At 37.8% G+C, this 60,948-nt stretch overlaps 2 protein-coding genes and 1 non-coding gene across 4 annotated transcripts; 1 reads left to right on the top strand and 2 right to left on the bottom strand.

Moving 5' to 3' along the window:
- Positions 1–6,170: 6,170 nt before the first annotated feature.
- Positions 6,171–28,660, bottom strand: cwc25 (CWC25 spliceosome associated protein homolog). 2 transcript variants are annotated; one of them, XM_039740210.1, is made up of 10 exons: positions 28,545–28,660; positions 22,108–22,280; positions 14,968–15,204; positions 14,792–14,861; positions 11,244–11,365; positions 11,058–11,121; positions 9,042–9,214; positions 8,874–8,957; positions 7,939–8,100; positions 6,171–6,866 (listed from the first exon to the last, which is right to left on the bottom strand). In XM_039740210.1, the coding sequence occupies exons 1-10, from the start codon at positions 28,560–28,562 to the stop codon at positions 6,752–6,754; spliced, it is 1,218 nt and encodes a 405-aa protein (XP_039596144.1). In that variant the 5' UTR covers positions 28,563–28,660; the 3' UTR covers positions 6,171–6,751. The 2 variants fall into 2 exon arrangements, with proteins under 2 accessions (XP_039596144.1, XP_039596145.1); XM_039740211.1 differs by having other exon boundaries at positions 8,874–8,954.
- A 3,134-nt stretch (positions 28,661–31,794) lies between these two features.
- Positions 31,795–31,866, top strand: trnac-gca. The gene has a single exon. It is a non-coding gene; the product is annotated as a tRNA-Cys (tRNA).
- A 2,705-nt stretch (positions 31,867–34,571) lies between these two features.
- Positions 34,572–40,787, bottom strand: rpl23 (ribosomal protein L23). Its single transcript, XM_039740003.1, has 5 exons — positions 40,700–40,787; positions 39,844–39,927; positions 38,868–38,996; positions 36,430–36,543; positions 34,572–34,705 (listed from the first exon to the last, which is right to left on the bottom strand). The coding sequence occupies exons 1-5, from the start codon at positions 40,710–40,712 to the stop codon at positions 34,623–34,625; spliced, it is 423 nt and encodes a 140-aa protein (XP_039595937.1). The 5' UTR covers positions 40,713–40,787; the 3' UTR covers positions 34,572–34,622.
- Positions 40,788–60,948: the final 20,161 nt, after the last annotated feature.

Genomic DNA, 60,948 nt, shown 5'->3' with positions numbered 1-60,948 from the left:
GACTTTAGTGAAAGTGACTCGTGCAGAATAAGCAGTTTAAACCAACATAATAGTTTCTGCATTCGCCCAACCACACACTAGAGCACCACTTGCATTCTGACATTTTTACACCAACTACAAATCTAGATAAACAGCCAAAGCAGTCACAGCCCAGTCTGTCGTGTATCACGCTGAAGGTAGAATTGCTACCCTGAGGAAGGGGTCAGATGAAATTTTATAATTGCAGCAGTGTTTGCTTTGGGGGTCCATAATATGTACATTGTGATACATTCTTAAAAGCAACTAGTCAACTGAAACAATAGTACTACTCATTGCTTGCATTCCTGTCAATCACACATTTCATACATAGGCTTTCATTCTCACCTCAAGTTCAAACTATAAAATTGACAATCATAAACTCAGCCAGTCACTTCACTTTACTTCCACTTGATGGTCCAATGCAATATGTCAAGCAAAACAAATCAAACCATCCAATTCTGAGGGACTTGTTTAAGCTCGTCCTGGGGACATTTATGATACGCTTCCATCCTCATTGACAGGTGTAATCCTTCCAGTGTCCCCTGGGTCTACTCCATGATATTCTTCTATTGGGACATAACTGGTATAAACTAACCCCAGTAGGAAGCAACCGGGGTACATCCTAAACCACATATATCACCTGGCTCTGTTGTGAGAAGCTACAACTCTACTCCAAGATTCTCCCATATTGCTGAGCTCTTCAAGTTATCAATAAGACTGAGCCCAGCAACCCTGTCCAGGAGCCTCGTTTTGTTTGTTTGCATTTGCAATCTCATTTTTAAAGTCACTAGCCAAGGCTCATAGTTAAGGATGGGGATGTAAAATGACCAGTAAATCAAAAGCTGTGCCACAGGAGTTTGCTCCTACTTTACTACTCTGATTTGATATGACATCCGTGAAATCACAACTGATCACCTCCACCCGTGAAACCTCAGCCAATCACCTCCACCCATGAAACCACAGCTGATTACCTCTACCCGTGAAACCTCAGCCAATCACCTCTACCCATGAAACCACAGCTGATTACCTCTACCAGTGAAAACTCAGCCAATCACCTCTACTTGTGAAACCTCAGCCAATCACCTCTACCCATGAAACCATAGCTGATCACCTCTACCCTCTAACCTCCATCCATCCATTATCCAACCCGCTATATCCTAACTACAGGTTAGGATGGATCCCAGCCAACACAGGGCGCAAGGCAGTAAACAAACTCCAGGCAGGGTGCCAGCCCACTTCAGGGTACACACACCCCCACACCAAGCACACACTAGGGACCATTTAGAATTGCCAATGCACCTAACCTGCATGTCTTTGGACTGTGGGAGGAAACCGGAGTACTCGGAGGAAACCCACATAGATATGGGGAGAACATGCAAACTCCATACAGGGAGGACCCGGGAAGCAAACCCGGGTCTCCTAATTGTGAGGCAGCAGCGCTACCCACTGCGCCATCGTGCCACCACCCTCTAACCTTTCAAACAAATGTGTTAGTGAAATTAAAAGTGCTCAGTATAGAAGTCTGATAAATGGGGGACGGTTGGCATCAAGAAAGGTATCCACCTATAAAAATCATGCCGAAACCTGTAACACACATCGTGCCCTCATAGGAGGGGAAACGATGAAGAGGAGGAAGAATGTCAGTAATTATCTGCATTTTTGTAACTATTTAGTTTGGTTTGGCTGTACAGCTTTCTCTGCACACAGGTGGATGTATGGTGTGTCACAGTGGTGAACTTTTGACCTTGACCAATCAGTTTCTCTTGTTATTTTATAGAAGTAAATATGGTCACTCCACTCTCTGGTTTGCACTAAATTGGAGCAATAAAAAAAAAAACAGTCCACTATTTATGTGCTGAAAATGTACTGGGGGTAAAATCGGAGGCTTTCTGCACAATATAAAGATAGCGTTTTATTACAGCACGATGTTTCCAAATGGATTGAGAAGTTTGAAAATGGCTGGACAAGTGTTAAGCACAAGGAAGGAGCTGGATGCCTGTTCACGTCCACTACCGATGACAATGCAGAGCAAGTCTGTACCATGATTTTGACAAACCAGCGAAGATTTCTGCCCCGGGTACACCTTCAGCCAATACAAAAGTGTAGTGCCAGAAACAAAACACATATACTAAATCCAAAATGTATCAGCTTGGAATACAAGTAGCAATTCCCATTGAGGTTTTAAAGAACCCCGGCTAAAATAACATGATGGGAGTAGAACATTGGTTGGTTATATGTTCAGCCTCAAAAACGACAAGGTAGAAGAGGAGGAGGAAGCAACAAAGATTTAAACGATTATTTGAAAAGTAGAGAGAATAACTGAAGTTATAAGATGAGGTGCAAATTTCTACTCCAACACTGAAACACAGTGTACTCCTTAATGTCAAAGTGAAAATGGATATCTGCAAAGTGGTCTAAATTAATTACATTGGCATATTTTTGTATATACACTACCACTCAAATGTTTGGGGTAAACCAGAAATGTTCATGTTTTAGATTGAAATTGGTGCCTTTTATTATTAAGATACCTTTAAATTGAATTAAAAATAGAGCTAAGACATTACTAGTGTTACAAATGGCTATTACTGCTTGAAATGACTGATTTTTAATTTATTATCCACATATGGCTGTAAACCCCTATTTTCAACAGCCATTCCTTCACTGCTCTAATGGTAAACTCCCTTAGCGTATTCTTAGTTAGTCATGTACAAATGCTAATTGGTTATTATAGGAAACCTTTGTCATTGCATTAGTGCCAATGTAACCAGTTATTCTGGTCACTTGGGTTACAAGGTACTGGCATTCCTAATCAGTTCTGGGCCAGGAATTGGCCAAAATAAAGTTGTTTCCTCAAGAAACATGCCAGGCTATTGTTTTTTTGCAAAATGAAGGTTATTCCATTGACACATTGCCAAGAACCTGAAGACTTTATACAAATGGTGTCCATTACCGAGTTCATAGAAAATGGGAAACTGGATCTAACCAGAATAGAAAAGGATGTTAACGATGGAGTTGCAAGGCAAGAGGAAGGCCTAAGAGGAGGTTTATGGTTGTGGTGAGAGAGGACATGCAAGTGGTGGGTGTAACAGAGCAAGATGGAGAGGACAAGAAGATACAGAAATAGATGATCGGCTGTGGCAAACCGTAATGGGAACAGCAGAAAGAAGAAGAAGAGGTGGCCAAACTGCATTATGAGGATAAGTACATTAAAGTGTGTCATGTGAGTTTGAAATGCCTAACAGATCCCCAGTTGGCCTTTTCACTAAATACACAGCAGATACCAGTGTCGTCTGCAACAGAGAAAAGAATGATTCTGAGATGCTGGCTGTAGAGGTAGAGTTCAAACATCTAAAACCCTACACAATGGGAAGAACAGAACACCAGAAAGACAACAAAACCAAGCATAAAGCCCAAGCCACTCAGAAATGGCTTCAAAATGACAATGTGAATGTCCTGGAGTTGCAGAGCCAGAGTCCAGATCTCCATTCAATGGAGAATTTGTAGCTGGACTTAACAAAGGCTGTTTTCTTAGATCACAATGACACTTGACAAAGCTGGCTTGAATGGCAGCGCTGATAAGAGAGAGACCTGAATGCTGTCATGGCTGCCATTTAGTATATACTGACCTGCAAAAGATTAATACTTACGCAATCAATTATTATGTGGTCTAGATCGGTTTTATGATTTAGATCACTTTGAAGAGATTGGTTTTCACTTTAACATTAAAGCTGACCAGTACCAAAAATGACAAATTAACTCCACTGTGACTCAATGTTGTATCTACTAACGGTAAAATGTAAAACATCTAAGGAGGTGAACACTTTTTTTTTTTTTTATACCCACAGTGGCAGCTTAAAGAAACTGAATCTCAAGTTAGTCAACAGGCAAAGACAGGGTAGAGATAAGACAAGAAGGCTCTACATAAGGTGAGTCATCAGATGAGTGCTCAGGCCACTACTCTTTCTAACTTATTCTAATTACATTGACTCTCACAGAATGAAAAAATTGCTTAGGATGACAAAATTGTACTAACAGCAAATGCTGAGACATTAAAATATTGGGAAGATCTGAATAAACTTCAAAAGTAATTGAACTCTTGGAAATGCATTTAATGTACACAAGGGCAAAGTACTTGAAGGCAAAGGGAACATTCATTATAAATAAAAGATGCTCAGTGCTGACACAGCAGGACTTTTAGGAGTTTATATTAACGCACTGTACTTAGCCTCCAGATGACATGCAAAAGCAATTACAAAATCAAATAAAAGGTAGGACAGGTTATATAAAATTTTGTATGTAAATGAAGGACATTTATATTAGACTTTATTATGCATCTGTGGTTTTGGTCAGTACATTTATAAAATAAAAAAAAATTAAAAAAGGCAAAGCAGCTGTAGCTGCTGTACGCACAGAAACACTGATGTATTTGTGGACTGAAGGGAATGGCTAACAGTAAACCCATTTAATCTCAAGTGGAAAAGATTACATGGGGACAGAAGACAGTCTTCAAAATATTCAAATGCATTGGTGATGCTGATCAAGCAAAACTCTTTCTTTTATACCATTGTGATTGTGTAATAAAAGTGTCAAATTAATGAGAAATCATTTTTTAAAAATTGTGAGTTTTGATGCTTGAAAAAACAAGTACGACATCTTACTGTACACATTTTGATTTTCTTTTCTGCAAATCTCCATTTCTTTGGACACATTTTTCTCAATGTTCCGTTAGTTGGAAGATACTATTGCAGAAGAACTCTGCACCAGGCACCTGAAGAAACTGACGTTGCTCGATGCCTCTGTGCTCTTGTAATGTCAGCCTCCTACCTGGTCCTTTAAAATTCTAAAAAGATGGTAATAGGAGAATGCCAGTGTAGGACTGTAAAAAGGCTGATTGATACTTCTGTGTTGAGCCTACACCATAGCCCACACAGCTTGGCACACATCTTCTTAAAAATGTGACGACATGTCGTGGACCCTACACAAAACCCTATGGCTCTGATTGGCCAGTTTGGCAACTACATACTTCCAGAAACGTATTTCCATTAATCTTCCGTTATTCTGAATTAACATGGTGTAGATTGAGGAAAGACTTGTTGAAGAAGTTGGAAGATTTACACATTCATATGAGGCAGAGTGGTGGCTCTGAGGCAAAAGGAACTAAGCTGGTATCTGGAAAGTTGCCCGCTGAAATCCCATTACTGCCAGAAGAGATCCTACTCCGTTGGGTCCTTGAGCCAAACCCTTAACCTGAAAATTGCTCCAGGGGTGCTATACAATGGCTGATCCTACCCTCTGACCTGCAAAGGTAGTGCAAAAAGACAATTTCTACTTGGAAGATTAATAAAGAGTAGCAAATACCCAAAAAAAAAACATGACACCTCATCACACTACATAGATGATCAGATGGCGGCTAACTCATGGTGCTCAATATCATCTAACATCGGCCTGGAAGTCAGCAAACGTATGAAAAAGTGGAAAAATGTGCCAGAGAATTGCGCTTGCCTATGGGTGAAAACGTGTAGTAAATGGAGCAGTGATCCTGGAGGGCAAAAACTGCCCACATTTTAATGGATCATTTGCTTTTCTTGCATGCTACAAACACCGCCAACTAGTGTTCACATACGTGCCTGCAGCATGGCATGGCACAACACAAAAGTATAAACCTCTTTTGCATTTTACAGCATTATAATTCTGGTTATTTTAACAAAAATTATATACCATCACTTATACGAATCCTGTGGCAAATGGTTAAAGAATGTAGTACCTAACTAATAATGGAATTTAAAATTGTGCTATACTGTTAGGTTTTTTGCGGGTTAAAGCTTATAAAGGAAGAAAAAAAAAAAACTCTCACAAAAGTAACCAGGAAAGGTGATGATTTGATCCCCACTCCACCAAATTTTATTCAGGATTCAGAGATAACATATGCTTAAAGCATTTGGTAATAGTATGTACTGTACTTCTAAATTCCAACCAAGGAAATTACTGGAAATTGTAGCACCTTCTACGTATCCTCCTATGCTTTTGGCACACTTTAAATGAAAAAGTTAGTCATACTGAATCAACAGTGAGAGTACATGAAAAGAGCAAAATGACTCCTTTAAATTATGTAACTTCCACAGCATATGCTTTCTTCAGACAGACACACAGGGTATAATGCTTAAAACAATTTATTTCCAGATTTCATAGAACTGGACACAAATATTGCATAAATGGTGGATATTTAGAAAATATGGTTTTACTTTTAAAGATGTTTGTACTGTAGGTTATCAAAATTATTTTACAAATTAAAAAAAAACTATTTGCAGCTACTATTTAAATACTCTAAAAAGTAAAAAACTCATTTTTGTCATACTCATATTTAGTTTTCCAAAAAATAAACTTAAAGTCATAAGCTGCTGTATTTTGCTCCTTCATTGATTGCTGCTGTTAGCAAAAGCTATAAATGAGACCATGACAAACTGAATATATTTCAATACTGTATGTACACATATAAATATAAAAAAGTTGCCCTGATGTTTATAACTTAATAAACTGTTTTGCATATGGATTTTTTTATTTATACATTAACCATTTACACGGGCCAGGATTATTCATCTTAAACTGTTATTTAAACATGGACTTCAGTTTTTAAATTTGTACACACACATTTTTTCAGAATCTAGGTTTATGTATGACAATTAACCTATCCAACAATCTATTTACATAAATATTTTGGTCAGAGGTGCACCTGCTACCGCTTCATAAAGTTTTTCTCTAAAGCCACTGGAGTCCGCTGAATGGAGTGGATATTCCTCTTAACTCGGTCCTCTAATGAAGATGTTGATGCGCTCTCCAGTTTCATTTCGCTGCAAAATAATGTAACACATGTTAAGATTGTTTATAACTGTTTATATCTTATAATGTTGATGCAGTCTCCAGTTTAACTCTTTAAAAAATAATGTAACAGAAATTAGAGTTTTATAACCTTTGTCTATGGCAATAGAAAAAGCAGATGTCATTAGTCTGCTAAAATGAATGTTTGAAAGTTCCAATATACAAGAGCAGTAACAAAGGTTCAAGAACAAAGGAGGACAAGAGTGGAACAATACTTTTAGGTGTGGGAAAGGTATAAATTAAAAATCTGTTGAAAAACTTTTTTTGAAATGGTGCGTGAAGCAGAATACTGTCACTTTCACAATTAATGAATGATACAGGTGAAACAATCAAAAATATGAAAAATCAAGTCGTATAAGTCATGTGCAAAGCTTAAATCTGATCGTCTCAGTTTTACAAAACATGTTTTGAGTAATGCATACTACTTTTCTAACACTGTACATTCAATAATTGTTTTTTTTTTCCCTGCAGTTATGTGTTCTTAATGGTTTCATCTATGCTGCAACACTCTGCAGTTTACTGATGTGCTGAAATTCAATCTAAGCGATTCTTGTGAGTAATGACGTTTCATTTGTGGTCACATCCTATGTGTGTGTAGATTTTTGTTCTCTTTTAGCCATGTCACTGTTTTCTGGTAAAAAGCCAGATGCCGATTTTCTTTCTGGTTTATTTGCATTCCGCTACCACATCTTCCAACAACTTCATTGTGTAAATCATGTCTACTGTTATTTACATTAAAAAATCCATCCACAGGTTGTAATGTGTGGAGAAGAAAAACATTTTAACAAAAAGCTGTAATAAATTTCTAACATTGCCCTTGTTCTCAATTTAGCCGCTTTAAATAGATATTACAAAATGCAGATGGTATGTTTGGTAAAACTGTAAGTTTGGCATTTCTAACTGATCACACTATGAACAAAATATAAACTGCAATTATTTACCCTAACTAAATGAGTGCCACTGAAGAAATATGATTTTTTCTTATTCCCATGCTGAAATTAAAGCTCTGTATAGAACTGCCAACGTGCCAATTAGAACACTTACTGAATAAACTTCCCATCCCTTGTGTCCTTTCTTTCCACTTCTCTTTCTTTCTCATCTTGCCTTTTGTATCTTTCAATATTGCTAACCCTTTCTTTGTCCCGCCAACTTGCAAACTCCATCATCTCTTTTCGCTTTCGTTCTAAATCTTCTGCAGATAGTTTCCTGAAAAAACACAAAAATTACATGTAATACTTATACAACTAGATTGCTAAGGCAGTGCTGCAAGAGTACAAATTCCAGTTGATTTTACAATATGAGGGCTGAAACAGCTAAGCTCAAATGTTAACATGCAAGAAATTCAATTAAAACTGAAGACTGTTGCTTATTAAATTGCTTGGTGTAATACTTTTAGCCAGCTATTTTTATTTTTTTAAAAACCTCCATTACACCACATGTGCATAATAATCATACAGAAAACTATTTGAACAATAGATGACATCCCTCATAATGAGGATCAACTCAAAATGGTGACTTGATCACCATGGATGAGACCTTTTAAAAGCATCTTTTTTGGGGGAACTTTATGAGTCAGCACAGTAGCTTGGGCATGCGATCATCTAGGTCTTAGTAAGCATACAAAAAAGCGTAAAAATCCAGCACTTAAAAGAATAACGACAATTACTCCTACATGTAATGAAAATATATTCTCTGAAACAGCTTATGCCAATAAAGAGCCAATAGCAGAATTTTGAAATAAAAAACTACTTCACCAGGATTCATAGTGATTATGTGAACAAGGGTGAATAATTACAAAACTCATACAAAATAAGTATTCCGATGACTTAAAATAGTTTGTTCCACGAAGTGGCATAGTAAATGTGATCAAATAGTGACAGCCATCACATAGACTGTATAGTATCCTCAGTAAATTTAACAATAGTGTGTTAACCCTTCTTATGCCATGTTTATAAAAAATAAATAAATAAATTCCTTACTTTGTGTAACTTGAATTGGGCCGCCTATGATACGTCTGCTTTGGAGGAGATGAGCTTTTGCCATTGTGCCTATAATTATTACTGCTGGGCATGAAAGACAGAAAGATTTTTAGCTTCATCAGAAAATTCTAATTCCACTTGTCGTCTAACTACAGTACCTGAACTGACCTTCTACTACTCAGACTGGCTGTGTGTTCTCTGTGGTCTCTGGTGTCAGAGTGCTTCAGTACTTTAGGAGGGCAGGATTCAGGGCTGCTTCTAGAGCTGCCTCTAGATTTTTCTTCTGTCTGGCGATATGAAGATGGCAAATTGTCAACAGAAGACTTTTTGCGATCAGAAACCTAGGAAGAACATACAACTCTTATTAGATGAATGTTTTAAAAAATATACAGTATTCTACAAATCATGAAAGGTAACAAAAAATAATGAAATTGGCAAAACCATACAGTATAGTTATATATAAAGGTGCATGTGGAGTACTTTGTTAGCACATGTGCAAAACTGATATTTTTTTTATGACTGGAATGAAATTCAGAACACAACATGACTGTATATAAACAAAGATTACAAACTACTAAACTAATTTAGGTATGAAACTGTTTTAGTCCCATGCCCAACATCTTAAAAGGTACCACCCATCAATGTTTGTGTATTGGTTGTTATTTTCTTAAAAGATTGTCGAAAAGAACCTAGCACAGGGGTGTCCACATTTTTTTGGCTTGCGAGCTACTTTTAAAATGACCAGGTCGAAATGATCTACCTACATTAAAAATGCTTTATATATATGAAGGGACTACCTGTTGAAGCTCATCGAGAGAATGCCAAGAGTGTGCAAAGCAGTAATCAGAGCAAAGGGTGGCTATTTTGAAGAAACTAGAATATAAAACATGTTTTCAGTTATTTCACCTTTTTTTGTTAAGTACATAACTCCGCGTGTTCATTCATAGTTTTGACGCCTTCAGTGAGAATCTACCAATGTAAATGGTCATAAAAATAAAGAAAAACACATTGAATGAGGAGGTGTGTCCAAACTTTTGGCCTGTACTGTGTATATATATATATATATATATATATATATATATATATATATATATATATATATATATATATATAAATATATACGGAGTATACTTTATACATAAAATGTATGTTGTCGTACCTTGCATAACTGAATAACCTTTATGACACAATAACAATTCAATACATTTATGGTTACTACAGTATTTGGATGTAATAATCATCATGTGGGAAAAGGTTGACTTGCATAAATAAGTAGAGCCGAATAATGCAGTCAAGGAGCTTTTGAATTCAGCCGAGTGAAAAATGACGGCTGTCCGATTAACTGCGATTTTAGTTCCCTCTCCTTTCTCTTTCTCAGATCGCTTTTCGGAAGGAAGTCAGTTTCGTAGTTTTATGAACAGTTGAAAGTGCCTTTCCACATTTTCCTTCTTTGGAATAGTAATGATAGATTGACAGATCAGACAAACGCACTTCGATTGTGACATTGTGAGAAAAAATCCTCTTCCAATTCCACATCCAGCCCATACCCTCCCCAAACAATTTTTTTTTAAATCCCTTCTTTAGTCGATATAAATTGGAAGGCTAACTAGATCACAGCCAGAGTTTTGCAGTAGCTCGTGCGTTTGATCGTGCGCGCGGGGTGACCAGTGTGTTAGAATAGAAGAGATCTCAGTCTGGCTGCCCTGTATGTCAATCAAGTGGCAAATGCCGTAGAGAGGATATATGATAGACTAACGTTTAAAAAAATTTTTTTTTGAATGCAACGCGATCTACCTGCACTACCTTTGCGATCTACCGGTCGATCGTGATCGACACATTGGGCACCCCTGACCTAGCAGGTAGATTCATAACTATATTTTAAGAAGTCATCCTCTCATTTTTCTAAGTCATACATTTAAATTAATTTTAAAATTTAAATCTGTTAAATCAGATCATCCTTAAAGTTTGGCTAAATAAATCTTTTCAGATTTTACCATCCAATTTCCATATTGTGGTGCAGTGTAGCTTCTAATAATACCTTATTATCTACAATTTTACAAGTATGTTTGGGAAAAACCACCTCAAACTGAAACTCCAACTTATTTTAACAGGACATCCTAAACCTGAGACATTTCTCAGCATGCAGCAAAGTATGAAAGTTAACAGAACAGGGTTCATACTAACCTGTAGGCCATAGCCTGGGACTTTATGAATCACAGGTGAAGGTGTCCTTTTCCTCGTATGAGACCTAACATGTAAAAAAAAATAAAATTACATAATATTTTACAAAAAAACGATCTAGCAAGGTTTAGAGACATTTTCCTAAAAGCTATATCCCCAAGAACCACCTTTGAAGGTCAAAGTGCATACTTCTTGGTAAATCGTTCGTCCTCACTGCTGGAGCTTTCACTGTCTGAACTCTTTCCATGTCGCTTCTTGTGTTTCTTTTTCTTATCCTTCTTTTTGGATTTCTTTTTAAGATTTTGCTGTAGCTAAGGGACACAGATTTACAGTATTTTAATAAACCTTCAAACACTGCAAGTTAACTGCTTACATGGCTTTAATTGCACTACCTTGATTACTCAAGCGATAAAAACAAAAATGCACAACTATTACATTTATTTTCTGCTCATTACATTTTAATGTTTATCACTTAGAAAGACATGCAACTCCGGTAACTTTCCACTATGAAACATCCCAGGCTGACTTTTCTTTTAAGATCCATTTTCTTGTTCACCATTTTACAAACAGCCGTATTTAAACAATGCAATAATTTTTTTTGTTTTTAATCTCTAAATTCACTGCATGTATTGCAGCTAGAGAGCAATCATTCACTCTGTAGTTTCACTGATTATTATCACATCTTAATAAACATCCATTTATTTACTGTACTTTCTTCCAAATATCATTTACATATACAATCATGATTAACCAGCAATTGCATAATCGTAAAGCACACCTCTTGCAATCAAAGCTTGTTAGGTGTGGAAAGACTTGACAAAACATTAGAACACTCTAGACGAGAACAGGCCATTCAGCCCAACAAAGCTCGCCAGTCCTATCCACTTATTTCTTCCAAAAAAACATCAAGTCGAGTTTTGAAAGTCCCTAACATCTTACTGTCTACCACACTACTTGGTCGCTTATTCCAAGTGTCTGTCGTTGTTTGTGTAAAGAAAAACCTCCTAATGTTTGTGTGAAATTTCCCCTTAACAAGTTTCCAACTGTGTCCCTGTGTTCTTGATGAACTCATTTTAAAGTCCCAGTCTTGATCCACTGTACTAATTCCCTTCAAAATTTTAAACACTTCAATCATGTAACCTCTTAATCTTCTTTTCTTTAAACTGTATAGGCTCAGCTCTTTTAATCTTTCCCTTTAGCCCTGGAATCAGCCTAGTCGCTCTTATCTGGACCTTTTCTAGCGCTGCTATGTCCTTTTTGTAGCCTGGAGACCAAAACTGTACCCAGGACTCCAGATGAGGCCTCACCAGTGCATTATAAAGGTTGAGCAGAACCTCCTTGGACTTGTACTCCACACACTGTGCTATATAACCTAACATTCTGTTAGCCTTCTTAATGGCTTCTGAACACTGTTGGGAAGTTGATAGTTTAGAGTCCACTATGACTCTTAAATCCTTCTCATAAGGTGTACTCCCGATTTTCCGACCGCCCATTGTGTATTCAAACCTAATATTTTTACTTCCTATGTGTAATACTTTACATTTACTGACATTAAATTTCTTCTGCCACAAATTTGCCCAAGCCTGTATGCTATCTAAGTCCTTCTGTAATGATATAACAGATACCAAATTATCTGCTAATCTCCATATCTTGGTATCTTCTGCAAACTTAACCAGCTTGTTACTTATATTCCTATCTAAATCATTTATATACATTAAAAATAGCAGCAGCCCTAGCACTGACCCCTCTGGAACACCACACTTAACATCGGCGAGTTCTGATGAGGTTCCTCACACCATCACCCTCTGCTTCCTGTGTCTGAGCCAATTCTGCACCCATCTGAAAACATCACCCTGAACTCCCACTTCTTTTAATTTGATGCCCAACCCATCACGTGGCACCTTATCAAATGCTTTCTTAAAGTCCAGATAAATAATATCATAAGCTCCACTTTGATCGTATCCTTTTGTTGCCTCCTCACAGAATTCCAGCATGTTAGTAAAACACGACCTCCCTCTTCTAAACCCATGCTGACTGTTCAGAATAACTCCTGTCCTCGCCATGTGTTGCTCAATCTTATCCTTAATAATCACTTCCATTAATTTGCCTGTGATGAATTTTAAGCTTACTGGCCTATAGTTGCTTGGATCTGCCCTGTCACGCCTTTTTATATAATGGGATGATATCTGCAATTTTCCAGTTCTTCAGAATCTCTCCAGTGTGCAGCGACTTCCTAAAAATATGTGTCAAGGGTTTATATATGTACTCACTAGCCTCCTTAAGAACACGAGGATAAATATTATCTGATCCTGGTGATTTGTTTGATTTCAGCTTATTTAATCTGAACAGCACTTCTCCCTCTAAAATTTCCAAATCCCTCAGTACCTCCTTAGAAGTCCCTGTTACTGCTCTGAGGTTATCCACTTGCTCACTTGTAAACACCGCAGAAAAAAGTACGTTTAGGGCATCTGCTATTTCATTGTCTGTATCTTTTAATTCCCTTTTACTATTTCTGATGCACTTGACCTCCTAATTGACTGTTCTTTTACTACTAAAATATTGAAAGAATCTCTTAGGGTCATCTGTCGCCTTATCTGCTATATTCCTCTCCAACTGTCTTTTAGCCTCGCTGATATCCTTCTTAATGGTTGCCCTCAAGTTCTCATACGCTCTACGATTCACTTTGCAGTCATTAGTCTTATATGCCTTATAAAGCAGTTTTTTCCTTTGCAACTTATTTTTTCTTTTTCTTTTTTAAACATTAGTTTAACTTTACTTTCAGCAGAATTGACAATTATATTTTATGTTCCTATGAATTACTATTCTAGAGTAGTCTAATAAATGATCCTAACTTGCACATTTCTAAATGTCAGTCTGACTCTGCAGTAAAACATTCATTATTAATATTCTACCAAGAGCTCATAGGGTCTACGGAAATTGATATTCCTTCCTAGCATGCTAATGCAGTGGTACTGAGCCTAAGCAAATGCAAGTAAACCAAAGCAGAAACTCAAAACGTATAGTATGAGTTACTCTGATGATGAGCAATTCCAAGCTAGATGACATGGTATATTGCATGTTAGCTGGTATGCAAATAAAAATTATGCTATACTCTGTAACAATGATAGTATTACGACTTCTTTAATACTGAGCTAATTCATCACAGACTATGTGACATGGCATACTTAATACAATCTGTGCTGGAAATGTTTGAAAGTGAGAATTGCCATTTGAAAGTGGAATATTAAACAGTACTGGATAATCAAGTGGCTATGCAAAGGTTCAATAAGGAATGTTAGGGTGACTGCCTTAAGATATGCGGTAGAAAAATTAAAAAAAAAACCAAAACAGATGAATCAGAGCATGATGAAGGTGGTAGGGTCGAGAACAAACAGGAGTCTGAAGTGGACAAAGGTGGACATTGCATCACATTTCATGAGAAGGTGGTACCTCACCCATAAGGGTGATGAACACCAGGGAAAGCAAAACAAATTAATTGGAGGAAGGTACTGTAAACTAGTAAGCCCAAAGAAATAAAGATATAATCCATTACATTAGCTTGTCAAGAAGACACATCACAAGTAAAAAAAACAACCCGTACACAAACAAAATGTTCAAATATATCAATGTCTCAAAGACAAATTTCCTCATTACCATCATTAATATCAGAATTATGTCTAATAACTTGGGCGCTACATTCAAATCATTTAACAATTTGTTGGGAAGATTATGCTTACCATTTCCCTGATTTTCTTCATTTTCACTGGATTTTTTAGAACTTCTCTTTTTCGGTCCTCTTCCTGTTTTCTTTAAAAAATAAAAAATAAAAAGGGGGGGCATATAATAACCATAACTAGAAAGCTTGGAATGCTAACCAGGAAAGATTTTTTTTAGGAAAATAATGAAGACTGACCTAATCAAAAACAAGGGGTCTTCTCTGATTTTGGCTGCCAAATCCTGCACAGAATTAGAAGCATTTGTAGAAAAGATGGTCCCTGGTAACAATCCAGTCTCTTCCGATGGTCCAGATTCCTTTTGCTCATACTTTTCAAAGATATATTTGTCAACTGGGCGTCCCATCAGGTATTCCTCTTGTTTTATATGACTTCCTGGTCCATGGTACATCCAATCAAGTCGATCGTCTTTTTTCCTTTTTAAAAGAGATTCAAAGTTTCAAAACCATTTTCCCCCAGCCAATTGCTATGTGGGAGTTAACTTGTTTTTCATTTCCAGTACAATTTGTTTTATCTAACCAGGAATTAAGCAGGAATGTTAACAGAAGTGCATGATGATAGGAAAATAAAATGGTAAAATTAATTCATGAAAGTGGTAGGGTAGTGCGGTAGTTATTGGTTTTTTAGGAAATTTTCAGACCCCCAAAAAATGTGCACTTAATCTGAGGGACATCTTGAGAGAGGGATCATAAACCTGTACATCTAAATCTTTTGAAAAATGAAGATACATAAAAGACATTTCAGAATATAAAGGATATATTTGAATTCAAATAAAGAGTGTAAACATCATTTAAAATGTTCAACATACAGAGCAGAATGAAATGGTGATGTAGTAGAAAGTACTGCTACTTTGCGGATTTACTAATCTAGACGTGAATCTCAGGCTGACTGCTCTGACTGGCATTTGCATGTTTTTCATGAGTGTGACTTGCAGTGGACTGCCATGCCACCCACAGTAATTTCAACTGTGCTTTTAAATTAAAGAACTGCCTCAAGCCCTCATTCAGTGGTCAAGAATCCAGTCGTCAATTCAAAAACACAGCAGTATAGCAATGCCTTTCCCATTTATGTAGTATGACGATTTTTCTTGAGGTTTCTATTAATATTTTGTAAAACACGCAAGAATTTTGCACGTGTTCAGCATACAACTGGATAACTGACGTGAAGATTATAGGATGTGAGTAAAGTGAAAAGTTTTTTCTTTTTCCATGGACTTTTTCACATTGCTTCAATGCAGTGCTGGATGCCATTTAATTACATCATAAACATTTTTTTGTCATGTTCCACATGAAAAAATAACATTTTTCTAAACCATCACTACAAACTACATGTGGTAACATAAAATAAGCCTCACTTTTTTGGTGGAGTATCCCTTCTACCAATTACAGATATTTTTATTTAAAATACTGGATGTTTTTGTTCAAATATGCAGAGAGAGCCAGAATAAAATATGAGAAACAGCAATTTTACATAAGGAAACATTCTTGATACATGTAAAAGATTTGTAATTAAAAATAACAGCCTATCCAACTGTGCATTGATTAAGGCCATCCAGGACTGGACAGTATCTGTTAAATGTTTTAAATTCTGGATTTCAACTACCCCTTAATGTTACCCTTTCCTTTCAATTTATCCTGATTTCTTCCCAATGGTTTTCCCTACTGAAGTGAAGCCACAAGGCCAGTTTACTCCTTTGGCTAAGCCTTAGTCATCCAATCATCTGTGTTTCAACGCAGGATGGATGGAATTTGGGTTTATACCCAAATGAATACTCTGATGAATCTGCACTGCCGTGTTTTGTTACATTGCCAAGCGTACATTAAGCAAACAATCATGAAAACATTACAGTATATGTTGTTCCAGAGATTAATAAATATTAACTATTTAAGAAAACATGCTCATTGGAATATATGTAGGGGTACATGGTAGAATATCTAAGTGTTCCACACCATTTCAAAATACCTGAATTCAATTTCCTAGAGTCATTTAACAGTCTCCATGTACGGGAAAATAAAATTAGACCGTACAGAGACTATTAATTCACGGTACTATATGTAAGGTCATTTCTATGCAACATTTCATGGCTGCTGTCAGTAAGTAATCATTAAATTCTGTAGCGGTGGAGAGAGTAGGAGTGCCCTTGAGATTCTCCTGTGTCAATGTGGCTCATTATAGGTAACTAAGACTAGAGAAGAATAGAAGATTAATGCAATCAAAACATGTGTAAATTATTGATGTTGGCTCTTTGCAGACTTTGAGGAACAACATACATCAGTTTTGCAGAAAGTAAAGGTCATGCATAGATGTAGCAAAATATTTAGGTAGCTTCTATGCAGGGAGTACAGCACCCACTGTGGGGCTCCAAACATGGGGGCAGTAAAGTAAGTTTAAATAAATACAAACCGGATTCCAAAAAAGTTGGGACACTATACAAATCGTGAATAAAAACTGAATGCAATGATGTGGAGGTGCCAACTTCTAATATTTTATTCAGAATAGAACATAAATCACGGAACATAAGTTTAAACTGAGAAAATGTATCATTTTAAGGGAAAAATATGTTGATTCAGAATTTCATGGTGTCAACAAATCCCAAAAAAGTTGAGACAAGGCCATTTTCACCACTGTGTGGCATCTCCCCTTCTTCTTACAACACTCAACAGACGTCTGGGGACCGAGGAGACCAGTTTCTCAAGTTTAGAAATAGGAATGCTCTCCCATTCTTGTCTAATACAGGCCTCTAACTGTTCAATCGTCATGGGCCTTCTTTGTCGCACCTTCCTCTTTATGATGCGCCAAATGTTCTCTATAGGTGAAAGATCTGGACTGCAGACTGGCCATTTCAGTACCCAGATCCTTCTCCTACGCAGCCATGATGTTGTGATTGATGCAGAATGTGGTCTGGCATTATCTTGTTGAAAAATGCAGGGTCTTCCCTGAAAGAGATGACGTCTGGATGGGAGCATATGTTGTTCTAGAACCTGAATATATTTTTCTGCATTGATGGTGCCTTTCCAGACATGCAAGCTGCACATGCCACACACACTCATGTAACCCTATACCATCAGAGATGCAGGCGTTTGAACTGAGCATTGATAACAACTTGGGTTGTCCTTGTCCTCTTTGGTCCGGATGACATGGCGTCCCAGATTTCCAAAAGAACTTCAAATCGTGACTCGTCTGACCACAGAACAGTCTTCCATTTTGCCACACTCCATTTTAAATGATCCCTGGCCCAGTGACAACGCCTGAGCTTGTGGATCTTGCTTAGAAATGGCTTCTTCTTTGCACTGTAGAGTTTCAGCTGGCAACGGCGGATGGCACGGTGGATTGTGTTCACTGACAATGGTTTCTGGAAGTATTCCTGAGCCCATTCTGTGATTTCCTTTACAGTAGCATTCCTGTTTGTGGTGCAGTGTCGTTTAAGGGCCCGGAGATCATGGGCATCCAGTATGGTTTTACGGCCTTGACCCTTACTCACAGCGATTGTTCCAGATTCTCTGAATCTTCGGATGATGTTATGCACAGTTGATGATGATAGATGCAAAGTCTTTGCAATTTTTCGCTGGGTAACACCTTTCTGATATTGCTCCACTATCTTTCTGCGCAACATTGTGGGAATTGGTGATCCTCTACCCATCTTGGCTTCTCAGAGACACTTCCACACTGAGAAGCTCTTTTTATACCCAATCATGTTGCCAATTGACCTAATTAATGTTTATTGGTCTTCCAGCTCTTCGTTATGCTCAAATTTACTTTTGCCAGCCTCTTATTGCTACTTGTCCCAACTTTTTTGGGATTTGTTGACACCGTGAAATTTTGAATCAACATATTTTTCCTTTAAAATGATACATTTACTCGGATTAAACGTTTGATCTGTCATCTACGTTCTATTACAAATAAAATATTGACATTTGCCATCTCCACATCATTGCATTCAGTTTTTATTCACAATTTGTTTAGTGTCCCAACTTTTTTGGAATCCGGTTTGTAAATACAATTACAAAACTTTTATCCATAGAAGAGACCATTACGGACCTTAAGTCCAACCTGGCCTGGAAACTACTGAATGGTGAGCTTGTTGCTTACACTGGCAGACAGACAGAGAAAAATTCAAGATCAGATGTCAGTAGCTACAAATTCCTGGGAGCCGTGCTCATACATTAACTGAAACAGCATCAGCCGGGACTGCACCGACACATAGGTTATATTTGGCTGCCTCTATAGCACACAAAAATCGGGGGGCACAGTGGGGGGTTTCGGGGCTTAGACACAGCGCAGTTCCTTTTAAAGGATATTTTAACTTTTACATGTATATCCTCTTTAATAAAACCCCTGTGTGCGTCCAGGTGTCCGTGTGTGTGTGTGTGTCTTTTGGTGAAGTGCACATGTGCGAGCCTCGGTGCAACACGCACGACCGGCATTGTGGACGCACACACTCTGGAAGCTGAGCACACAGTGAATGGCGTAGCCGCGGCCGCGCATGATAGGCAAATAAAGGACAGCATTGCTGGGGAGAGTGCTGATTGGGTAGTCGCGACCGCGCACATAAAATCCATTGCTGGGGAGACACCACACATACTGCCCCGTGCATGTTTACTAACTAACTATCTACTAACAACATGCCACCCAAAAAAAGGACACGTCAAGTAGGACAAAAGACACAGACACTCAAATCGTATATAAGCAACATCTCCTGGAAGAACGGTCAGCTCAGCAAGTAAATATCAACAAAAGAAAGGCTGAAAGACAAAGAAAAATACGAGCAAATTGAAAAAAAAAAAAATGAGCGTCAGAATATTCCCCGTATTGATTTGGCTTTTTCCTCTAATTTACCCTTTACAATAAGAAGGCAACAATTTCCAGTTACATTAGCCTTTGCCATAACAATTAATGAAGCTCAAGGGCAAACCTTAGAAAAAGTTGCCATTTACTTGCCAGAACCAGTATTCAGCCACGGTCAGTTATATGTTGCATTATCAAGAGTTAGAAGTTTTACAGATGTTGTTGTCAACGTTGTAGATGGTCCTGAACAAGAGTGTTTACAAAAAAAGTTGTCTATAATGAAATTTTATTGAAAAATTTCCTGAGGTAAAAAATTAAAAACATTTTCCTAAATATCTTCTTCAGATATTGCGTATATAAAGTTTTACACTAAGGCAATATTAATTATACTTACTGTATTGTCATATACGTTTTTATTTTATTTTTAATATTAGTTTACTTTGGGCTTCTTGCAAAAATATTTTTAACAAAAAAATTAAGACAACAAACAGCATGAGGTTAAGGTCCCTTGCCATTTAATATAGACTGTTCCTAATAATGTTTATGCAATACTGTTCTAGCGCCCGTTATTGTAACGGGCTTAATGTCTAGTTGTAAATATTACCTTTCTTACTCAGACTTATGCCAGTATACAGCAATTTCAAACCAAGAGGTTTGAGTGGAAAGTGGTTACTTTTTTGTTTTGTTTCTTTTAATTTACTTATACGTATAAACTCAAGTTAACTAACGTTGCAAGAGTTGTGTAAAAATAAAAACAAAAGTGAGTTTACTTAAATAACAAAGTTGTGTTAAGTTATTTATACTTAACTAAGGTTGTTACCAACTCCTTTAAATATTATATTGTATAACCCATTTAATGTCTAAACTTTTTTTGCACTTCTTGTGTGTGTGTTGGTGTTTGTGTTCCAGGGATACGCGACTGGTGTTGTTCTTACTTGTTATAATACTTTGTGAGCTTCTGTGAAAGATAAATGTATCTCTTGGGACAAATTATGAAGTATACATATAACTATTTAGTTCTATAAAGGCACTTATAAATCATTTATATCTATACTAGCGACTGGGAGCCCAATTGAATCGGGCTACAAAATCTATGTTTGTAAAATCCATACTCTCTCTGCAAAGAATTATTTGTGTTTTTTTTTTGTTTTTTTTAAGTACTTGAAATGATTCTTGTTATCATGGCACTGATTTGTGCTTAAATAGACTTTTTCGACCAATGTAATGTAGAGCTGCCTGTTAAAACGGGGCTGTGAGACGTGAACTTAGCTCTTCACACCTCATTTGATTTTTTCCGGCAAACAAATTTTCAAAACAAACCGTATTTTACGACTCTAATCAGAGTCGGAGTAATAATTATTTTGGCTTGGTCATTTTAGATCTGAGATCGGCTAAAATTTAAACAGTGACCGTTGTTAATACCCAGCCATCATTACTCAGTTTCCCAATAGATGTCAGAAGGACGGATACCAAAACCAAACTGCCCAAATATAGATTTTGACGTACCAAGCAAATGGCGATACGTTCTAAATTACTTGCGGTTCCGTAGCTGTTGAAGGGTTTAAGTCAGTCGACGATGTTAGTCCTGGAGAGTACGCCCCACCAAACCAACGTTCCAAAAACCAACCGAACTTACTGTTATCTGCTCGAACCAACACCGACTTACTATACTCGGCTGTCCAGCGGCGTCACTGAAGCATTCTAACATTCTTAGCCAATCATGCAATAATGTGTCCGCGTTTGCCACGTTATGTTCTAACTACAGAGGCAGAGTCCCATTGCATGGTTCTAACTTGCACTGAGTTGAGGTATTGACGCGAACACCATACATACAGATAGTATCAAATTATTTCTAAGGATTACATTGTGATGTAATTTTGCTTTATGTATATAGCTCAACAATCAATATTTTAATGAAGTAATAAGAAAATAGGAAGATGTCTGTTGAAAAAAAAATTCTAACAGTTGTGTCATTTAATTAAGCTCAGCTAGAGAGGGAGCACCAACTTCCTTGCACGGTGCGTCTCCAACACTAAGGTAAACCCTGAACCAGTGCCTGCTGTACATATTCTTGGGCAGCATGCACTAAAGCTCTATAAAAGACTTATCTATAAAAGAATTATCCTGAAACAGCAGGGCAAGGAAGTACTTGTGCCGCACAATTCAAATATTAATGTTATGACTATCTCAGAAAGATGATATTTTGTCTTTGGCCTATTACTGTATTTGCAGTAAAAGAAATATTAAGAATTGGAAAACGATTTGAAGCTACTGTTGATCTAAAATTCTGAGAAACACAAACTGTGACTCTACACGGAAAGTCGCTGCTACTGGACTCTCAGCTCTGTTAATATTAGGCATGAATGTCAGCAGATAGGAGTGTCCAAACGGGTAAACCTGTTAAACGTGAGTTTACCTCAACATGCACAACTCTCTTGTCAATGGAATTTGCCCACTTAAAAATAGAGAGAACAAAAATGTTTTTTGATTATTTGACAAGACCAAAAAAGATAAAACAATATCAGCTTTCTTACTTCACAGCCCCTGTCGACTCAGCATATCGCTGCATCTCCTCACGGGCACGTTCTTGCTGCAGCTCCTTCTGTAACTCATTGATCTTCTTCTGCTCGGCTTCATGTTTTTGCTCAGCTTTCCAAACTCTTTCAATATTTTTGAGGGTTTGTGGATGCCAGCTTTTCTTCAGATTCTGCACAGAAGACACATAATTAAAAGAATTACGAAATGAGAACCATAAGCAAAGAACAGAAGGGGAATGCACAAGTACATAAACTTCACTCTACAGTCAAACTGACTAAATAGTCACTCATTCATACAAAAAAATTGTAATATTCAGAGTTCTACTAAAAGTACTTTTCAGGGAACAAATAATGGGTGAACAACTGAAACGCTTTCCACAGCAATGGGAGTAAATTAAGGCTTGAAAGTTGATGTGAACAGTTCCTAGCAGATGTCTCAACTTTTGTTGATTACTTACAAACACTCTGTATAAAAAGAGAGTTGGAACAAATTGTGTTGCTACTAGTGCTGGGTGGTAAGACCAAAATTCTGTATCACGATATTTTTCTAAATTATCCTGGTTTCACTGTATTCAACGGTACTTTTTTCCCATGCATGAGTGGATGTTAACCACATTTTCCACTGCAATTACTGCAGTAGACTGGCTAATAATGACCTATTCCACTGTCATGAGAATTGTACATTGCACAAAAAAAAAAAAAACATTTTAATCTGCACATAAGTATTAATACAGGTTTACATGGCCCCATAAAGTGATAGTTTTCAAAGAGGTGACACTAATGAAGAGAAAGAATCGCATTGCATGACAGTTGCAGTCAAAATATAGAGCCTTTTTATTGAACAAATTTTGTAAACAACTTAAACTATCATGTTGACAACCATCCCAAGAGGAATTTAGACTTTAGTAAAATATCCAGAGGTGCTTGTCAAAAGATGTATTGCACGGAACCTATTTTAGAAAAGGAATAGTCAGTATGTTTTGTAAACCAACAACACTTTCTGTTAATGTTAACAATCTCTGTCCACTGACACGTTAGCTATATGGATTGTAATGGCGTTGGTTATCGGATCCACCGCTTGCTTTCTTTGTCATAGGCAGTCCTCTAGCAAATGTGTCTACATGTAACGTCTGACTTGAGTGTTTTCCAGCTTTTTCAGTTTTACCTAAGGTCATGGAGGGTGCCAATCTTAGTTCCATACATTCACGGTACTCCAAAGCACGTTTGCGGCTAAGGCGGTGCAGCAAATTGCTCGTGTTGCCGCCTCCGGTGACAACTTTAGCTCAACAGCATTTGTAGAAAATAGTTGTTTGGTCCACATCTGACCTTTTTAAAACCAAAGTATCTCCAGACAACAGACATGGCTCCTTTTTCTCGGCAAAAGTTCTTCTGTGTCATCATGTTCAATTTTATCGCCTGCTACAGCTTCAGTTTCAGTTTCAGAATGTTCTCTGTCCATTTTCACCACTCAATACCTCCACTAACGCATGTACTCCATTGCATGCGTGTTTAGCGGTGTAGCAGTGAAAAAGGTCCCCCCTCAAACAGTTTCCTGCTGGGCCACGTTCCGAACGTTGTTTACGCTATTTAAACCGGTATTGCGGTATAAGAAAAATTCATATGATAACAAAAATAAAAAACGGTTTTCGGTATGAACCCGTATACCTCCCAGCACTAGTTGCTACACTCTCTAAAGCACTGTTTGGACATGTGTATACTGTTATCATAATGGTAAAAAAAAAAAAGGCAACTAACAAAGATAAACACACATACCATTAGAACTCCTAGAAATGTAGGCCTTTAGAAAAAAAAAACTGCAAAGAAAGCCAAGGTGTCAACGAGTAGTTTCCTACACCATCAAACGGAACTTGTAAACCGGAGGAAGCTCTGACAGAAACAGGTCTGGTAGACCCAAAGCCACAACAGAATCGGCAGACACGTTTCTGAGAGTCAACAGCTTGCATGACAGGCACAAGGAAAACAACTAGAAAATGTGCCAAATATGATGGAGTTAGTAATTGTCAGAAACTAATGGAATACACGCAACAGAAAATGTGCAAAGTGGTCCAATAATTAGGACAAACAACTCTGAAACATATGCCAAGTTGGTCTTCATATTCAATTTTCACATTCTTCCTGTGTCTTAAAGCCACGTGACATTACACAACTTTTCAAACAATTTTCAGCCACACGCTTCATTTACACAGTCTTAAGTTAGTCGGCTCCAATGACAGACCCAGAAACTCAATCCTACCCAGTCTGAAATTCAACCTGACAAAATCTAACAGGTCTGATTTTGTCTTAAGTCATCAGGTCAAGCTTTGAATGTATGACAGCCAACAACCAATGAGCACCCACCAGTACTTGCTTGTGCTTTTTTAAATATTGTACCAGGGTTTAGACATCACTGTCAATTGGTTTATCCTTTCATCCATAGTTATCCCAATCTGATTAGGTCTTTCCCTTCCATGCTAAGATAACTTTAGACATTACTTCTTCTGAAACACATTCCAGTTGTGCCTCAACAATCACCAGTCTCGGATTCCTTTTGAAAGTCACTTTGAACATTGGGTACTTGTGTACTAAATGGGCAGTACGGACGGCTAGTACCCTATTCTATTATCATTTTCATTTTTAACACTAGGCACCCAAAGGGGACATTAACATTAGGGACTTATAGACAACTATGCTCCACCCCCACTCACTTTAAGGTTAGGGTAGGTCAGTCTAATAATGTAAACTCCAAAAATTAAGCAACCAGGGCGCCTCCCCAACGGAGCCCAACACTAGAATGGGTAGGAATGCCGTCCGTGCCGTCCATTTAGTACACAAGTACCGAACATTGCTAGTTAATCGTTGCACTTCATCTTCATGTGGGGACAGATTTATTTATTTATTTGCATTTTATTAAAACCAAATACCATTCCATACAAGCAAGTCAAATGTAACAAAACTAAGTTTGAAACGAATCAACCCCCACCCATGAGAGAGAGAGCTAGGCTTCAAATGAGTGTCTCCTTAGAATTCCAAAAGCTAAACTTAAAAGAAGTGGTGAGGCGGGCGGCCTTCTGCTGTTATGCCCCTAAAATCTGGAATAGCCTGCCAATAGGAATTCGCCAGGCTGATACAGTAGAGCACTTTAAAACACTGCTGAAAACACATTACTTTAACATGGCCTTCTCATAACTTCACTTTAACTTAATCCTGATACTCTGTATGTTCAATTCTTCATAATAACTATTCACAGTGGCTCCAAAATCCATACTGACCCCTACTCTCTCTTCTGTTTCTTTTTCCGGTTTCTTTGTGGTGGTGGCCACCTAAAAGCATCATGATGCACCAACATTGATGGACTGAAAGCCAGAAGTCTACGTGACCATCATCATCAGGTCCTTCCATGAAAACCCTAAATACAAAGAGGACTGTTTGACTTATGTTAGGTAGATTGCCCAGAGGGGACTGGGTGGTCTCGTGGTCTGGAACCCCTACAGATTTTATTTTTTCTCCAGCCTTTGGAGTTTTTTTGTTTTTCTGTCCACCCTGGCCATCGGACCTTACTCTTATTCTATGTTAATTAATGTTGACTTATGTTTATTTTTTATTGTGTCTTCTATTTTTCTATTCATTTTGTAAAGCACTTTGAGCTACATTTTTTTTGTATGAATATGTGCTATATAAATAAATGTTGATTGATTGATTGATAGGCCAGCAGAGTTAAACATTATACTAGTAAAAAAAAAAAGTAAATAGATAAATTAAGGGCGGCACGGTGGCGCAGTGGTAGCGCTGCTGCCTCGCAGTTAGGAGACCCGGGTTTGCTTCCCTGCGTGGAGTTTGCATGTTCTCCCCGTGTCTGCGTGGGTTTCCTCCCACAATCCAAAGACATGCAGGTTAGGTGGATTGGCGATTCTAAATTGGCCCTAGTGTGTGTGTGGGTGTGTTTGTGTGTGTCCTGCGGTGGGTTGGCACCCTGCCCAGGATTGGTTCCTGCTTTGTGCCCTGTGTTGGCTGGGATTGGCTCCAGCAGACCCCCGTGACCCTGTATTCGGATTCAGCGGGTTAGAAAATGGATGGATGGATAGATAAATTAATAAATGAATAAAAATAAATAGAATAGGAGAGGAGAGAGAATCTGCTGCCTCAATTTAAATACTTATTCTAAAATGTTGCTGATCAGATCCTGCCAGGTTTTGAAAAAGTTCTGCACAGATCCTCTAAGTGAGAATTTGATTTTTTCCAGTTTCAAATAGTATAAAACATCAGGTAGAACTGACTTAGAATATGTGAGTTAGGATTCTTCCAGTTGAGCAAGATATGTCAACATGCCAATAGTATAGTAAAGGCAATTCCAGTTTGTTTGTCCTTTGCCACTTTAAGCCCCCCTGCGAGCCCACCAAACACAGCTGTTAGTGGGTTGGGAGGGATTGTGACACCAAGGCTGTCTGAAAGCCATTTAAAGATTTCGGTCCAGAATGATGTTAATTTGGTGCAGGCCCAAAACATGTGGCACAGTGAGGCTGGAACTCAATTGCAACATTCGCAGGTTCAATCTTGCCCTGGAATCATTTTGGACAATTTTAAACACGACAGATATAATTTTAAATTGAATAATTGTATGCTTTGCGCATCTGGAGCTCAAGTGAATTCTGTGCATTGCTGACTTCCACTCCTTTTCTGATATGTTGAGTGAGAGATCCTTTTCCCACTGTACTCTTGGATTTTTGAAAGGGTGGGACTGTAAAATGTTTTTATATATTACAGAGATGCTTTCTGAGTCCACAAGACTAATCAATATTTTTTTCCAGTATAGAAATAGGTGGGAGGTGAGGAAAATCGGGCAGGTTCCGTTTAACAAAGTTTCTAATTTGAAGGTAGTGAAAGAAAAGTGTCGTTGGAAAGTTAAATTCGGAGTGTAATTGTTCATAGGATACAAATATGTTGGATCTCCAAGTAATTTAATCTCGAATGTTTTCCAGACATCAAAAACTGTCAACAGACTCCACTGTCTGATCTTTTATTAATGTTTCCTGGCAGTGAATGGTGTTTCTTCAAAAATCAATGATTAGTTACTTAGTTTCTATAATGTTTAGTTGTAGAAAAGATTCAACACACCATATACCAAAATCATTTACCACTGGGCGACAACTGGTTTCATTCTCATTGAGTAGGCTTACGATCACTGAGTCACCACCAGATTTTAAAATAAACCCGTCTTCAGACTTACTGCAACATCCATTTGTGTAAAGGATGTACAAAACAAGTGAAAGAACACACCGCTGTGGGAACTCTGTGGATGAGGATATGCCAGACAGGCAACCATTTACTTTCACTCTTTGAGATGTTTCTGTTAAAAAGTCAAACAGCTACCATACCAAACTGAGTATTCTGCATGAAGGTGGGACTGGATTGTGTTAAAAGTGACTGAGAAGTCTTACAAACAGATGCCTTGCACAAGTCTTCATTCCCTCCAAGTGGTTATATAACAAATAAAGCAAATAAAAAATGACAATGGCATCCTCTGTCCCTCTATTGGACAGATAGGCAAACTCAAATGGATCTAATAAAACCCAATCTTTCACTGTCAGCTTTCATTTTTCAAAATCATTTCATAAGCTGTGACCACTGGTCTGAAGTCATTTAAGGTTTTGGGGATTTTTTTTTTTTTCGTCACTGGAATTACAGTAGCTTGTTTGGTTTGTGAAACCTTATGCTGTTCAAATGACAACCTACAAATAAGATTAAAAATGGAGATGAGGTGCTCTGTACAAAATTCCAAGAGCCTTTCAATATGACAGTCTGGTCCAAAACTTTCAATAGTTTTTAATTTTCTAAAAATGTTATCTAAATCCTTTTAAATAAAACATACCTCTCTACTATCCGACACTATCTAGCTTCAAGCTTTGCTCTTTCACAGTAAAATCAAACTATTCAAGTCATTAAAACCATTACGTTAAATCACAGATGAGACTTAAAGCCAGAAACCCTTACATATTTATTTTTTTAACTGATAATTGCCAGCTAAGGTTTTAATGACTGACCAAAAAGTTCAAATTCTGTGTGGCCAATTTCCGTTTAATTTCGTATTCTAATGCTACATAAATGTTGATATTGAAGGGCTTTTTTTTCTTTATCAAATGCCCTAATAAACCGAACCATTCGATCATAACCATTGACGTAAAAATAATTATGGTCAGTCAAACGATAAAATGGAATACCGTACTATACAAAATATTGAACGCTTCCAAAAAGAATGCCCAATCAACGGACATGAACACTTTATAAAATGCACAGGCCGCTGTGACTAGAGTCGGGCATATCGGCATGCGCCACGCACTGAAATCGTTTAAAAGCTTTTTCTAGTAAGCCTATGACAAAGCCACGTTTACAACTAATTTACCAAAGCTAAACAAAAATTATAAACGAAAAAAAATTACCAAATCTCCGCCACCCATTGTTTACAACTTAGTAGAAGAGACGACCTCCTCTTCCTTTCCGTTTCCGCAACCTCACTGAAGTCGCACGCAGCCAAACCTGTGTCACGTGGCCGGAAAAGGGCGGAACCACTGTGACTCGTAGCGGCGTCCCTTTAATTAAATGGTAGAATAAAACAGCATGGCCGGAGGGACTTCACCTGCTGTCAGTCGTTATTTTTAGTAAGCAAAAATAGATTTAAACACAGAAATGTTGCATTGCATTCGCTAGTTTAATTTTTGAATGTATTATAGTTCGTAAAGGCTTGTGTAAACTTAGCCTTATCACTGTTTTCTATATTATAAGAAAAAAGAGTGCCCTCCGACTCTTCTGCCCAGTGCCCATGGATAACTGTATAGAGGCAGCTGGTCACAAGCAGTGGGGTATTAAGCAGTGTAGGACACGGAGTGAGAGAAGAGTGGGTCAGCATGGAAGGAGAGCAGAGGGAGATCTTCTTGCAGCTGTGTTTTCGCCATGTACACGAATGGGAGACGTCCCATCGTGTGCAGTAGGTGAGAATAAAAGGTGTCTGCAAAGTCTGATATGTCATGTCCTTCGCTCTAGCACTTAGCACAGTATTTTAACATTACCTGTGCTACTCGTCTAAGACGTATTTAAAGCTAAGTAATCAAAGCAGACCTCAGCGTTAATGTTTGTAGTGCACCATGCAATACACATGTCTCTGTTATATGCCATTTGGTACGGCATCATAAAACCAGTGTGACTGTTGGTGATGCACCATCTTTTGGAATGACAAGTGCAATACAAATGTCTCTGTTATATGCCATTTGGTATGGCATTCATAAAACCAGTGTTGTCTCAGCTGATAACAGTCATATATGTTGCATTTGTCATTTCAACATATGGCACATCATAAAAATTAGCACTGCTCTTACGAATTCCATTCCAAATGGCATATAACAGAGACCTATACATTGAATTTGTCATTCCAACAGATGACATTTGACAATCATTAACACTGCTTTTTTGAATCCCATACCAAATGACATTTAATACAAACATATGCATTGCACTTGTCATTCCAACAAATGGCGCATCACAAATTAACACTGCTTTTACAAATCCCATACCTGGCATACAGGAGCAAAATATGCATTGCATTTGTCATTGCAACAGATGGTGCATCACAAACACTTGTAGTAATGCATTTTATAACTACAAATGTTTGTGATGCACCATCTGTGGGAATGACAAATGCAATGCATTTTATTACTAAATGTATTATATAATACACTCCAATAGATGGTGCACTGCAAATGTTAATGCTGAGGTCTATGTTGATTATTTAGATTTCAACCTGTCTTAGTTGGGTAGTACAGCTAGTTTAATATTAAAGCAGCTATTTGATGTATTATAGTAAATTTCAACATTTTCCTTCTATCCATTTTCAAACCTACTTAATCAAGTTTAGATCAGGTTTTATGATAATAACTAGAAACAAAATTTGTTGCTAGGAAGTTTTCTTTTTCTATCTGAGACAGCGCTTACACAGGTGCAAAATGCAATTATCATTATTAACAGTGAAAAAAAATTTGCCAATTCTTTTTTTTATTGTTGATACAATAACAATGTGTAATGCAACAATAATGGCACAGATTAATTATGAAAAGAAAAGAAAATACTTAGAAACATCACTGCATGAAATATGAAATGTAGAAATAATAGAAAATAATAGGAAAAGAAGAGAAAGAAGGAAAAAAAAATGACAACACCACACCAGATTTTTTTTTTAATAGTTTACATTCTTTAGCCAAACTAAGCAATCGACTGGCATGATCTTATTCATACCCTGTGGCGGATTGGCGCACTGTCCAGGGTTTGTTCCTTCCTTGCTCGATATGCTACCTGGGATAAGCTCTAGCCCCCCACCCCGTGACCCTGATCTGAATTGAACGGGTTAGAAAATTACCTGACATGGTTCATATTTATATATTGCAGGGATGAGCAGGATTGACACAACTTCCTTTGAAAAAATGTCTTAACTTTAATACACCTAACCTTATGGAAAAATAATTTTCCTAAAATAATGACTGGATTAATGACTAATGCTAGTTCGTTGTCACTCATAATAATACCAAAAAACAAATTCTTGCTATTGAATTCTTTCAATCCAAACGTTTTTGATATAATTAATAACGTATGCCATTACAAAAGAAATTTTATCAAATGTACCTGCATAAAACAGCTTATCTAAGTTTAAATACCTTCATCATAAAAGGTTCAAACATTACAACCCCGTCCAAATCTCTGTCTCAACAATTCTCTAGCAAACTATACTGCATCCCCATAAGAATTGTGAAGTTAGCATCCTTCATTTTTGGTTTTACTGGAAATTAAATGTAAATTAGTTAGTTTTTCCAGATCAGCTTTTAAAAAAGTAGAAATTGAATTTCCATTTGATTGCAAAGGTTATAATCTAGTAACCCATAAAAGAGTTTTCGAATTATGGTATTTGGATGTTTGACGTTGGTGAAGTCGTGTCCATCCACTAAAACTGAGTTGACCTTATGAAGCATTTTTGATGCATTATAGCATATTAGTATTATTGGCCTGCAATCCTCCCTTATGGCCCTATTCAACTGTTTACGGTCAATCGATACATTAAATTTCGAACAGAAATCTTCACATAACATAAAGTTTCCTCTCCATGTCTGATCTAGAAAGCGAATCACTGACCATATCCGTTTTCTCAATTACATCGTTAATAAACAGTGATTTATTTCTGATCAACACATATCGGCAGTTCCATAAAAGGGCGTTGCGAGGAATGAAATTATATTTGTAGACGATTTTCCAATATAGTTAATGTAATTCTGATCATCTGAGAACTTGTCGTTTTTAAAACAATCACATCAACCTCTTGCGGAGAGGATTGATCCTCATATCTCCGGGCTCTGCGATTGAGAAGCTGAACTGAACAGCCAATGGAATTGCAAGTTTATGTCACATGATTCAAAGAATGGCGCTCCAAAGATCTGCGCCGTCTTAACTGGAGACGACAGAAAGTCACTAACATACGCCCGAGATTCTTTGTCTACTTCTTTTTAATTATTATTATGTTTTTAATTAAGAAACGCGCGTGATTCTTAGCTCTTACCGTTATTACACAAATAATCACAAAACCCAGATATTATCCAGGGCAGCTGTCGACGACAAAAGCTAAAAGAGATTTTTGGAACGAAAACGATACAAGGGGGTATAGCTCAGTGGTAGAGCATTTGACTGCAGATCAAGAGGTCCCCGGTTCAAATCCGGGTGCCCCCTCTTTTGTGATTTTTTTTTTAAGCAGAAAATGTCACATTTTACACAGCAGATAAAATATACCATAAACGGATATCGTGAGTTCGTTTAATTTTACTCTAAAGGAAAAAAAAATCGTGTGTGTACTTTGCAGCTAAGAATATAGACTCTTTAAAATATGTAATTTAATTAAAGTGATTAATTTAAACGTGTCAGTACACATTATTAAATTTGATAAATACAACTGAATCATAGTTCCTTTTCTAATGTTCCTAAGCACAGTGACCACTTTAATAATAACATTAGGTACGTAAAACATGCTTGGCACTTAAACACAAAAGACCTTTTGGTGGATTTTAATTATATGAACTACAAACCAATATTGGTGACTCTTACCGTGAGGTGATTAATCTTAAATTGGCCATATTCACACAAAATGTACATTTTACCCTGACTTATTATTTTGTTTTCACATTGCTATAATATCTATCTCCATCTTGGAAATACTGCAGTGTGCATAGTAGCCCCTTCACTTTCTGCATACTTTACTGTGTTGATTTCATTTGAAATGGATAGATTTGCCAGTTTAGCCCATCAATTTATACTCAGTAACCCGTAAGGATTATGTGAATACATGTTCAGAAAAGATTTGCAAATTTATTAAAAATCCAAAACTGAAATCTCTCCTTCATAGAAGTATACAGAGCCTTTTCCGTGTCACCCCAAATCGTGCTCATGCCCATTCCATTTGCTTTAATTCTCCATGGGATGTGTTGAGAACTTGGGAGTCCACTGGTGGATGTCATTTGGAAAGGCACACATGTAACTGTGTATAGAAGGTCCCACAATTCACAATTCACACTTCATGCCAGCCCAAAACCAAAACATGAGGATCTCTCTGTAGATCTGTGTGACCAAATTATGGTAAAACATACATCAGGACAAGGGAATTGTTTGTTCCCAGGGGCACAGTGCTTTCAAAATTTTGAAATAGAATAATTTTGGAACCATCAGAATTCTTCAAAGAGTCGGTCATTCAGCCAAACTTAAGTCACCGGACAAGAAGGGGCCATGGTCAGGGAAACCAACAGTCACTCGAACAGAACTTCAAAAGACCTCTGCCGAGATGAGGGAAGCTGGAGGAAGAACGGCCATCGCGGCAGCACTCCATCAATCGTGTGTTTATATTAGAGTGGCTAACTCCCGTTTAGAGTTTGCTCAGCGCAATTTACAGGTACCTGACAGAATGAGGAAACTGAACTCTTTGGGCAGAACTCCATGCATTGTTTGGTGAAGACAAGGCATTGTTCTTCATCTAATACCATCCCCTAAGATGAAGCATGGTACTGGGGGTGTTACCCAGATGCTGGCTGTACAATTTAGAAAAAAAATAATGAATGCCTAAAATTACAGAAAGGTCCTCCAAGAAAACCTGCTGTGGAATGCATGAAATTTCAGACTGGGTTGACAGTTCACCTTTCAGCACAAGAATAACCCAAAGCATACAGCCAAGACAACACTGGAGTGTTTCAGGCAAAGCTTTGCTTTAAACCTCGTGGTACATCTATGGAGAGACCCAAAGATGGTAGTTTACAAACAACTCCTATCCAATCCAACAGAACTTGATAGGAATTGCTAGGAAGAATGGAATAAACTGCCCAAAACCAGGTGTGCAAAGCTCACAGATTACTCCCACAAGAGGGTATGAAGCTATAATTGCTACCAGAAGGACTTCTACAAAGTACTGAATAAAGCATCTTAATACTTATAGGAATGATCGAATTTCTTATAAAATGTGCAGAATTCACTGTATGTATACACTTGTACATGGAACACACAAGTTATCTACACACTTGAACTGGAATCTGTGGCAAACACAAGCAATAGATCAAATCAGTCTGCTTCATTTCATGAAGAGGCTTAGCCCATTTGGGGTGGAGTGCATTTCTACACTAGTTCTACCAGCTTGTTTTACACAGCGATATACTGGGGCAAAGGTGGAAGCCCAGGAGATGCTGCCAGATTTAACAACGAAGGAAGACATTTCTCTGGAGGTACTAGCAGAGAACAATGCTCAATAAACAAATGGCTCTCAAACCACCTTCTCACCATTCTGGTCCACCTGTTAGGACACCTTCAACTCGGGGGTGTTCACTTTCACAGCCCACTGTTTAATTGGGAGTGTATTTTGCATTTTTATATGTCAACTGCTGTAACCCAGGAATTTTTCTTGGGGTCAGCAAGTATCATTACGTTAAAGAACTCCTCATGCTTGGGATCCATCCCGCTTCACCCACATGTTGGAGTGTCATGCATGATCACATGTTTTACAAGTCCATCATTTTCATCCTTATTACACCAGACTGTTGTTAGCCAGGCACTTCAAAAGAAGTCCTCAGAATTCACTATACAGTGAGTCAATTCTAAAAGACTGAGAGTTAAACATTATACTCAGGGCTGGCTTTAGTTTTTGCAAATTTCCACATCTATCACAGTCAGCACACATGTTTGGTGAATTTGGTGTGTGTGGGAGACCAAGTCTTATAAACAGGCAGGTGTCAGTATAGGTATTTTTGAACATGCTTTTCAGCCACACCACCCCTTAAAAGTTAATAGGGCAATTACCAGAACTACTGAACTTCAATACAACAGAAGTCGCAGCTGATCTCTCGCCCTACTTTATGACTTAAGCAAAAAAAAAAAACAAAAAAAAAAACTTTCAGACACAATTTGGCAACACAGATTTTTATTACACCAATTTGAAAAAACAGGATTGAAAATTATGCAATGCTGCCTGCATTTGAAGCAATCCTAGGCCACAAGTCTGCACATTCCTTTGCAACTGGTCCTGTAATTGCAGATCCTGAAAGCAAAATTAACAGTCACTTGTTTATTCAAAGAAAAATTATACACAGACACCCCACAACAGGTAAAGAATGAACTGTCACAATGCGGATTGAGAATCTAACAGCATATAAGGCTGCCGCCTCACCCAAAAGCAATGTTTTTATTGTTCCCTTCAATGACGACTCACTTCAACCATGAAGTAGGTGAGGCAAGCGCTTAAAGAAGGGAGTTACAGTAATGTGGAATGCTAAACACTATTTAATGCAATGTTATAGTACTACAAACATTAGGGCTTCAGCTATTAAACATTAGATATAATAATCTGATAGTATTTATTTCGTTTACATCAAGGGTGCTTACTTCTGGTCCATTGTTTCCACTACCGTTCTCTTAACATGCAGACAGAGTAAGTACATACACATTTATTAATACTATACACACAGCCTTTAGTGTCTGACTGAATGTTAAATACTGATTTAATAATCAGTAGCTATTACAGACCTCTGCCCAATACATGCAAAAAGTAGTTTCTTTCTGCTCAATAAGGCTGCAAGAGAGACATCTTTCTAATGAGGGGATAATGCATGCACAGACAGCAGTATGATCGCAATGTTGATCAAGGTTTTGTGCAGAAGCATAAAACGATAGCATGCTATCAAGACCAAATAAGTTTTATTTAGTTACCACACATTAATCAAAATGACCCTGTTCTATAAATCTTACTGGCAAATTCCCCGGGGGAAGGGGGATTAATTTTAGTTATTTTCAATGCACATTAATAACATTAATCGAACTAATCTAATGTATAGGTGATGTGCACATATTGTAATAAATGTAAATCAAATGAGCTAAACATTTGTATATAAATTTGGTATCATTACAATAATTCCTTTTATTTTTTCACATACATTTGGCCAAGAGAAATTTTTCTTCGTGGTCTTAAGTGTTACAACAGTCTGCCTTGAATTCAACTCTAGAGTCTACTAACCTTTTAACTACTTCATAAACTTTTTACATGGACTTAATGTCATTTCTTATGAGGAATGTGGATAAAACGAGGCAGACTTTGGTTGATGGTAGTTTATAAAAACTGGAATAATTTCAAAGAAATTATACAAGGGGACATCACAAAGTGTCAAAATTGTTATGCATAATATTGTATCTGCTGTAGCCCACCAAATCCAATTCAGAGGCAAAGGGTGTTGGGAGACTATTCTGGCTGCAACACAAAGCAAAATTAAACCCTGGACAACTCTAAACCCTGTATTTCATAGGGCACACACACACACACACACGCACGCACGCACACACTGATAAATTTGGAGTTATACATGTATGCTGTTAAGTTTGATCATTTGGCATCCACACAAAGCATAAATATGGGTGAAACTGCACAATTAAGAGATTATATTTTAGTGCAAAAATTGGCCAAGACCCTTAAAAGATTGATTACAGTGAAAAGCTGTAGCCACTTTGACTCTGCAGGAGAATCCCATACCTAGAAATTACAGAAGCTAGTAAACAAGTTAAACAGAAACTGGACTAGACTTCAATAAAGAGTCAACTTTCCAATGAAAACCTAGCACCTAAACAGCCCTTTAGGAACAAAGGTAAGCACCCATAGCTTAAACCACACTTTAATAAATCGGAATTAAAAAGTCTGACTTGCTAGACCAAATCAGACAATACTTAATCAGTACAAAAACAAATTCCATTTGCATTTTTTGTTCTGAACCTTACCTTTCATTTCTCCTTTGTTGTTCACTATTACCCCTGCATTATCTTCAAAATAGAGGAAAACTCCATCTTTTCTTCTAAAAGATTTTCGTTGTCGTATCACCACCGCAGGATGCACTGCGTAAAACAAAAAATTCAGGAATCTAAAAATAAATAAAGTGTAGTTCTGCCTGGGATATTAATCAATACAACAGACAATTCAAGGCAATCTGTCAAGCTAATATTTGTCTAAAGTAACAACCATGAAACTAATATTGACCATTAATAACAGTAAAAATTGAATTGATTACTGGGCGCAATTGATGTGTTGTGTTGATAATGAACATCATTTTAACAAGAGGAGGGGTCTAGTATTTCTGTGAAGTCTAACATGCAACATTTAAAAAAAAAAATCAAGCAACTGTTGGCTGTGAATATGGTGAAGACCTATCAAAATGCTTACAACAAAGAGTTTATTTAGGAACAAATTCCCTTCACTTTTCCACACTATGTGCCCCCTTAATACTTAATCTGCTTCACTACAAAACACAAAAAACTTATCTGGTTAAGTACTTGTATTGAGGAAATACAGCTTAAAACCCAAAATTGTAGTGCAGTATAATCACATCTCTACATGATGATACTTTACTCTTCAAAAAAAAATTAAAATTGCTTGTCCCCTACAGAACAAATGAAAAACCTACACACAGAGGTAAGAAATGTACTCTTCAAAGACTTGCATGTTATCCCTTCTCATAGTTACGAAGGACCAATAGTAAAAAGAGAGATGTTAAATGAGCTTGGGATTCTTGTTATTTCAGGCAGGTTTACATTGTTTAAACACAGGTGTGTCAAACGTACTTAAATTATACCTGTTAATTGATAAACTGTCAAGACTCAATTCCATTATCAACACTAAAAATGTTTTTGGGGGACAGAGGTACTGGAATTCTGTAAGGAAACGTATTGTTGTAGACCAAGAGCTCTTCTATTAGCTCACATTATAAGGGGACCACTTCTGAACAAGACATTGCAGACTTGCATCTGACCACAGGCAGTTCACCACAGTGCAAACCTCTGAACTAAGGTGGCTCATGGTGGAAGTCCATGGCAGTAGTGGAAATCGCGTGCACATGATGTCCGTTAAAACCCGTATCACTGCAGTCTGTTAGTGAAGTACTCCAAAGGTAGGCAATGCACTTAACTCATGACATCCCACCACAACTATTTTGTCACAAGGTTTTCACAGGGAAACAAAATCAAAAGAGCCCTCAATTATACTTTTTACAATAACAATATTTAATTGAGTAAATGACAGCCTGTGGGCAGCATCAACATATAAAATCCATTTCCATAAATCATGGAATACTATACGTGGTAGTGAATCACTAATCCAAGAAGACGGGACATTCTGCAAGATTCCTTCAAGCTTTAGTACTGTGATGTGTCAGCATAATGAAACAGATTTTCATGTAAATGGACAGACCCTCCCGTCAGAAAAACTGATACGACAAAAGTTGGACAAAAAAGAAAATTTCCAAGAATGTGTACAGTTAAAGAAATGGACTGCAGTGACAATACCAGATAATGGTTGATAAATTGCACCGGTTATAAATTATAAATTCTACATAGGTTTGCAAGTTAGATGTACTAAAAAGAAATTGCAAAAAAACTCATTTTATCCTCAATATAATTTAGACTGACTATTTAAGAATAAATGCTTAGGCTATACAATGGACTGGTGAGACTGCATCTGGAATATTGTTTGCATTTCTGGTCATCACAATAAAAGACATTGCAGAGCTTGAAGGTGTAGAGAGGAGATACAAACGGGTACATCCCTGCATGGAGTTTGCATGTTCTCCCAGTGTCTGCATGGGTTTCCTCCAGGGACTCTAGTTTCCTCCCACAGTCCAAAGACGTACAGGTTAGGTGCATTGGCGATTTTAAATTCGCCCTGGTGTGTGCTGTGTGTGCGCCCTGCCTGGGGTTTGTTTCCTGCCTTGCACCCTGTGTTGGCTGGGATTGGCTCCAGCAGACCCCCGTGACCCTGTAGTTAGGATATAGCGGGTTGGATAATGGATAGTTTGGAGAAAAGTAGACAGTGTGGGGTCATCAAAATTCTCAAAAGCATTAAGTAAATTCAGCAGAACTATTAACCAAACAGTGAAGCAAGCATGAACACCAGCGGAAGTTACACGGAAGGGTAGAAAGCATTTCCTTTATGCACAAATTTTGGGAGTAAGGAACAAAATATGGCAACATGTAGATGAAACATTAAAAACCTTTAAGAAAAATCTGGATAAGTGTTTTGCAATAGTTTTTGCTATTAGCTAAACCAAGGACTTTCATGGGATGAATGAACATAAAAAAAAAACACTGACAAACAAGGGCAATGAAATGGAGACTGCAAGGATATACAAAAAAAACCAAAACGCAGACCAACACATATACTAACATACCCTTTTTTCTGAGCTCAGGCTTGCCTTTCTTCACTGTTGCCATCACCATGTCACCAACACCAGCAGCAGGTAGCCTGTTGAGGCGACCTTTGATCCCCTTAACGGAGATAATGTACAGGTTCTTGGCTCCTGAAAATTGAAAAAGTGTCATAACCAACATATGCTGCATTTCTAGTTTATTGGTAAAAGTTTCGCTAATCTAAAAGAAAGTCACAGGACAAGACTCCCTTAGAAAATGTTCTGACTGAAAAATACTGAGCCATCTAACAAACACTTCTACACATGCCTTTTTGGAATCAAGTGCAATCATTTTTTTTTGACACACAAAAAAATTTTGTGCCAAGATCTTCTTAAATCTTACTAAAAGTTAACTTTCAATAAATTGATTAAGGTATGCTCAATACATTTAATATGTATTACATTGTTGATTGAGAACATAACAGCACATGTGACTGCCGTCTCACCCAAAAACAATGTCATTACTGTTCCCTTTCACGACAACTCACTGCAGCCACTTAACAGGTGTAGCAAGTGCTTTAAAAAGGGTGAATATGTACAGTTGTGTCCACTATATAATGGTGCAACATGTTCTTCAAAGTTGTTTAAAAAAAAAAAAAAAAGGTAGGCTATAAAAATTTAAGCAGATTGTTAAGCAAGCATGCAGTACTGACACTTTTCAAATACAAAAAATAATGTAATATTTCTGGAAGAATGTATTAACATATCAAGTACAACTGTAAAAATTAAACAAGTAATTGTTCAAAAACACAATTTAGACTTAGTTGGAGTAAATTGTGTGATGGGGTAAAGCCTAGCTAAAGTATACATATACTTGAAAGACAAGATGCATCGAGTTACAGCAAGACACACAGTATTTTCCTAAAGACAACCTTACGAACAATACAATACTCCCGAGTCTAGATGATTACCATATTTGAAGTTGTTACTGTCATTATACATCAGTAAATCTGCTTACCTGTATTGTCTGCACAGTTGATGACAGCTCCCACTGGGAGACCCAGGGAGATGCGAAACTTCGCACCAGATGAACCACCACGTCCTACAAAATACAACATTACACAAGATTAAAAAAAAAAAAACAAACAAACAAAAAAAAACTATAAAATATTAAGCTCAAGCATAACAATTGGCTCCTCGTTCTTAATGCTGCAATGGTGGAGACAACGTCAACTTTACCTTGCGCAGATAAAAGTACAAAAGTGGAAAACGAGCGTAATCTGCACTGCACACGCCATGAAAGGCGACATAAGGTTTGTACTGTACTAAAGTGTAAATAAATAACACGAGAATGCACAAAGTAAATACATAATATGCAGAGAGTCAAATGAATGGTCTGCAAACAGTTTAACGAGGCTTCCATTTACACGGACGAGTCAGTCAATTCATTAAATTTCACGTTAACTAAACGAGCATTTTCTACTATTACAACTACTAAAGTTTCAAGGCCGCCGGATGGCCAGCTCTGGATCTCGTTTCAGCTACCATCAACTGCAACTGGCGGGTGTTCTATCCATGTAGCAGACACTAACTGAAATTGATATTTTAAAAGGGAAATATAAATTTAAAACAAATGTCGAGTATGAAGGCATATGGCAACCTTGGGTTTAACACAACGTAGAAGGCGTTCATTACTCCAGAGGCCTCATTCTTAAAAGCATTAATCTTCACATTTCATATTCTTATGATGTATCCGTGAAAACACTAAGAGTACAAATTAATTACTTACAAAGCGTAACCATTTCTGCGTAAAACACAACTAACAGAAAGGGGATGGAAAAGGATTCATTCACTACAATCACACCAACACATACCTCTCTTAGACATGTCGGCTCAAGGAAAGAGAGAACGACCCGCAGAGATTCATGGGATATAAGCTACACTCTGTGGCTTCATACCCCCGTCACGTGACCGTCAAAACGCACAAATAGATCCGATGGGGAAACTTGCGTTGTGATGTATCTTAGTCCGCTTTGTTCCCACGAACAAATCTTTCAAAAGTGTCGTTTCGCCGTCATCTCATGATTAAAAATGATCGCGTGAGGACTTTCATTTGCACGGATTAATTGAAGTTCCAACTCTGTCAGGGTGGCCACTTCAATTAGGTTAATTAAGACAGACTTTTATTATTGCAGAGGAAAATTTATTCCCAGCAGGAAAGTACAAATCATAAGCCATTATTACCCACATGCAAGAAAATAAGCAAAGATGCAAAAACTGCAAATTAATGTTGTCAAAAGAACACACACTCAAGATTAGTACAAAGAAGAGTAATTATTATTAACAATACACAAAATAATAATTGATAAAACTTTATTTGACATCAGGGTGAAATCAGACTTTTTTAGACAAGCTTTTAAAATAGATATAGGTGTGAAAGGCACTATATAATAGATAGATAGATAGATAGATAGACATGCATACACACACTATGGTTTGAACACTACAGAATGACTAAAATTGAAGAACATTAAAAAGAAAGAAAACTTCTGATTTGGCAGTCCCAGTTACAGTAAGGCACTATGCATGCATATTGCTGCAGGTATAAAAGAGCCCCTGTAGCTTTTCATGACACACTTCTGCTGAATGATTCATTGGCTGAAAGTCCTTAGTGTTGGTGTGTCGGAGAGAGGATGTGCAGCATTGTTCATAATGGCACTCATTTTTGTCTTCATTCTACTACTTCCAGGGGGTACAGTGTGCATCCCATAACGGAGATTGCCCTTTTTATTGGCTTGATGGTTCTATGGGCCTCTCTTGAAGTGATGTTACCAGCCCAGCACACTGCACTGTCTTTCACACAGATGTTAAATATGTGAAGGATGTGACAACCCATATTAAAGGAATACAGTCTTTTAAGACAAAAAGAGTTTGCTCTGCTCTGCCCTTTCTTCTGTAGTTCCTCTGTGTTATGAGCAGGTCCGGATTAAGACCTTTAGAGGCCCTAAGTGCTTAAAATATTTTGATGCCCCATATATATATCTATTTAAAAATATAAACAATAATAAACTAATGTGGAGCGCTTTCCTTTCTGAGGAAGTGCAGCTGCCGTACCACCCACACACAGTCCGCACGTGAGCACACGCTCGATGGAACAGTGATAAAAGGCAGGGAGCAGATTTTTGGGGAGATGGTTCTTTCTGAGGATTCTCAGAAAATACAATCTCTGTTGTGCCTTCTTCATCAGCTCCTTGGTGTTGGCGCTCCAGGTCAGGTCATCCACCAGCTCAATGCCCAGAAACCTGAACACCGGTATCCTCTCTACATAGGCACCACCAATGATGAGTGGCTGGATGTCAGTTTTGTTTTTTTCTAAAGTCAATAACAAGTTCCTTCCTTTTTGTGGTGTTGAGGAGCTGGTTATTGACTCTGCACCTCTCCGACAGCCGCTCCACCTTGTCCCTGTATGCCAGCTCACCCAGCCTGACCGAGATGAGTCCGACCAATGTTGTGTCATCCGCAAACTTTATGATCTTGTTGCTGTGGTGGGTGGGAACACACTCATATGTGTAGAGGGTGTAGAGGAGTGGGCTGAGCTCTCAACCCTGCGTTGTCCCAGTGTTGAAGCTGAAAGCATTGTAGATGTAGGGACCCAGCCTGACCCTCTGGGAGTGACCAGACAGGAAGTCCAGGAACCAACTACATGTGGGTGATGGAAGTCCCAGATCTGACAGATTGGACAAGTGTTTTTTGGTAGTAATTCTAATCCCAAAAACAAAGAATAAATTAATCATTCTTATTTATTTTTTATGTAAAGAAACGATTAAATATATTTTAATTTTTAAAAATCTCGTAAATGAGGACACCGATGAAGTCAATCTGCGCGAGACGAACGTATTTTCGTCCGACAAATAGTATACCACTGTTAGGCCGATTTGTATCATGAAAATAACCCAATACGCAGTAAATTATTTAACTCAATTCGGCAATATTGTCTACGCTGCCAATGTGGTGCAGATCTACTGTTACCCGAATGTTCGCGACAGATACCGATACGTCTCGAACTTTCTGGATTGAAAATACGCGACTATAAAAGCAGCTGCAGCGTCGCCGCACGTCACAGAAACAAGCTTCAAATAGAAAAGGAGCTCAGAGTGTGAATTTCCCCTTGGGATTAATAAAGTATCTATCTATCTATCTATCTATCTATCTATCTATCTATCTATCTATCTATCTATTATATAGTGCCTTTCAGATCTATCTATCTATCTATCTATCTATCTATCTATCTATCTATCTATCTATCTATCTATCTATCTATCTATCTATCTATCTATCTATCTATCTATCTATCTAGTGTCTATCTCGAACATCAAACCAAACCTGGACAGGCTGTGTACTTTAAAGCAGGGTACATATTAGTCATTAGATCTATGCCTTAGAAATGTTTTATTTTAATTTTAGTTATAATGCATCTGTTGTGATTATATGCTTTCAAATTTAAATTTCAAATAAAAATGTAAAAAATTAATTTTGATGTCTTGTTCATTTATTCAATGCTCACCTTGTACAGCTTCAGCCCCCCAGGGCGGGGGGCGCCCCACAGTTTGGGAACCACTGTCCCAAACCTGTTGTTAACTGGGCATTCATAGTGGAGAAGGATGGTGATAAGCTACCAGATTTAAGGATGGAGGTGGGTTCTCTTTCCTCCAAATCCAGTCCACCGATGCTCTTTGAGAAGAGGCACGCCTCCGAAGACTATTCTTCTGGACTCTGGTGGGGGGACTGTATTCACTATTCAAGTTCCACCACATCTTTCCATCCTTTAACCATTGTTTACATTTCCAGAACCACTTGCATCACCAATAGTAAAGACTTATTCCAGGACGTAAATATCATCGTTTGTTTAGTACTTTTATTATTATTTTTCGTTACAGTGTTTGTACACAGTTACTATCAATCAATCAATCAATCAACATTTATTTATATAGCACATATTCATACAAAAAAATGTAGCTCAAAGTGCTTTACAAAATGAATAGAAAAATAGAAGACACAATAAAAAATAAACATAAGTCAACATTAATTAACATAGAATAAGTAAGGTCCGATGGCCAGGGTGGACAGAAAAAACCAAAAAAACTCCAAAGGCTGGAGAAAAAAATATAATCTGTAGGGGTTCCAGACCACGAGACCACCCAGTCCCCTCTGGGCAATCTACCTAACATAAGTCAAACAGTCCTCTTTGTATTTAGGGTTTTCATGGAAGGACCTGATGATGATGGTCACGTAGACTTCTGGCTTTCAGTCCATCAATGTTGGTGCATCATGATGCTTTGAGTAGGTGGTGGTGGTGCAGGCCGCCACCACAAAGAAACCGGAAAAAGAAACAGAAGAGAGAGTAGGGGTCAGTATGGATTTTAGAGCCACCATGAATAGTTATTATGATGAATTGAACATACAGAGTATCAGGATTAAGTTAAAGTGAAGTTCTGAGAAGGCCATGTTAAAGTAATGTGTTTTCAGCAGTGTTTTAAAGTGCTCTACTGTATTAGCCTGGTGAATTCCAATTGGCAGGCTATTCCAGATTTTAGGTGCATAACAGCAGAAGGCCGCCTCACCACTTCTTTTAAGTTTAGCTTTTGGAATTCTAAGGAGACACTCATTTGAGGATCTAAGGCTATGATTTGGAATATAACGTGTCAGGCATTCCAATATATAAGATGGAGTGAGATTATTTAAGGCTTTATAAACCATAAGCAGTATTTTAAAGTCAATCCTGAAAGACACAGGCAACCAGTGTAGTGACATCAAAACTGGAGAAATGTGTTTGGATTTTTTTTTCCCAGTTAGGATTCTAGCAGCTGCATTCTGCACTCGTTGCAAGTGATTTATGTCTTTTTTGCGTAGTCCTGAGAGGAGTGCGTTACAGTAATCTAGTCGACTGAAAACAAAAGCGTGAATTAATTTCTCTGCATCTTTCAATGATATAAGAGGTCTAACTTTAGCTATGTTTCTTAAGTGAAAAAATGCTGTCCTAGTGGTCTGATGAATATGCGATTTAAAATTCAGATTACAGTCAACGGTTACCCCTAAATGTTTTACTTCTGTCTTAACTTTTAATCCTAGTGCATCAAGTTTATTTCTGATAACCTCATTGAATCCATTATTGCCAATTACTAAAATTTCAGTTTTCTCTTTATTTAGTTTGAGAAAATTACTATTCATCCATTCAGACTATAATAAATAAGAAATATTTATATACAATATTTGCATGTTGGATGTGTTTAATCTATGTGGGCATTTTCCTGGGGTATTGCTAATACAGTATTTGCGTGTCAGGGTGGAAATACTATAAGGCTTAGGTGTTAGTCTGATTGTATCCATCCCTCATTTTAAAATCGTAGTGGCTTCTTTGCTATACGTAAATCTGCGGGCAACCTCCGCGCTTGCTAAAAGTTGGGGGGCGGGGGTGCTATTATATTATATTATATTATATTATATTATATTATATTATATTATATTATATTATATTATATTATATTATATTATATTATATTATATTATATTATATATCTATATGGGGCGGCACGGTGGCGCTGCTGCCTCGCAGTTAGGAGACCCGGGTTCACTTCCCGGGTCCTCCCTGCGTGGCGTTTGCATGTTCTCCCCGTGTCTGCGTCGGTTTCCTCCGGGCGCTCCGGTTTCCTCCCACAGTCCAAAGACATGCAGGTTAGGTAGATTGGCAATTCTAAAATTGGCCCTAGTGTGTGCTGGGTGTGTTTGTGTGTGTCCTGCAGTGGGTTGGCACCCTGCCCGGGGTTTGCTTCCTGCCTTGCGCCCTGTGTTGGCTGGGATTGGCTCCAGCAGACACCCATGACCCTGTGTTAGGATATAGCGGGTTGGATAATGGATGGATGGATGGATATTATATTATATTATGAGTTTCACTGTAAAATATATTTAACTTCATAAACGAGTGTTTTAAGACACTGGTGCTGCACTGAATTTATACTGTAGAAAAACATAACATAATCTACCATCCAGCACCCCGAAATGTGGGTTTTCGTTTCTGATTGCTATATGGCACTTTCCTTTAAGGACAAATTATTATAAATTGTTTCAGCCAATCAGCACCTTCCAAACACCCAACACGACAGTGAGAACCTTCATTTTTAGCGGCGTTAGACGAGTGCTTCATTTACTTGGATTAAGTTGTTGGACTATTTATTGTTATGTTATGTATTGCTTGAGTTGCTGCTTACTATAACAAGAGGGCTTACTTAGTTCGTAAATCGGTATGAAATGCAAGCACATACTTCTTAAATTACGTAATGAAATGCCTACATTTACATTGTCCATTTTAGGAAGTCATAATGTTTACTTGTTGCTGTTATTATGCATCATATTGTATTAAAGAGATAGTTCTAAAATGTCCCTCCAGCCCAAAATCTAAGGAAGAGGTAGCTAGGCAGTTAGATGGATAAAACACACATTTAAATGTTTTCTCTAAAGCCTTGGTAAGTGTCAGGAGGAGAAAGTGCTGCCGCCAGGTAGGCCGCAGCTAAGCAGCATTGCATCTCTGTGTTTTCTGGGTTATGATCATGTCTGTGGTTGTATTTCTGTCAGTTTAAAATCTGATAGGCTTCCCTGTGTGGGGCTGTCCACTGTGTATTAAACAGATGTTTGGGAACTATGGCCTAGACAGGTGGGGTTTGCTTCACCAGGCCCAGATTCTAATAAAAGATGTCCCACCAGCCCAGTAACTAAGGAAGAGGTAGCGTGGCAGTTAGATGAGTAAAGCACACATTTTATTGTTTTCTATGTTTTCTAAGTTCTGGTAGGTGTCAAGAGGAGGAAGTGCCTCATACCTTCCTGCCTATCTATGAAGGCTTCCTTGGCTGCAGTGTAGCCTGCAGAAGGCAGTGGGGCTGGGGCTAGATATCAGTCCTGGCCAATCACAGATCACTTTCATTGGCTGATGTAAATGAGGCCTTGCCTTTAGTGAATGTTTAATACCCATTTCTTTTTTACTCTCATTTCTAGCACTTCTGCTGCCTTTCTAGCCTGCTTGCTGCTTTCTCTCAAAGGGTGTCTCCAACCTGGTGAAGTCCCAGGCTCGGGAAGCGACTTTTGCTGAGTGCCCCCTTGCATCTTTGTGTTTTTTTTAGTTATGATCACATCTGCCTTTGTATTCCTGTCAGTTTAATATCTGATAGGCTTTCCAGCACCAACATCTATCCCCAGCTCAAACCCCACAGCAAACTCAGTCTAAATAGACAGGCAGGAAGGTATTTGTTTTACCCACCAAACTGCCTTCTTCCTTTGTTAATGTGCTGGTGGGACATCTTTTTTTAGAACTATCTGTTCAATAAAGTAATTTCTCAGTGTCATATATTTTTTGTTACTATGTACAAGTCCTACTTCATTGAGATTCTGTTCTATATGTTGTATATGCAAACATTTTTTAAGGGAACCTTTATTGCATTGACTGTAGCAGACTTGTCATCTTCTTAAAATGACTTAACTTCCATGATATTGACAATTAATCATAAGATCAAATATCAAAGAAGCTGTGAGTTTGTGTGGACTGTGCTGGATTTTTTTTTTGTTCCTGCCATTAACAATGCATTCTGTCCTAAATGACAACTCACAAGCTTTTTGAATATTTCCTAAAGGACAATTCTTTTTAGTTAGTTTATTCATATATTTTGACAGTGTTCTGTTTTAATTCAATCTGAATTATTTTAAACAGATTACCTATATTAATTACCTGTGTTTGTAGATATGTAGTTTGGTGAAAATAAACAAAAAGTAGCAATACATATATTAGTTATGGTGCGTTTGTCTGCTTTTGGTCCCAAGTGTAGTGTCACTGTGGCTGACGAGCTCAAGTAATGGGGAACATGACACCTCCTCACCCTGATGCTGAGGCTCTCCTCATAAATATTCCCATCTGATGCTTTTTCTCATTAGTGCCATATTGCTATTATTAATGTTGAACACGTATGTAGAGAAAATGTGTGCCTTATTGCATGTGTGTGACAGGAAGAACCGTAAAGCCTTGAATGAAACGCAGTGTTGTTGATCGGTGACAAGTGGGAAACACGACAACAACATATAGCACATTCTCATCCAAATAATGTAGCTCAAAGTGCTTTACATGATGAAGAAAGAGAAAAAAGAAAAAAAGAAATAAGAAAATACAATTAGGAAACACTAATTAACATAGAGTAAAAGTAAGATCCAATGGCCAAGGGAGGACAAAAAAAAAAAAAACAAAACTCCAGACGGCTGGAGAAAAAATAAAATCTGCAGGGGACCACCCAGCTTTCCCTAGGCATTCTACCTAACATAAATGACCTCAATCAGTCCTCATGGTATTCAGGGTTCTCATGGAAGGACTTCATGATGATGGTCATGGGGACTTCTGACCTTTAATCCATCAATGTAGGGACATCACGGTGCTTTGATTAACACAACAGGAAAGGAACGGGGAAACATTAATTGTATCAGTGACTGGGATTGCGTAATGGGAAGATGGTTTAAGAATACAGAAATAACAAAAGCTCAGCCTCTCAATAAATCTATTTACAACAATGATTTATTCTGCTGTGCTGCAGTTCTTATTTTCTGATCCCTCGGCAGCCTTTGACAAGAAGGGACGGATGTCGCTGACATAGTTCAGGTGCTTTTTTGAAAGTTTGGGTCCAGATGTGCTTATCCAACTGCAGAAGTCCCAAGGCTCCCTGAAATCGCAGCAGACGCTGTTCATGGCACCGATTGTGTTTCGAGGACAATTGTAATTAGTTATAGGTGGCACATGCTTTTACACACACTACATTTTGGAAATCAACCGTTCATATCAGCTACAGATCTGAAAACAACTGAATATTAAAAAATTTAAAGAGGACTGTCTTGCGCATATACTGTCGTGTAAATTCGAACTTGAAGCATCTCTCAGCTTCTCTGACATGATCGACATGGGGTTGAATAGAAGCTGGACTGTTACAATACCCGTGCTGCCTTACGACAAATATGCTCATTAATTTACATAGACAAGACTCCACACCAAGAAACCTGTTTTCCCAAAACTTTCATAATGTCTCTTAAAAGTATTTATTAACTTATACGTAATAAGTATTTTTGTTTTGACCCGGGTCCGTGCTCAAGCCTCATCTACAAAAACCGCAAGTTTCGAACTCACATTGGAACTCCGCGCAGATGGAAAAAAGGCCATTGATTTTATATCTTTCGAGCCAAAAGTATGGTGTTATTTCAGTGCCACTATTCTGAGCACACGTAAAAAAATATTGAGCGCACGTAAAAAAAGATTGCAAGTGCAAGTGTTGCATTTTGAAGAGAAATTTATTTTGAGCGTACAAAAGCTGAATTTGAGTGAACAAAATTCATTGCTGCGTGCAAAAAATGTATTTCAGTGTTTGCGCTTATCCATATACACACACACAATAGCACCCCCTCTCGCTCAGTTTTTTCATTTGCGCTTGCTCGCAATGTGTTGCTTGCGCTCACAACATTCTCTGCTGCGAGCGCTCAACTCTCTGTACACCGTTATAAGTGTGCCACAAAACCAACCAATCACAGACTTGGTTTCAAAAATTCTGATTGGCTCTTACGGTCTCCAATCAGCTCGCTAGCTGCTGCATTCCGGAAACAGTCAGTTGGCATGGTTGTATAATGCAACTACATTATACTACACCAACGATAGTCTTAACAAATAATATATTTTAAAATAAAATAATTAAAGATATTATCCGCAAATTGGGGTTTAATTGAGTTTAGCTGGATTTAGCTACATTTCGGACTGTTTCCGGAATGCAGCAGCTAGCGAGCTGATTGGAGACCGTAAGAGCCAATCAGAATTTTTGAAACCAAGTCTGTGATTGGTTGGTTTTGTGGCACACTTATAACGGTGTACAGAGAGTTGAGCGCTTGCAGCAGAGAATGTTGTGAGCGCAAGCAACACATTGCGAGCAAGCGCAAATGAAAAAACTGAGCGAGAGGGGGTGCTATTGTGTGTGTGTGTGTATATGGATAAGCGCAAACACTGAAATACATTTTTTGCACGCAGCAATGAATTTTGTTCACTCAAATTCAGCTTTTGTACGCTCAAAATAAATTTCTCCTCAAAATGCAACACTTGCACTTGCAATATTTAGTGGCACTGAAATAACGCCATACAAAAGAGACCCGCAATAGACTGGCTGACCAATAGAACTTCTGACTGCGGCGATGCCAGTGACGTCATAGCGCTATCGAGCCTCAAAACAAGCCTGCGCTTCAACAGCTCGACACATTTACGACACGTCAGCATAGAGCAGCCCATCACTACATGCACGTTTTCATTCTAACCCTTTTCTTAATTAGTGAACAGATTTGCTGCTAATTAACTCTTCATGTTAAATGGCGTTCTGTTTAAGACTCAGACCCCTTAATTCAGGGGGTCCTTAGGGTCCTGGAGGTCCGCAGTGGCTGCAGGGTTTGCTCCCACCCAATTGCTTAATAAGATGCACTTATTGCTCAAGTAACACTCCTGCTTCACTTTAATTTTTCGTGCTTGTTAAGATTTTGAACCCTTATTGCTTATTTTAGTCTTAAATGGCATTTCTCCATGTTTAGCTTGTTGCCATTTACACCTATGTGAGTGTTATCATGCACTATTGAGTTTAATTAAATACTTGGAAGGAAAGTGAAAAGAAAAAAGTGAATGACTGAGAATTACTCCTCCATTTTTGCCTCAAATTATTTGGATGATATACTTAGAAAGGGGAAGAAAATCTAGGATATGAAAATGACCTGACATAGCAGAGTTAAGGCACTAATAAGCCATGAAACTAAATTATTGGTAAGACTTGCTTTCTAATTAAACAAAAACCTGCAGCCACTGCAGTCCTCCAGGACTGTGATTGAGGACCCCGTGTTAATTGTTTCATTTTTCCTTAATTACAATAGCCAAATAATAATGAGCTACAAAAGGAGCCAACACATGACCAGCAACCTGTGTCCATCATACAATATCTGAAAATAAAGAAAGGTGAAGGTCTCAGCAATGTTGATCTTCTCAGGTTCTCAAAATATTTTGACGATGTTCTTAGAAAAAAGAAAATCAACAGTTCTGGAGAAGTCTGCTGTGGCGGAATGAGAGCACTGACAAGCCATGGAATTAAATAACGGGTTTGATTAATAACAAGAATTAAGGAATGACATTGATTGGACTTTGAGCCCCCAAATAAGATGGTCATCTGTTGCCTCACTAACTTCACATCTCATTTCTGAAGCAATTCTGTGGACTGACTCTTTATAAAATGAGTCAATTAAAATGAAAGGAAAAGAAGTCAATTAGCATCAAAAACTAATTAAGAAAATGGTTAGAATGAAAACCGGCAGCCAGTACAGTCATATCTTCCGTCTTAGAGACATTTAGCTGTAAAAAGGAACTTGAACATCACTGAACAAAATCCTCAACAGCAGGTCCACAGTTGTCCTCTTTAATCTTGTAGGAGATTGACAACGATGGAGTCATCCGCAAATTTCAGGATATGGCTTTCCTTGTGCAGTGCTTGAATTTTTTCATATCACAGAACAGGTACACTAACTAATAAATTACCTACAAATGGCAGCACACTGCCAGACACTGATAAAGTCGGACCTCACTCCGTTTTGGCGAATCACGACACAGCCTTCCACTTTGTTGCAGCCCCTGAAATGCCATGGGCACCCCAGGTTGGAAACCTCTGATCTAGCTATTCCTTTTTTTTTTTTTTCTATTTCTGTCGAGACCCTAGCTGCAGACCTCCAGAGATCCCCTCTATAGAGTAGTGATGGGACGCTCGATACTCAGGTTTCGACACTGTGTCGAGCTTCGAAGCGCTGGAGATCGAAGCACCGCTTCGAGGCTTGCTTCAAATGCGCCCGTCACGTGATTTTGAGCACGCTAGCGTAATGACGTCATTATATCCGCGCAGTCAGCAGTCGATTTGGTCAGTAACTAGTCTGCTGAAGTGCTTTGGCTCAAAGCGTAAAAGCGGTTGTCTGTGCTATATTGATAAAATACGCTAACCGAGTTCAAATCCTAGTTGGGGCTCGCATATGTTGAAATAAGGATTTTGTATAAAACAGTTAAGTAGTACTTGTTTGAAAGTTAACAAATATATTTTGGAGACATTATGAACGATTTACATGGGGCACCTTTTTCCTCGGTGTGGAATTGTGTCCACCAAGAATCTGTAACAAATCGATGAGCATATTTTGCGTAAGGTAGCACGTATTGTAACAATCCAGAATCTATTCTACCCCATGTCGATCATATCACAGAGGCTAAGAAATGCTTCACTAAAGCCGACGTGGTCATTACACCAGTATATGCGCAAGACATTCCTCATTAAACGTTTTTACTATTCAGTGATTCCCAGATCTGTTGCTGATTTGTATTATTGATTTCCAAAAAGCAATGTGAGTAAAAGCGTGTTCTGCATAACTAATCACAACTGTCTTTAAAACAGAATCAGCGCCATCAACAGTGTCTTCTGCAATTTTAGGAAAGCCTCGGGATTTCTGCGTTAATGAGACAAAAAAGTTGTAAAGAAACTTTGCAAATTCATCCAAAGGTGAACGTAAAGATCACTCAAGTACTGAGAAGAAGGAGCAGCTGGATAAGCACATCTGGAGCCAAACTTTCAAAAAAGCACCTGACTTTGTCATGAACATTCCTTTAGTTGTGAATTCATCTTATCAAAGGCTGCGCTGGGGGGGTAAATAAGTAATCTTCCGAAGTGCAGCACAACAGAGTAAATAATTGATGTAAATAGAATTACTGAAAGACTAAGTTTTTGCCGTTTCTGTATTCTTAAACCATCTTCCAGTTACACAATCCCCCGCAGTCTCTGTCACATTCAATGTTCTCTGCTCCTTAACCTGTCTTGTTACCCAAAGCATCAACACTCAGTTTCATTCAAGGCTTTACCGTCCTTCCTTTCATAGACATAAAATAAAACACATTTCCTCTACATGTCCAATAATAATAGTAAACTTGCAGGAACGAGAAAAGCACAAGATGGGAATATTTATGACAAGAGCCTGGACATCAGGATGAGAATGTGCCTTGTCACCCATTACGTGAGCTCGTCTGCCATCCCTCGGTTACACTGGCACACGTTACACTCTGGAGCAAATGCAATGGAGAATATCAATCAATCAATCAACATTTATTTATATAGCACATATTCATACAAAAAAATGTAGCTCAAAGTGCTTTACAAAATGAATAGAAAAATAGAAGACACAATAAAAATAAACATAAGTCAACATTAATTAACATAGAATAAGTAAGGTCCGATGGCCAGGGTGGACAGAAAAAAAAAAAAAACTCCAGAGGCTGGAGAAAAAAAAAAAATCTGTAGGGGTTCCAGACCACGAGACCGCCCAGTCCCCTCTGGGCAATCTACCTAACATAAGTCAAACAGTCCTCTTTGTATTTAGGGTTTTCATGGAAGGACCTGATGATGATGGTCACGTAGACTTCTGGCTTTCAGTCCATCAATGTTGGTGCATCATGATGCTTTGAGTAGGTGGTGGTGGCGCAGGCCACCGGAAAAGAAACAGAAGAGAGAGTAGGGGTCAGTATGGATTTTGGAGCCACTGTGAATAGTTATTATGAAGAATTGAACATACAGAGTATCAGGATTAAGTTAAAGTGAAGTTATAAAAGGCCATGTTAAAGTAATAACATGTAATAAAGTAATACCGACAATGTACACCTTCAGAAGTGGAATAAATCGACTGTATACGTAGAACATTTCAGATAAACGATGAATTTTGTTAATCATAAACAATGCAACATAACTATTATATGTGTTGTTACTTTTATTTATACTCACCAAACGTTACAGATCTACATGGGAAATGAACACAGGTAATATGTTTATAATCATTCTCACTAAAAGACACTGTCAAAATATACTAATGAGAAAATTGAGACACATTGGCCTTTAGGAAATATAAAAAAGTGTGTGCGCTGTCACTTAGGACAGAATGCATTGTTAACGTGACGCACTCTCTACTGACACGATGTCACGAAAAAAAAGAAACAGCGCAGTCCATGCAAACTCAAATCCTCCTTGATGTTTGACCTAATGATTAATTGTCAATATCAAATCAATAAAGTCATTTTAAGAAGATAACAAGTCTGCTATAGTCAGTTTAATCAACGCTACTTTTAAAAAGTTTCCTTATACAGAATATAAAACAGAATCTCAATGATACGGGACTCGCGAGTAGTAACGAATAATATGTGACACTGAGAAATTATAATTCCTAATAACGGGAACAAGTAAAACTACGACTTCCTAAAACGGACACTGTAAATGTAGGCATTTCAATAAATAATTTAGGAGACTTGTGTGTGCATTTCAATATCGATTTAAGAACTACGTAGGCCACCTGTTGTACTATAAACGGTAGCTCAAGCAGCACTTAACAGTAAATAGTCTAACAGGACAATGACTGACTGAAACGAAGATGCTGCGCCGCAACAATTAAGGTTCACACTGTCGTTCTGCATGTTTAGAAGGCGCTGGTTGGCTGAAACTGTTTATAGCGAATTGTCCCAAGTTGGAAGTGCCATATAGCGATCAGACACGAAAAGACACATTTAGGCATAATGGACAGTAGTTTATTTTTCTACAATACAAATTCAGTACGACACCTGGGTCTCCAAACACACAAATATGAAGCTTATTACATTTTACAGTGAAACTCTTTACATACACAATATAATTAGGGACGTGTGCCACCTGCCCGACTACGGTGGCCCAACCTTCCCTCGATAGCTCGATTCGCTCGCTATCCGTCCAAGCTTGTTAAATGGAGGAATAGAAAAAAAACTTTCACAAGAGGAGGATCAGCGACACGAACCTGAGCAACAACACCACTGAGCCACCTAATCCGGATAATTAACGAGCTCTGCACAACTGAACTACTACTACTGTTCTTACTGCGGCGGATGAAATATGTTGTTTGACATATGCACGTTAAAATGGTTTAATTGATACGAGAGTATCATTGTTGTATTCTCCTAATGAAGACGAAAAAATTATATGTATAGATGTATACTATATGACGTACGGTTTTGAACAAAATTAAGTGTTCCATAAAAGGTTGAACGATTTACCTAATCTTTTCATATATATATAAAGTTAATATATGACAATATATCTTTGACACTATGTATCAGACAAAGGAAATCACAGCAATCCACAAGAACAATAATTAATTCTCAGCAACTACCTGAATTGTAGCTTAACCATATCAACTGAAATGTGTAATGTCAATACGAATTACAAAATATAACTAGAGAGTTAAGTGTCAGATAGACTCTCAAAATTAAGAGGTCAATGCCTTTCAGTGTGCTGAGGCTTTACAAAGATTCAGTAACCAGTGACCATGTCTGCTCGAAGCCCTATCATGATCCAATCTCGGTACTACGCATGTCTGAGGCTTCTGTAGCCGCGTCATCATCTCAGTAGTACGCATGTCTGAGGCCTCGGTGCCCGTTCAAAGCCTGTCATGACGCAATCTCATTTGTACGCATGTCTGAGGCTTCAGTAGCCGCGTCATCATCTCAGTAGTACGCATGTCTGAGGCTTCGGTGCCCCGTTCAAAGCCTGTCATGACGCAATCTCATTTGTACGCATGTCTGAGGCTTCAGTAGCCTCGTCATCATCTCAGTAGTACGCATGTCTGAGGCTTCGGTAGCTCCGTCATCATCTCACTAGTACGCATGTCTGAGGCTTCAGAGACTCGTTCAAAGCCCGTCATGACGCAATCTCAGTACTTTGCGCAAAGCTTCCACTCATTATTTATTCAACGAGCTCCCGTTTGAAGTACATATGGCATCAACAGAGTTAAAAAACTCAACAGAATTCCCATTGAAATGAAAGTTTGTAGATGATCAATACATGTTAAATGATCGTGCCCGATAATACGTTGTGGCAAAAAATACAATTATAAATTATACATCATACAAACGCCGACTTGTTGAATGCATAATGCTGCAAAGAAGAGCTTTAGCAATACGGGTGACGACACATCTCTCACTATAATACTCTCCTAAATATCCATTCTTCTCATGCAACGTTTTCATGCAACACTGAAGGTATGTCATATAGTATACATCTATATATAATTGTTTTCGTCTTCACTACATACATACATGTATACATTAAAAAACATACATTATATACCATCCTCCTGAAAATAGTAGTGGTGCAGCGTAGCGTTACCGCTTCATACTAAAGCATACGTGGGTTCGGGTCCCACGTCCACCCTCTGTAAATTATGACCCAAAAGAGTCTGATTTTCTTTTTTTTTTTTTATTAAACAGCAGATTCCAGCGTGGACCGGAAGCGAGCAAGGCGAGAACACTAGTAAAGATATATCAAATGGAAACGTGCATCTTGTTTTATGTCTATAACAAAAAAAATATTTGAGTAACGATTTCAACTGTTTTTGTAGTTGTTGATGGCGGGTTTAGCGGTTTAAATTTTTAAATATTAAATTGATAAGGTGGAATGTGTTCTTGCTTTGAGTGTTAATGTGTTAGTAACTGGGATTGCGCCTCTATTACTGGAAGATTGCTTAGGAATGATACAGACTGGACAACTATGTGTTTTAGGAAATGTTTTATTATTGCACTGTGCTGTGACAAAAAAACTTTTTACTGATCACCTGTCCGGACCTTGAAGATGTGTTCACGAGGGAGGGATGCTGTTGTTAAAAGCAAATGTTTTTTCAACAGAAGGTCCAGATGTGTTTATCCCGCTGCTTTTTGTTGCCTCAGCACTCAATCTTTAATGCCGACCTTGATATGTGCACTGCTCACCTTGGAGTGCCCCGTGTGTGTCTGTGCCGGTGACTGATCTGCGTCGTGTCTCTCAGCCTCTCTGATGTGCTCCGGATTGACGCCTTTGAATGTTTGGTGCAGCAGAGCAAATTCAACCTGATCTACCACAGTGGCTTTGTTATCACCTTATTCCAGCGTTTCTCAACCTTTAAGTATTTGCGACCCGAGTTTTCATAGCAGTTTTAATCGCGCCCCCAACATTTTTTGAAATGTAGATGCATATTTGATTATACCTACTTAAGTTTTATCGACATTTATCTAACTCTATACAGTATTTATTGTTCTATTATCAGAATGTAGTTTAAGTTAATTTGTTTTGGTTCCAACAGATGTTTTCTTTTTTCACATCTTCGCGCCCCCTTTTGTTACTTCGCGCCCACAGGTTGAGAACCACTGCCTTATTCAATGGAGGGGTTCATGGACGTCAAATGGCAATGAATAGAAATGGATTAATATAAATACGTGAGCTGCCATCCGCAATTAGACATCACATTTTGATGATTCCCGAACAGATCTCTTATGTGATCCTTCCACAGTATCTCTCAAAATTATTTAGTTCAAATTGGTTATAAAGATTTCAATTCTGATCCTTTTTTATTATTGTTAATTTTGATGAGTCTTTAAGTGGGATCGAACTCGGGCTAGCACTACGTTCAGAATTTGAAAAGCAACCATCTTAGTTAATTGTGCCATTGACGGCGTCATTTCGTTGTAGCTAATTCGTTATTTTCGTGCTCCACAAAATATTGTAAAGTACTAATAAATGAAATATTTCAATACTTGATCGAATAATAACAACTGATTTAAGGATTTCACCTTTTCTTTCTCAAATGTGCTTACCTATATCATGGCAAAGTACAGGGATAAACCATTATTTTCCGTCTACTCCATTTTAATTAAGTCAAACCAAGGAAAACATTTAAGGCTATTAAATGTGATCTCAAGAAAAGATGAGGGTTAATTCTAATACTAATAACAGGAGCGATTATAATGATACAGTGCAAAGGTAAATACTAATTGAAAGAGCCGGGAATCCATGCGTGAGGCGTCTTATTTTAACTCTTGCTAGCGTATAGTGCATTCTGCTTGTCGGCGTTAGTTATTTATATATTGATATTTTTAGACATCAGACACTAGAAGTTGCTGACGAACCCTTCTCTTCGTTGTCAGTCTGTAGCAGCGAAAAATAAAAGCAATAAGAGTTATAACAGACGTCATTGAAGTGGATCATGAGTTTGTGTAATGTTAATGAAAATGGCCAGGAGGGGTCACTAAAGAGGTGAGTGTCAAATGCTTCGAAGCTTCGATACGATTTCCGACACAATTGCTTCAAACGTTTTGATGCTTCATGAGGCTTCACTCCGCCCATCACTTCTATAGAGGCGACTGTCGCTGATAACATCTGGTTACACTAGTGTTTCCCAAACTCGGTCCTAGGGACCCCCTCTGGCTGCAGGTTTTTGTTTCAACCAGCTTCTGTTTTTAATTGAACTTGTGGGCTAATTAAGTGAACTGATATTTCCCAAGTTCTATGTTTAGGGAACAATATAGAAATTAGAAAACTAAGTTTGCTAAAAAAAAAATATTAAAATGTACCAAGCAGTTATATAGGAATAACGTATTTTTTTTGTTTTTCACAGTATTTTCATCTTGATTTTCATTCTACTTTTCAAGGTGTTCTGATTGTTTAATTAATCCATTATTTACTAATTAGTGGGTCTAATGCTAAAGTAGTTGCAGCCTTTGATTATTTGTTTTCTTTGCCTGCGTCTCTGCTCTGCTTGTTTTTAATTGTCATTATTAAGATACAACAAAGGGGGAAAAACTGCACAGAGAAAGGGCAAAATATAATGAAATCAACAAAAGAGAGTTCAGCATTTAAATCTATAGCAAAAGCAGAAATATTTATAAATGTCTTGTAAATGTAAAAATCATGCTGCTGTGCTTTTCTGAATGTCGAATCAAAGAAAAAAAAAATACCAGCTAATTAAATGAGATCAGTGCTATCATGTATTGTCACTGATCAAGAATCCGGTTGGAACAAAAACCTGCAGCTACAGGGGGTTCACAGGACCGAGTTTTGGAAACACTGGGTTACACTATGGTTAAGATTAGGGTCGGGGGAGGAGTTATGTACTCAAGTCAAGTAAAGCGAGTGACAAAAACCTGCATTCCAATTGGCTGTCCAGCGGAGCTACATCGCGCGACTCATCTCGTTTTGTTCCAATTTAGTGATCTTCTTAAATTTAACCACAAGAGGGAGCCAGAGTAAAGTAATTCACAAAGAAGTTGAAATGTTTTCGTTCCAGTTAATATCCATCCATCCGCACAAAAGAAACACAAAATAAATGTATATAAAATGTAAGTTACATTTGCTATTGCTGGGCTGAATTAAGTCACATCCTATTCTACTATTTAAAGGATATTATGAAGAAACCAAAGCTGAAAAGCGTGACATTCTGTCACAGGGCGGAATCACTCACACTTAGCAAACAAGCCATCCTGCACGTCTCTGGGATGGATATGATAAATGGAGTATCTGGAGAAACCCCCCAATTACACAGAAGATGTGGAAACTCCTCACAGTCAATAAGCAGACAGAGAAGCCAACCGTGTTGCAGGGGATGGCTGTGGCCGTAACACAGAATAGACAGTGGATTCAGAAATTATTCCAACCTCATTCACTTTCTGTGCATCTAATTGTGTTGTGGATTTAATGCTAAATGTATAAAGGTGCCATTTTGACAATCACTCTACACAAATGAAAAACAGGTTTTCAGAAAGGGTTGCAAATGTATTAAAAATCACTGAGATTTTTGATTCATAGTATCCAGACCCTTTGCCGTGACGCTCCAGATTGTGCTCAGGTCCATCCTGTTTGCTTTAATTCTCCTTAATATGTGTTGAGAACTTGAGCCGAGTCCACCTGTGCAGATAAGGGTTTAGGGCTGATCAACCCTCACGCAGGGCTGGTTAAGTCAAACGCTGTTACCAGTATGTGTGGAGTACATAAACTTGCGCACGAATTTAATAAAAATAATGTTCATAACTAATCATACACTGGATTTTCTCGTTACAGTATTCAGCTACATTTTTTCAAGATAACACGTGGACTTTATCCATGGAGATTCTCAAGTTCCAGTATTATCCGTGTATAGACCTCCAAAATTAAAAGCGTCTTTTTTTGAGGAATTCTCTGACTTAATGTCAATTTTAATTACTAACTATGACACACTCCTAATAGTTGGCGACTTTAATTTTCATATAGATAATCAGTGTGATCTAAAAGTAAAAGAATTTATGAACCTCCTGCATTCTTTTGATTTGAGGCAACTCATAAATCAGCCTACACATAAAGCAGGTCATACGTTAGACTTAGTGATTACTAAAGGACTGAAAGTTGATATAAAACAGATCATTGATATTGGTCTATCAGACCATTTTTTCTACTTTTAATATAGAAATAATGATAAAAACACTCATGAGAAGCATATTGTTAAAAAACGCTTCTTTGACTCAGCAGCAGCTTTAAAACTTACAAACATTTTAAGCAATCAGTCCGTTTATAGTGCCAGCTATAATAGCGAGGATAATGTAAATAGTAAGGTGGAAAGATTTAATACTAAAGTGAGAGCTGCTGTTGACATAGTTGCACCTGAAAAGACAGTGAAAAATCTTCTAGCATTGTTATACCATGGAAGACCCAAAGAGTGTCTGATTTAAAGAGAACATGCCGTAGAGCTGAGCGTCAATGGAGGAAGACTAAACTTACTATCCACTATGAAATATTAAAAGTCAAAATAACAGAATACAATAACACTGTCCGTCTTGAGAGGCGCTGCTATTTCTCAAGATTATAAATAACAATGCTAGTAATCCCAGAGTCTTATTTTCTACGATTGATCGCCTACTAAACCCAGGTAACTCAAAGGAATGCCTCCTAAGTACTTCCAGTGAAACCTGTGAGGCTGTCGCTGTATTTTCAATCAAAAATTAATGATATTAGAAATAACATAGTATATCCCCCAACACTAAGGATCCTCCTAAACCCCAGCATCCTGTTATAAACAAATTAAACTCTTTCACTAGGATAGATTTACCTGATTTACAAAAAAATAATCTCTCAATTAAAACCCTCCACCTGCGTCCTTGACCCGATACCAACAAGGTTTTTCAAAGAAGTATCAGGCGTGCTAATTGATA

Source organism: Polypterus senegalus, chromosome 17 (assembly GCF_016835505.1).
Source record: "Polypterus senegalus isolate Bchr_013 chromosome 17, ASM1683550v1, whole genome shotgun sequence".
NCBI classification, from domain to species: domain Eukaryota; kingdom Metazoa; phylum Chordata; class Cladistia; order Polypteriformes; family Polypteridae; genus Polypterus; species Polypterus senegalus.
The sequence above is the reverse complement of the archived record's forward strand: the minus strand, read 5'-3'. Positions and strand labels throughout refer to the sequence as shown.

Excerpts from the sequence above, each read along its gene's own strand:
- cwc25 (XM_039740210.1), bottom strand. Across the intron at positions 9,215-11,057 it reads TCCCAGGCTATGGCCTACAG|GTTTCTGATCGCAAAAAGTC; the intron begins GTTAGTATGAAC and ends TGTTCTTCCTAG. Across the intron at positions 8,958-9,041 it reads GCCAGTCTGAGTAGTAGAAG|CAGTAATAATTATAGGCACA; the intron begins GTCAGTTCAGGT and ends TTTCATGCCCAG.
- rpl23 (XM_039740003.1), bottom strand. Across the intron at positions 38,997-39,843 it reads CAACTGTGCAGACAATACAG|GAGCCAAGAACCTGTACATT; the intron begins GTAAGCAGATTT and ends TTCAATTTTCAG. Across the intron at positions 36,544-38,867 it reads GCCTGAGCTCAGAAAAAAGG|TGCATCCTGCGGTGGTGATA; the intron begins GTATGTTAGTAT and ends TGTTTTACGCAG.